The sequence below is a fragment of the Solanum dulcamara genome, chromosome 9 (genome assembly GCF_947179165.1).
Source record: "Solanum dulcamara chromosome 9, daSolDulc1.2, whole genome shotgun sequence".
Classification (NCBI taxonomy): Eukaryota; Viridiplantae; Streptophyta; class Magnoliopsida; order Solanales; family Solanaceae; genus Solanum; species Solanum dulcamara.
In genome coordinates this window covers 51,566,764-51,638,852 of record NC_077245.1, presented here as the reverse complement: position 1 = coordinate 51,638,852, position 72,089 = coordinate 51,566,764, and the positions used below count along the sequence as shown (strand labels likewise).

At 35.5% G+C, this 72,089-nt stretch overlaps 2 protein-coding genes across 3 annotated transcripts; both read right to left on the bottom strand.

Moving 5' to 3' along the window:
• Positions 1–10,423: 10,423 nt before the first annotated feature.
• On the bottom strand, positions 10,424–13,218 carry LOC129904657 (pentatricopeptide repeat-containing protein At2g22410, mitochondrial). Of its 2 annotated transcripts, XM_055980234.1 has the most exons (2): positions 12,819–13,218; positions 10,424–12,521 (listed from the first exon to the last, which is right to left on the bottom strand). In XM_055980234.1, the coding sequence occupies exons 1-2, from the start codon at positions 13,114–13,116 to the stop codon at positions 11,044–11,046; spliced, it is 1,776 nt and encodes a 591-aa protein (XP_055836209.1). In that variant the 5' UTR covers positions 13,117–13,218; the 3' UTR covers positions 10,424–11,043. The 2 variants fall into 2 exon arrangements, with proteins under 2 accessions (XP_055836209.1, XP_055836208.1); XM_055980233.1 differs by having other exon boundaries at positions 10,424–13,218.
• A 10,607-nt stretch (positions 13,219–23,825) lies between these two features.
• Positions 23,826–40,275, bottom strand: LOC129903151 (zinc finger CCCH domain-containing protein 19). The gene is made up of 10 exons (XM_055978652.1): positions 38,736–40,275; positions 38,548–38,627; positions 33,929–34,113; positions 32,393–33,311; positions 32,129–32,256; positions 28,624–28,683; positions 28,487–28,537; positions 27,053–27,123; positions 26,306–26,457; positions 23,826–26,221 (listed from the first exon to the last, which is right to left on the bottom strand). The coding sequence occupies exons 1-10, from the start codon at positions 40,085–40,087 to the stop codon at positions 24,174–24,176; spliced, it is 5,046 nt and encodes a 1,681-aa protein (XP_055834627.1). The 5' UTR covers positions 40,088–40,275; the 3' UTR covers positions 23,826–24,173.
• Between the last annotated feature and the right edge of the window lie 31,814 nt (positions 40,276–72,089).

Here is a 72,089-nt window from a genome sequence, read left to right as displayed (position 1 = left end):
CCACCAATTAAATTAATTCTCTAAAATTATCCCTCAACTAATTAACTGAAGTTACCGAAAGGTCCAAAATTTTCCATTTAAATTTACAAAAAGGGTATTCTATGAAATGAGGAGGACTCGTTCTCAAAATTACCTAACGGGTCATTACAACTAGAAACCTCAACTTTTAAATCTACAAATATAGAACACGATTATACCATATAGATCACATCCAAGCCTAACAGGGTCCATTCTCTTATCCACCAATAAGTTTATTCAAGATCATAATTCCTTATAACTAACACACCTCAACTCAAGAGTTCACTTATAAGTCCTTAGTCCGTGGCTCATTTACCACTAACCTTATTAGTACATGGAAGTACAGAAATCTAGCCTGTTTGGATTGATTTATTTTTAAGCAACTTATAAGTTAAAAAAAAAAGTAGGTGCAGGCCAACTTTTTTTTTGACTTATAAGCTGTTTTCAACTTATAAACTGCTTAAAATAATTTCATCCAAATAAACTCAACTATTTATTGGGGCTTATTTTAAGCACAAAATGACTTTAAGTTGACCAGTCAGACACTCAAATAAAGCTGAAAACAACTTATAAGCAGCTTATAAGACAATCCAAACGGCCTCATCATCAAGTTCTCTCATGGGACTATCCACACACATATACTTGGCCCTCTCAGGGGACTCAATCCAGTCATATTTATGTCGGAATGTGACACCTGATCCAAAAATATATCAGAACGTGACATCTGATCCAAAAATATATCAGAACGTGACACCTGATCCAATTATATGTCGAAACGTGACATCTAATTCATATATATGTCAAAACGTGAGACCCGATCCAGTTATACAAACCAACTGTAAAATACCATCAATAGATCACATTATATCAATAGAACATGCTCATCACAAACAAGCCAGCAAGTAATCATTTATATAAAAACTAACTTGTTTCCCTTATCGGTATACATATAGGCATATCGTAAGTAACGCAATTACACCCTTAAGACAATTTCAGTAACCCAACCAACACCTACACTACCAAATCTTTAAGGTTTATCATCAGTCTCTACTTAGTTTTATATTAATGTACACAATACTACGCCCATTATAAAATAACCATTTGTATGCAATAATATCACCACCAAAAATATTTTCCCAAATCATTATAACACCTTTTTACCAAGTCACATTCGAATCAACGTGACCCGTGACCCACAACTTGGTTATATGATTTCTCATTAAATTCTCTTCTATACTACACAATAGGTATAGATTTACTACTCAGAAAAGAGAAGTTTAACCTACCTGGGTGCCAAGCAATCATAGAGAGATAATGATGCTGAAATCATTGATTCCTAATGTTATACGGGCAAGACCGGATTGAATGCCACCGATTGAAGCCTTCCAAATGCTGAGATTCCCTCCCCTCTTCTTCACAGGTCAAGAGCAGTCTCTTTGGAGGGTTTTGCAGAAACTCTCACCTCTAACTTTCCCTTGGGAGAAATGGAGAAAAATAAGAAACTGGTGACTTAAGTTATGTCCCACGACCTCCCGCTCTGGCGACGTCGCTCAGGCGGGACCATCTCGCTCTAGTGGGATGGTAGGACCCAGTCGAGTAAATTTTTGCGATTTCTTTTTGATCATAACTAACGACGGTTTGAATCGTTATAAATATTTATTTTCATCACAAAGCCCTAACGTCAAAAAATTATTTTCAAATTATGAACGCGAGAATATCCTTTATTTCTAAAGGAGACATCTAAATTTGGGGAGAAAAAATGTTTCTATTAGTACCTTCTAATATCTTTGGATCGAGACAGTGAGTGGATGAATAAGCAGAAACCATAGTTTGAGTTGAACCTAGAGGTGTGCATTATTCGGATTAAACCAAAAAACCAAATCAAATTAAACTAAATTTTTATTTGGATTGGCTTTTTGATTTTTTGGCTTGGTTTTGGATTAAAGATTTACTTTTTTTTGATTTTTTGGTTTTGTTTTGGATTTAGAAAAATTAAAACCGAAAAACCAAAAAAAATGAATTATATTATATTATATTATATATATACATACACATGCACACACATTACTAATTACATATACAATATTTAGGTTAAGAATTAAAGTTATAATTAACCACTTTCATCCCCTTTTTTAGGTTAGATAATTTTTATTAGGGTATTAGCAATTTACCGTACTAGGATATTCAAGCCCAATTCACTGGTCATTTTATTTCACTAAATCACTTCTCCTTGTATGTAGTTTATATTTTTTTAACATGCAAATAAAACTTTGATTATGCTATTAATTATTGACATAACCAAATAGCAGAAACGAAAAAAATCAAACCAAAAAGAGAAAAATCAATTTTTTTTGTTATTACACTTTTTCAAAACCAAAAATTGAATAACACATAATCGAACTAGAAAATTGAATGCACACCCCGAATTGAACCCATAAATAGTTCAAAAAAGAGTAAATCCAAATATTACAAGTATAGCAAGTTAATAAAAAATAGAAAACAAATATAATTAACTTACGTAAAAAAAACACAATTTGGGGGGGAAATCATTAACATTCTCTTGAAAAACATATCAAAATTAGAGACAAAATTAACTTAATTATGATTTTCAACTTTCGAATACGTTAAATTAAATAAAACCTCATCATCTTCATTTTTCCTAATCTTTTTAACCATGCTTACAGTCTAGTATGCTTAAAGAATATGATTGCTACAATTTGTTCACCTACCCTTGCTTGTATGATACCTCAAATTCTGCTGAACTTCGAACTCACTCAACGACTTCTAATCACACTTAAAATTTCCTAAGAAGAAGAACAGTAGAAAACTTAGAAAATCTGTAGTATAAAAATGAGAGGAAACTCTTCTATTTATAGCCAACAAATAGTAGTATGAACATGTACTTATTGTGCATTATCAGAACAATCACAACCCTTTAGAAATTAAAAGTCACAATATTTCAAAAAAATCACAATCCTTTGATGTAAAAAGGTTTTCACTTTTAATATAATATAATACAATTATATATAATTGTTTGTACGCCAACAACCAAAGATTTCACTAAGAGTGTTTGGAAGCCACTTGATAATTGGAATTGGTGTAATTACTATAGGGTATAATTACCATCCTAGTAATTATACTGCGTAGTAATTACGATAACATGTTTGTTTGACATAACGTAATTACACTGTAATTACAATTATACTATTTGATTGCACAAGTGTAATCACATTTTTATATTAAAATTTTAAAATAAAAGTTAATTATCAAATATTAAAAATTTATATTAGAAAAATAAAGGTCTTATAAATGATATTAAATTATATATTTAAGATATATATTGTCTTTTAAAAATATATTAATAAATAAAATATGTGTTCTTAACTAACATTGTAAAAATAATTTATTTATATTTTTTAAATTAGTATATTTTGTTAGGAAATGGATGTCTTTTTCTAAGTGGGACCCATCCACTTGACAAGTTGACAACTTGGGAAAATTGTCCTCTTCTTCTTGTGCCTATATAATAGGCAAAATTTTATGAAATGAAAATGAGAAGATAAGAGAACACATGCAATACTTTCATTTCCTCTCAAACTTTTTTTCTCTCACTATATATATCGTTTTTAATTAATTTGCTAAGTTAATTTGTTTTATAATACGTTGTCAGCACGAAGTTCTAATTTTCTCCAGATATATTAACTTCTATATCAAGTATATCTACTAAAAAATTTTGATTTTAGTTGTCTTTATTCTTTCTAAATTAATTTCTATCTCAGTTTTATCATGTCAAAATTTATCAAAACTTGAGTTTGTGGCACTTGATATTTATGGACAAAATTATTTATCATTGATCTTTGATGCTGAAATTCACCTTGATACTGAAATTCACCTTGACGCTAAAGGTCTTCGTAATACTATTAAACAAGATAATAAAGTATCAAGCCAAGATAAAGCAAAGGCCATGATTTTTCTCCGTCATCATATTTATAAAGGATTAAAAACTGAATATTTAACTGTGAAAGACCCTCTTGAATTATGAACTAATTTGAAGGATCGATATCACCACCTAAAACTTACGGTGTTACCAAAATCTCGATATGACTGGATATACCTTCGATTTCAAGATTTTAAAACTGTGACAGAGTATAATTCTGTTATCCACAAGGTAAGTTCCATGTTAAAATTATGTGAAGATTCTATCACTGATGATGACTTACTTAAGAAAACTCTTTCCATTTTTCACGCTTTAAATGTGTTGCTACAACAACAATATTGTGAAAAAGGATTAAAGAAGTATTCTGAATTAATAACATGCTTACTTGTGGCTAAGCAAAATAATACTTTGCTGATGAAAAATCATGAAGTCCGTCCCACTGGGTCTGCTCCATTTCCTGAAGCGAATGTTGTAGCAACACATAATCAGTCTGAATCAAAAAAAATTAATTATCGCGACCAAGTTCGTGGTCGTGGGCGAGGACGTGGTAGAGGACGAAACAATTATCGTCATCATGATAGAAATAAACATGAGAACAATAAAGTTCTTCAAAATAATCCTTCTAGAGGTAAATTCAATATTTGTCACCGGTGTGGTATGAAGGGTCATTGGGCACGTGAATGTCGTATGCCCGATCATTTTGTGAAACTGTATCAAGTCTCTCTCAAAAAAAGAGATAATAATGTAGAGGCGCACTTGAATTTTCAAAATGATGATAATGAAGCAACCCCCTCAAATAAACATGAAGATATTGAGGCAAATCTTGCTTATAAAGATGATGATTTTAGAGATCTACCAAATATTACTCATTTAGAAGATGAAGACTTTATGAATATTGACTGATGAATTGATCATCTAACTGGGGATAAATATTATAAAAATATTTATTATTTTCTTCTTATTATTGATATTATGTTGTCCTTCGTAAAAATGTTTCTTAAGGCAGTGCAATTTCTTAAAGTTTTCATGTTGTTAGTTTTTCACATTCTTATAATGTATTTTTTTATTTATGAAAAATATGAAAATTCCTCAGTCATCAGTTGGATCCAAAATCAATTATGATGATATGTGTCTTATTGATAGTGCCACAACACATACTATTTTAAGATATAAGAAATATTTCTCTTGTTTGATTATTAAAAAAGCTAATATTAATACAATATCTGGTAGTACAAGATTAATTAAAGGATCCGCAAAAGCAAAAGTTGTATTTTTCGAAAGAACAAATTTAACAATTAATGAAGCATTATATTGTAGTAAGTCTCAAAAAAACTTATTAAGTTTCAAAGACATTCGTCAAAATGGTTATCATATTGAGACTAAAAATAATGAAAAGAATGAATATCTTTACATTACTACAATGATGTCAGTAAAAAGTTTATACTTTAAAAGTTATCCGCTCTTTCATCCGACTTATACTTTACAAGTATTATCATGATTGAAACACATGCCATAGTAACCAAAGATTTAGTAACTCAAATGATTTTATTATTCGGTATGACCGGTTGAGCCATCCCGGTTCTAATATGATGCGCAAAATAATTGAGAGTTCACATGAACACTCTTTGAAGAACCAAAAGATTCTTCAATTTAAAGAATTCTCTTGTGCTACATGTTCTCAAGGCAAATTAATTACTAGACCATCAGTAATCAAAGTGAAAAATAATTCCCCAATATTTTTATAACGTATACAGGGTGATATATGTGGGCTCATGCACCCGTCATGTGGACCATTTAAATATTATATGGTTTTAATGGATGCATCTACAAGATGATCACATGTATGCCTATTATTAACTCGTAATATGGCATTTGCGAGATTACTTGCTCAAATAATCAAGTTAAGAGCACAATTTCCAGATTATGCAGACAATTTGTCTTGATAATGCTGGTGAGTTCACATCTCAAGCATTTAATGATTATTGTATTTCCACTGGGATAACAGTCGAGCATCCAGTTGCTCATGTTCATACTCAAAATAGTTTAGCGGAATCATTGATTAAACGTCTCCAATTAATTGCTAGGCCAATGCTTATGAGAACAAAACTTCCCATTTTATTATGGGGTCATGCTATTTTGCATGCAGCAAGTCTTGTGCGGTTCAGATCCGCAAGTTATCATAAAGTCTCTCCATTACAATTGGCTTTTTGGTTAGGAGCCAAATATTTTCCATCTAAAAATATTTGGATGTGCAGTATATGTTCCAATTGCTTCGTCACAACGCACAAAGATGGGACCCCAAAGAAGATTGGGGATATATGTTGGGTATGAATCTCCTTCTATCATAAAATATTTGGAACCTATGACTGGAGATTTATTCACTGCAAGATTTGCTGATTGTCATTTTGATGAATCAGTATACCCAGCATTAGGGGGAGAAAATAAGTAGCTGAAAAGGGAAATAGATTGGAATGCATTATCATTATCTCATTTAGATCCTCGTATAAATAAATGTGAATTGAAAGTTCAAAAGATAATTCATTTGCAAAATAATACAAATCAATTGCCAGATGCATTCACTAACCTATCAAGAGTTACTAAATCTCATATTCCAACTGTTAATGCTCCAATTTGAGTTGATGTCCGAGTAGGATAATTAATTAATGCAAATGAGTCTAAACCATATTTAAAACGTGGTAGACCAATCAGTTCCAAAGATAAAAATCCTTGAAAAAGAAAAGAAACAAACAATCAAGATGGTCATGATATGAAAGAACCTGCTCAAGAAGAGCGAGGAGACATAACAATTGATAAGACCTTGGAAGAGGTTAAGGCGCCTGGAAATGATAAAGAAATTTTAATAAATTATGTCTCATCAGGAAAAATATGGAATTGAAATAATGTAATTATCAACAATAGTTTTGCTTATAATGTTGCTATTGAAATAATGCAACAAAATGAGGATCTTGAACCAAAATTTGTCGATGAATGTAGAAAGAGGAATAATTGGCCAAAATGGAAAAATGCAATTCAAGTTGAATTAGCTTCGCTTGAAAAACACAATGTTTTTGGACCAATAGTCCGAACACTTGAATGTATAAAACCAATGGGTACAAATGAGTCTTTGTATGAAAAAAAATGAGAAAAATAAAGTCGTAAGATAAGCACGACTTGTGGCACAAGAATTTTCGAAATGACCCAGCATTGATTATATGGAAACATATTCTCTTGTGGTGGATGCAATCACTTTCAGGTATCTTATAAATCTGGCAGTTCATAAAAAACTTGGCATGCATCTGATAGATGTCGTTATAGCCTATTTATATGGTTCTCTGGATAACAATATTTTTATGAAAATTTCTGAAGGATTTAAAATGCCTGAAATATATAAAGATTCTTGAAAAACTTATTCAATAAAACTTCAAAAATCTTTATACGGGCTGAAACAATCAGGGTGAATATGGTACAATCGTCTTAGTGAATATTTGCTAAAAGAAGGATATAAAAATGATCCAATTTTCCCTTATGTCTTTATGAAAAGGTCTAGATCTAAATTTTTCATAATAGCCGTATATGTTGATGATTTAAATATTATCGGAACTCCTGAAGAACTTTCAAAAGTAGTAAAATGTCTAAAAAAGGAATTCGAAATGAAAGATCTCGGAAAGATAAAATTTTGTCTTAGTCTACAAATTGAACATTTTGCAAATGAGATATTTGTTCATCAATCAGCATATACAAAAAATATTTTAAGGAGATTTTACATGGATAAAACACACCCACTGAGTACCCCAATGGTCGTGTGATCTCTTGATGTTAATAAAGATCCATTTCGACCTCATGAAAATGATGAAGAGATTGTTGGTGCTAAAATACCATACCTTAGTGCAATTGGTGCATTAATACATCTTGCCAACAATTCTAGACCAGATATAGTTTTCTCAGTAAACTTGTTAGCAAGATTTAGTTCTTCCCCAATGCGAAGACATTGGAATGGAATTAAGCATATATTCAGATACCTCCGAGGGACCACAGATATAGAATTATTTTACTCAAATGAATCTACGTCAGAATTGATTGGTTATGCAGATGCAGGATATTTGTTTGAACCCCAATAAAGGTCGATCGCAGACGAGCTACTTATTTACATGTGATAGTACAACTATATCATTGCGTTCAACATAGAAAACTATGGTTGCTACTTCTTCAAATCATGCAGAGATAATATAGTCATTCATGAAGTAAGTCGAGAATGTGTTTGGTTAAGATCAATAACTAAACACATTCAAGAAACATGTGGCCTTTCTTTGACAAAAGACGCTCCAACAATATTGTATGAAGACAATGCTACATGTATAGTTCAATTAAAGGAAGGGTACATCAAAGGAGACAGAACTAAACATATTTCACCAAAATTCTTCTTTACTCATGATCTTCAAAAGAAAGGTGAAATAGATGTTCAACAAGTGCGTTCAAGTGATAATTTAGCAGATATATTTACCAAGGCATTGCCAACTTCAATCTTTGATAAATTGAGATACAAGATTGGAATGTGTCATCTTCGAGATGTTAAATGATGTCTTTATCAGGGGGAGAATGATACGCGCTGCACTCTTTTTCTCTTAGTTTAGATTTTGTCCCACTAGGTTTTCCTAGCAAGGTTTTTAATGAGGCAGCACTCTAGGCGTATTACCAGATGTGTGTACTCTTTTTTCTTCACTAGGCTTTTTTCCACTGGGTTTTTCCTAGTAAGATTTTAACGAGGCACAATATTTATGGATGTTCAAAATAACTATGTATATTATTTCTTGTAAAGTTTTTTTTTTACACGTGAACATCCATGGGGGAGTGTTAGGAAATGAATGTCTTTTTATAAGTGGGACCCACCCACTTGATAAGCTGACAACTTGGGCAAATTGCCCTCTTCTTCTTGTGCCTATATAATAGGCAAAATTTTATGAAATGAAAATGAGAAGATACAGAGAACACACGCAATACTTTCATTTCCTCTCAATCTCTCTTTCTCTCACCATATATATCTCTTTTAATTAATTTGCTAAGTTAGTTTCTTTTATAATATATTTTAATTAAATTAATCATAAAAACTAAAATTACATAATTTTTAAGAACATCATTAAATTTATATTTGACAAAAAGATAAATATTATAAATATAATATCATAAAATTAATAAAACATTTGACAAAAAAGATAATGTATCAATTCTAACTAAAAATGAATGACTTGCAATGTGAAATATCAAGTTAATATTATTAAAATAAATAATTTAGAACTAAAAATATATCATAAGTTAAAAATTCAAACAGAAGAGCTAACATAATAATCTTATTTCAAAGTTCAACATAACGTACATATATATAATTCAAAAGAAAAATAAAACATAAGTCTATAACCTTATTCAACAAAGAATTCTACTTTGATTTAGAAATGAAATTAGAATACTAAGAAAATTATGCTAAATAAAACAATAAACATAAAATTAAATTAAAAAATAGATAATATGAACAATTGCAAAATATTTTTTTAAAAAAATATTAGAATAATAAAAATAAAAAAGAATTTAAAATAATAGAAATAAAGAAAGAATTAAAACAAAAAAATATAAATATAAATGAAAGAAAGAAATTAAAAAATAATCAACTTGTAATTATACTATGTAATTACCAACAATTCAAAGCTTCCCCCAAGAATTGGCGAGTGTAATTACCCACTGCCAATTACACTCAATAATTATCTGGTCAACCAAATATGTCAAACTGTGTAATTATACCTAATTACCACAAATCCAATTCTCAGGATGGCTTTCTAAACAAGCACTAAGAGAATTCAACTTTTATAAATATAGATTATACCAAGCTTCTGTTTCAAGTAAAGGAATCCAAACCTTTATATTTGTCACACATTTTTTATTTTTGACTTATTATAGAAATTAAGCAAGAGGTATCATATGAAACCTCCCTTACTTGAATGTCGCTCCACCACTTGTGTGCATGCAAGCTAGTTAAGCTTGAGCACTAGAGACCAGCAGGATCAAATGTCACAATAGATTTACCCACGGAAATAAGAAGTTTTGATCCGAAAAGGATAATATCAACTACTTGAAGCCATCCGATGCATTTGGAAGCGAAATGATATAGCCATATATGGTCTCTAGATTGTTAGGCAACAAGACGTTGTAACACTAAGTGATTATTGATCGACTGACCAAGTCGTCTCATAACATGCTGATTAGTATTAAAAGTCGAAAATGGATTTAGTGACTCCCATCAGTTTTCTTTTTTGAAGAGCGATCTGGGTTTAATCAATATAAATTACTCCTTGATATTTTTGCCTTAGTTTCAATAAATTACTCGTCTCAATATATCTTTTTTAATTGATTGTTCTTTTTTCAGTATTTTTATTGCATATGGAATTTTGAATGAAACATGTATAACACAGTAAATTTGGATTATTTTGTGTAGTATTCAATTATCTCAGTAGATAACAATATTATCCCTCATTCAACCCACTTTTTACCCATATCAAATATAGACAGACCGAATACTTTATCCATTTTGTCTAACCCGTCTGTTTGTCAGCACTTTCCCTTGCCCAGATGTTCGCCTTTCTAAGTCAAGTAATGGTGACCCACCGAAGCAAAGACTGGAGCTTAGTGATGCCTCCAGTTAAAAGAATAGAATAACCAATAGCCAATACATCTCCAGGCTTTCTCATCCCATTTTGAACAGAGCTATGTTAACATCAGGTTCTGAAGTTGGAAGAAATCCACCCTTAGGCTGTCTGTACTTGGCTCATAAAACCCTTTAGTTCATTTCATCATCCTTCACCCAGAGCCAGCAAACTGCTCTCCTGTCTGAAAGAAACTCAAAACAATCACTACTATCTTTCAACTTATTTCGTATCTCTAACTCAACTTGATAAATACATCCATTCATACTTAATTGCCAACATCATTGTCGTTACATCTAATCCCATGACATTTGGTTCGTTTAATTCAACTCCTGCTCTCCTAATGGTCAAGCCCTTTTGTTGTCTACGTAGGTTTGGTGACTGATGAACCAGATTTTCTTACATTGCACTGTAAACATCAGAATCACACAACAGGTCATATCTGATATAAGGAAAATATTTAACTATTTCCATGTGTCCTGTTAAGTGAATCAAACATTCATAAATCTGATCCATCTGAGGATGTGTCTTGTCTTTAACAATAAACTCAAAAAAAATCCCATTTACTTCAATGGAGCTGCAACCAGGTATTTTTTCTAATCCTCTTTCACCCATCATCTTCCTCACATCTCGTGCCCTATGCTGCATATTTGCTTCAACATACATGTTAGCAAGTAAGACATAAGTTCCACTATCACCAGGATCCAATTCAAGAAGTTTCAGAGCTGCCTTTTCCCCCATCTCAATGTTCCCATGAACTTGACAAGCAAAAAACAATGCTCCCCATACTGAAGCATTAGCCTCCGTTGGCACTCCCCGTACAAGCTCATAAGCTTCTTCCAAGAGCCCTGCCCTGCCCAAAAGGTCCACCATGCAAGAGTAATGTTTAGATTTAGGGGGGATTTTGAACTTTGTGCTCATTTGAACAAAAATCTTTCGCCCTTCTTCAACCAAACCTCCATGACAACAAGCTGACAAGACCCCAAGAAATGTGATATCATCTGGTCTCAGGCCACTGTCAACCATCTTTAAAAAATATGATAGAGCATCATGTCCATTTCCATGATGTGCTAAGGCACCAATTGCAGCTGTCCAAGTGAATGAGTTTCTGATGGGCATCTCATGAAAAACCTGAAGCGTTTTTTCAATGTTACCGCATTTGGCATACATATCAACAAGTGCAGTTCCCAGAGAAACAGTTAAACAAAGCTTATGTTTTTTGATGTAGTGGTGAATCCAAATCCCAATATCAAGTGCTCCAAGTTCTGCGCAAGCTGATAGACAACTAACCATTGTCACTTCATCGGGTTTTATATTCATCGTTTGCATTTCCTGAAACAAAACCAATGCCTCGTTACTGCGCTTAGCTTGGACATAACCTCCAATCAAGGCATTCCACTGTACTATAGCTCTCTCCGGCATCTCGTTGAAAAGTCTCCTTGCATCATCCAAACGCCCAAATTTAGCAAACCCACTAATCATTATAGTCCAACTTACCATAGTCCTCTCATCCATCGTATCAAACAAAGCCTTTGCTTCATTTAGACTCCCATTCTTCATATACATGTCCATGAGTGCATTGCAAAGTGGTACACTAAAATATAAACACTTGTCCCTAAAATAGCTATGTAACTTCCTCCCAAGCTCCAAATTCTCGAGCTGAGCACATGCCCCTACCATCCCTATGATAGTAACTTCATCAGGCTCCACAGATGCCATTTTCATCTTCTCAAATACCATCAACGCTTCCCTCGATCTCCCACTCCTAACATAACCATTAATCATTGAATTCCAAGAAACTAGGTCCCTCACAGAGCTATCATCAAACACCTTATATGCATCCTCCAAGAATCCACAAGAAACCAAACAATGAATCACTGCATTATGCACAAACACATCTTGATCATAACCAATCCTGAAAACATGCACAAGAATCTCTTGACCCATATAATACAAACCCAATCTAGAACATATCTTAAATAACAAAGGGAAAGTATGATTATCAGGCTTCAAACAACTACATTCATTCTCTGTTGTCATAAGCATCCGTTTGTACAAAAAGAATGCATCAATTGGGGTTTCACTTTCACAGCAACCCCTTATACCCATATTCCAAGAAAATGTATTTGGATTTTCCATATTATACAATATTTTTTTACAATAATCAAGATTACCCTTTTCTGAAAGAGCACAAAAGGCTATTAAACGACTTGAAGCAAACCCATTTGAGAAAATGCCAGTGAGAATCATTTGTGAGTGGATTTGTTTGAGTTGGGTCATGTATTTGCATTTGGCTTCTAAAAGAGAAAGCAGTGGATTGGTTTGGACAAAAATATGATTTGTCCTCCATTTGAATTGGGATTTGGTTTTGTAATGGGGTAATTTAGAAGAAGAAGAAGAAATGGTTTTGGAGAGAAGTTTTATACAATGGTGAAGTGATGTGTAGCTGAAGGATGGAGAGATGATATGCATCTTTCTCTTGGAAAGAAAATAACTTTAGCCATAGGCAGCTGTTGGTAACAGAATAATGAAAAAGGCTTGTACCGTTATAAATATACTACCTTAACAATTAATTAGACGGAGGAAATAAGGGAGAAGAAAGGAGAAAACATAAGAGAAATGATAGTTTTTCTTTTCAATATCTATATATTTTGTATATGTGCGTTCTTGCCTATTTATAGGCATATTATGAAGACCAAATACCAAGTGGGCAAGTTGCCCACTTAAAAATGGGGCCCACTTGGAAATAAATGGACATATTGCTGGATGAAAAAGACATCCAATTTGCAATACTCCCCCTTGGATGTCTTACGTAAAGAAAACTTTACTAAACATAATATACATATTTATCGTGAACATTCATAAATCTTGTGTCTACATATCTGGTAATACGCTTTGATTGCTGCCTCATTAAAAACCTTACCAGGAAAACCCAGTGGGACAAAATCTTGGTTAAGGAAAAAAGAGTGCAGCGCGTATTTACTCCCCCTGATGAAAGCTTCATTTGATATTTTGGAGACGGCGCATTCCAACCTTATGCCAGCTTCTCAAAAGTTGATGTTGGTAATGCCTTTGTGAATAAATCTGCAAGATTATCACTTGAACGAACTTGTTGTACATCAATTTCCCCATTCTTCTGAAGATCATGTGTGAAGAATAATTTTGGTGAAATGTGTTTCGTTCTGTCTCCTTTTATGAAGCCACCTTTCAATTGAGCTATGCACGCGGCATTGTCTTCGAATATAATTGTGGGTATTTTAACATTATTTTCTAGACCACATCTTTCTTTGATGAACTGTATCATCGATCTCAACCACACACATTCTCTACTTGCTTCATGAATTGCTATTATTTCAGCATGATTTGAAGAAGTAGCAATAATGGACTGTTTTGTAGATCGACATGATATAGCAGTCCCTCCGTGTGTACACAGATAACCTGTCTGAGATCGAGCTTTATGTGGGTCTGATAAATAACCTGTATCTGCATAACCAATAAGGTCTGCGCAACCTTTGTTAGTATAAAACAAACTCATATCAATAGTACCCTTCAGGTATCGCAAAATATGTTTGATACCGTTCCAATGCCTTCGCGTTGGGGATGAACTATACCTTGCTAACAAATTAACAGAAAATGTTATGTCAGGTCTAGTTGCGTTAGCAAGATACATAAGTGCACCAATAGCACTGAGATATGGTACTTCAGGACCAAGAATTTCTTCATCCTCTTCTGGAGGTCGAAATTGATCTTTTTCCACTTCAAGTGATCGAACAACCATTGGGGTACTTAATGGATGTGCTTTGTCTATGTAAAATCTTTTTAAGATTTTCTCAGTGTAGGCAGATTGATGGACAAAAACTCCGTCTGCTAAATGTTCAATTTGCAGACCTAGACAAAGTTTTGTCTTTCCAAGGTCTTTCATTTCAAATTCTTTCTTTAGATATTCAATTGCCTTTTGGACCTCTTCAGGGATTCCAATGAGATTTATGTCATCAACATAAACGGCGAGTATAACAAACTCTGATTCCGTTTTCTTAATAAAAATACATGGACAAATAACATCATTAATATAGCCTTCATTTATTAAGTACTCACTTAGGCGATTATACCACATGCGCCCTGATTGTTTCAGACCATATAATGATCTTTGTAATTTTATTGAGTATACTTCTCGAGACTTTTTACATGCTTCAGGCAATTTTAATCCTTCTGGAATTTTCATGTAAATTTCATTATCAAGTGAACCATAAAGGTAAGCTGTAACCACATCCATTAGGTGTATTTCAAGATTTTTATGTACAGCTAAACTGATGAGATATCGAAATGTTATTCCATTCATAATCGGTGAATATGTTTCTTCATAGTTGACTCCGAGTCTTTGAGAGAATCCTTGTGCAACAAGGCGTGCCTTATATCTTACAATTTCATTTCTCTCATTTCGTTTTCTAACAAAAACCCATTTATAACCAACTGGTTTTACACCTTTAGGGGTTTGGACTACAGGTCCAAAAACCTCACGTTTAGCAAGTGAGTCTAATTCTGATTGAATTGCCTTTTGCCATTCTGGCCAATCACATCTACGTCGACAATCTTCGACGGATTTAGGTTCAAGACTTTCACTATCTTGCATGAGGTTAATTGCAACATTATATGCAAAAACATTATCCATCGTAATTTTTGATCGATCTAAATTTATCTCATCACCGGTAGAACTTATTGAAAGTTCTTCATTCACTTGAGTCTCGAGTTCACTGATTTCTTCAGGAATATCAGGATTACTCAAACCTTGACCTTCTTCAGGAAGTTCGTGTGTAGTATCATCTTTATTATTTCTTACGCTTCTTTTTCTAGGATTTTTATCCTTTGAACCCAACGGTCTACCACGTTTCTGGCGTGTTTGGGATTCAGAAGCTATGATACTTGTAGATGGTCCTTTTGGGATATCAATTCGGATAGGTACATTCACTGCAGGGATATGTGACTTAGTTATCCGTTTCAAATCAGTAAATGCATCTGGCATTTGATTTGCTATTTTCTGTAAGTGGATGATCTTCTGGACCTCCTGCTCACATGTGCGGGTGCGTGGATCAAAATGTGATAGTGATGAAACTTTTCACGCAATTTCTTTTTCTTTTTCGGGTTCCTTTTTCTCTCCCCCTAATTGCGGGAAAATTGTTTCATCAAACCGACAATCTGCAAAACGAGCAGTGAATAAGTCTCTAGTCAATGGTTCAAGGTATCTAATTATGGAGGGTGAGTCAAACCCGACATATATACCCAACCTTCGTTGATGGCCTATTTTTATACGTTGTGGTGGTGCTACAGGCACGTATACCGCACAACCAAAAATTCTTAAATGGGCTATATTTGGTTCATGACCAAATACTAATTGTGACGGAGAGTATATTCAGTATTTATTTCAGTTAGTGTCTCAACATGATATCCATTTCTACGGATATCTTTAAAACTTAACAAGTTTCTTGGGGATTTAGAAGAGAATAATGCATCTTCTATAACAATTTTTGTCCCTTTAGGCAGAATTATAGTAGCTCTTTCGGAGCCTTCAATCATTTTGAAATTGCCAGATATCGTAGTAACATTAGCTTTTCTTCTAAGCAAGTTGGAAAAATATTTCTCGTCTTTAAAAATAGCGTGAGTTGTTCCACTATCAATTACACAAATATCTTCTTGATTGATCATTGATCCAAATAAAATTTAAGGCATTTCCATATTTTTCTTCAAAAAGAAAGAAAGTAAATATTATAATTAATACCTGATTTATTATACAAAGTTTTATTTCATTACATTGAGCTAGAAAAATACAAACATAATATTTAATACATACAACAACAAAGAGAATTATTTAAATATTATCGGGCTTATCAACATTCATATTTACTTCTGGAAAATTAAAGAAATCAGCTACATCCAGATGCATGGGCTCAATATTGTCCTCAGAGATAAAATTTGTCTCTGGATTATTTTCTGCCCTCTTTAACGATGCCTGATATAGCTGAACCAAGCGTTTTGATGACCGGCAAATCCGCGACCAGTGCCCCACACCTCCACATCTATGACATATTGTTTCTGAATTATTCTTCGGTAAAGCTTTTGGCTTTTTACCCTGCCTTTTATATTGCTGGTTATTTCTCGGTGCCAGCCGAGCATCATGATTAAAATTTCTTCTTTGACTACGACCACGACCACGACTGGGGCCATGACCTCTTTCTCATTGGTTAGAATTTGTCTGATTCACTTCAGGGAGTGGCAAAGAACCAACTGGCCGACTATCATGATTTTTCATTAATAGTTCATTATGTCTTTCAGCAATAAGAAGGTGAGAAAGTAATTCAGAATATTTTTTAAAGCCTTTTTCGCGATATTGCTGCTCCAGGAGCATATTCGCGGGTGGAAATGTGGAGTACGTTTTTTCAAGTTTATCTTGTTCCGTGATTTCATCTCCGCATAAAGTTAACTGAGTTATAATTCTAAATAAAGCAGAATTATATTCAGTTATATTTTTAAAGTCCATCAGTCTCAGATTTAACCAGTCATAACGTGCTTGTGGAAGCATGACCAACTTCAGGTGGTCATACCTTTTTTTTAAATTTTCCACAATTTCAAGAGATCTTTTAATGTAAGATATTGTAATTTAAGACCCTCGTCAAGATGGTGGCGGAGGAAAATCATAGCTTTTGCATGGTCTTGACTAGATGCCGTGTTATCATCTTTGATGGTGTCTGCCAGACCCATCGATTCAAGATGAATTTCGGCATCTAGTGCCCATGAGGAGTAATCTTTTCCAGAGATATCCAAAGCAACAAATTCAATTTTTGAAATATTTGCCATTTTATGAAAAGAAAATTAAATAAAATTCTTACCGCTTTTTGTTACCTTCAAAAACAAATAGCCAGAGCCTCGTGCTGATAACGTGTTATAAATATACTACCTTAACAATTAATTAGACGGAGGAAATAAGGGAGAAGAAAGGAGAAAACAGAAGAGAAATGATAGTTTTTCTTTTCAATATCTATATATTTTGTATATGTGCGTTCTTGCCTATTTATAGGCATATTATGAAGACCAAATACCAAGTGGGCAAGTTGCCCACTTAAAAGTGGGGCCCACTTAGAAATAAATGGACATATTGCTGGATGAAAAAGACATCCAATTTGCAATATGTACATTTTATAAGGAAAATGTCAACTTACAAAAGGGACCATTATATACATTAAATTAGTGCGTTAACATGTTAAAAGTTCATGGAGACATATAACATATTAATTTAGGGGTCATTTGGTTAGCAAAACTAATATTGTATTAATAATATCTTATTTAGTATATTTTTTCATTGCATATATAACTAATGCACTCTATCGTGTATTAAGGCTTACAATATTAATACCATAGATTTTTAGGTATTAGTAATGTAATGAGATTTAATGCTTGCATTATTATGATTAAAGACCCAATTACCCTTCAAAATCCCTTTTAAATCTATTCCATCATAATTGTTGAGGATATTTTTGTAAATAAATATTTTTATGCAATGCATGTTATTTTTTAATACACTACATCAAATAATGCATAAGAAATATTCTATATATAATTAATGCAAGCATAACTAATACAAACATTACTATTACACTCTATTTAGCATTATTTTAATACGCTCTACGAAACGACCCATTAGTATTTTACCTTGGTCATTGATATTAGAGCAGGTTCGGTCAAAATTGTACATTTGTTTTGGGCCTTATTTGTTTGCAAAACATCTAATCTGAATCATTCAAATTTCATGAATTAAGTGTATATTTTTTTACCTTTGAAATATCTTAATAGATCTGAATGATTATAATAAGTCAAATTTAAAATAAAGTCTTAACATTATTCAAATTTATTTTCGTTCTACAAAACAACGTCTCTCTATTTTTTTTTTTTCAAATCCTATTCTTAAACTCTTCCCCAAAACTACTTTTGATTGTAAATCAAACAACAATGTAGATCTACTAATACTTTTCAACAATCCTTTTCTTGAGAGCTTGAAAATTTTTCCATTTCATCCCTCCCAAACTTATTAGGGTAAAATATGTAGATGAGCCATTCATTAAATTCAATCTAAAACGTGAAATATAGCATAATGGAGTCTAATACATTGATTATAATTTAAGACAATCAAAAATCAAGTATTGCACAATCTTCACAAGCAATTTTTTTTATTGAGTTCTTTCTACTTGTTTTTAACATGGTAAAATATCTTTCTGATGAGGGTAAAAAATTATTAATTTTCTTTGCTTTGTGACAAGAAGGACCTGATCCGTAACATATGCAATCTCTTTGAATTGTGATACTGAAAGCATGAGAAAACTTTGAAGATGATAATGAAATTGCTTATTTATTATGTTTAATTATAAATAACTATACATATCTATTGCTTTGGATCAGGACTTGTCATTTGAGGAGGAGCTTGTTGCTATCTTGGGTAGACAAACTAGACAGTTGAGATCAAAGCATATTGATTCACTGAAAGTGCAATGGAGGCACCGACCTGTTGAGGAGGCTACATAGGAAATGGAGTCTGACATGCGTCGTAGATATCCTCAACTTTTCACCCCTACAGGTACTTTACTTTACTTTTCATTCGAGGACGAATGTGTGATTTAGTGGTGGATGAAGTAATGCCCCCAAAAATTACTTTTCAATGAAAAATGACCATTTTTTCCTTCCCCGTAGTGTTTTCATACTTTGGTCAACATATTGAGATTCGAGAGTCGGATAGGAATTCTGTTAGTTCATTGTGTCCGTAACGTTGAATTTGGTCTAGTTGAGCATTGAATGAGAGCCCCGGGACCTTAGTTTTCGTTTCGAAAAAATAGGCTAAAAGTTAAGCTTTAGAACAAAAAGAGATACGAGAGGGTAATTTCGTCATAACAATCTTTTTTCGAAAATACAAAAATTACATTGAGTTTGGAATATCGAATTTAGGGGGATAGAATATCCGATTTATTTTTATCGGACTCTGAATAAATTTCAAGGGTCCAATCGGAGATTTGATCTTTGCCCTCTTTCAGTTTCTTGTTTTCTGGTGCAGGTTCCGCTTTAGCGAACCAGGTTCTCAAAAGAGAACCTCCACTTTAGCGAGGATCCATCGCTTTAGCTAAGGGGGTCACTTAAGCAGGGTTCGCGAAAGCGAACCTCCGCTTTAGCCATCCCTTTCGCGAACCTCCGCTTTAGCCATCTCTATGTCACTTAAGCGACACCTAAGAGGTTTTTGATCGGGTTTTAGATCATTTCTCCACTTTCACTCATTTGGAGCTTTGGGGGAGGCGATTTTGAGTCAATCTTTTGAGGATTTTCATTTGGATAAGTTTGTTTATTCAATCTTTATCGTTTTTCATCAATTTCATGTTGCTAAATCATTGAAAAATCAAGATTCTAAATGAGATTTTGAGGGGTTTTCTTTCCAAATTCAAAGTGAGTATTTTGATGATTTCTAACTCGTTTCTTGGACAATTTTTATGGGTTTTTTAACTAAAACTCCCCTTGATGAGTAGAATATGTTTTTAAAATAAAATTTCAGATTTGTCCTCTTCAAATTTTAAGAGGTTTTTTGGACGATTTTGCCCTCGATGCTAAAATCTAGCAATATGAGTATCATTACTCCTTTTGATGTAACATTGTCATTTTTTACATTGGGTAATCATTTCAGAGTCAGTATTCATGGGTTGAGTTCCGGTTAGAGCGTTCGTGTGAAGTTTTCGGCATTTGGTGTAGGTTTGGCTATCCTTCTCTGAGACTAGGGTGGGTTAATTAGTTATTTGTATGTTTGAGATTTTGGGATGGGGTTTTAGTATGATTTGAGACTTTTAATTTCATTGAGATGCCCGTGTGGGGGCTTATTTATCTTGCGACGCTCTGTGGAGGCTTATTTGTGTTGTGTAGCCCGTATGGGGATTTATTTGCTATCTTATCTGCTTTGAGAGTATGTAATTCATGATCTGCCTATGAGAGAGGCATGGGGAGGCCATTTTTGAATTGTAATGCCCGCCTGAGGGGTTGAGTTGGGAGTTTTGAGCATACTTGAGTACTGAAATATTTTCGAAGAAGGGTGAACACTTATTTTGATGTATTTCCTTTATATTACTATCTGCTGAGGGTGATATCATCCTTAGGTTGAGTTTTGAGATACCTTCATGCCATACATGTTGTGATGCATTCATCCTCATTCATTATATCATTGATCTTGGGAAGTTGAGAACTGTGAATTTTTTTTAGAAAGAAAATGTGACATCTTTTGATCACAAGCTAGGTGGCAAGTTGATGAGATATTGATATTTGATTTGGTAAATGGACTGCGATTCCTCCATGGGTCCCTGTTTGGAAGCCTTACCTCGACAGGTATCTACGACAGGTTGTGCGACAACCTTGATTCCACCGTACTACCACATCATTGCATGATCATACTGGATTGCATTGCATTTCTATATGTACTACTTGACTTATCTAATTAATTGTGATAATGAATTGTCCTTATGTGTTTATTTTATTTGCACCGTACTATATAAATTGACGGCACCAATGTCGGAATGGAACTTTTCTATGTGCAGGTGAAAGCGTTCTTTAGTTTATTTCATATGTTTGATTAATTCCTTATACTCAGTCGGCTAAACCTACTGAGGACGTGTGGATTGTACTTCTGTGTGCCTTTTTGATGCAAATCCTAGTCAGGACATTCTGCATGGCATCTGATCTTTCTAGCGGATTCCATATCTTCAGATTAGTGGATCCCAGGATCTGGATCACCACTAGTTCTATCTTTTATTTTTCAGTCTTTAGTTCTATTTAGAGACTTATGATGTATTCCAGATTCAGACTTTGTATTAGATGCTCTTTATATTTATGACACCAGGTTTTGAGATAATTTTTTCGTTGTCTTTTTTTTTATTTAATTTGTGGTCTGACTTCCCATTTGAGAGTCTCGTATGTGCTTTACTTTTAGGCTTACAAATTTGATTGGGTATCGATATGTGTATCATCATGACCTCGAATTTTGAATCATGATACTAATACTCTATGTGCTACTAAAATTTTAAAAATGTAAAGGACTTATGAACTATCTTCTGGGAAAAAGGTACAATTTGATAAATCGACAATATATTTTTAATAGAAATACTACTAAGCAAGAAAAAAATTGTTATTATAGTGAAAATAGAACAAATATAACAGGATAATTTGAAGTTGTATCTAGGCATGTCTGCAATAGTTAAGACATCAAAGAAGAAAATGTTTGAATTTTGAAAAAAAAAATAATGACTAAAATAAAAGGAATGAAAAAGTAATTTCTTAAGTCTTACGGACAAAAAAAAAATGGTGAAGTCGGTGCTTTCTATTATTCCTATGCATTGTCATATTTTCAATTCCCAGACAGCCTATATAAGAAAATTACTATTGTTTTCATTGAATTCTGATGGGGACGAAATAAGGAGAATAGAAAAATGCATTATGAATAATGGCTTAAGTTTTGTGAGGCAAAATTTAAAAAAGGTCTTAATTTTAGAGTTTTTTTTTTTTTTTTTAACAAGGCCTTATTGGCTAAGCTTGCATGGAGAATATTAATTCAAGAAGAATCTTTACTTTATAAAATGCTTAGAATAAATACTTTCTGAATACTTCTTTCCTTAATGCAACAAGTCCCCTTTCTAATTCTTGAATTTGGAAAATCATTATTCGGAGAAAAGATTTAGCAAAAAAGAAATTAAATTTAGAGTTGAAGATGGAAAAAACATTTATTTTGAGTAATCCATGAATTTATAGGTTTAATAATTTTTAAACCCCTACATGGATAAACACAAATCAATTTACATTAGGGTTCAATGCTCTTATTAGTCAGTTGAATCCACCCTGTTGAAAAAAATTGCACTTTTATAGATGTGAATTACTATAGAGAATCAAAATTAAGGCTAAGAGGCGTAGTCAATAAACAATATGTGAATATTCATGTATTATCTTTTGTTAGTGCGGTGGATGGTATAAGTGGGGTCAATCTACAGCAAGATCTAACCTTTGAGAATCTCTCACTACTCATTTCGTAATTCTCTGATATAACCTTTTCTCTCTCTTTTAAAGAAAAACTTTTTACGTCACTCATCAGCCTTTCAAATTAGAGTAGCCGTGAGGAATTCTTACTTCTTCTAAAAAAAATTCACTATATTTGAAAATTAATGATTGACCATAAAAATTTCAAACAATTTGAAGTTGTATTTGAAATTTGGAAAACACCTAAAATCTTATTTTCACTTTTATAATTTTTTTCTTTCTCAAATTTAACTTAAAATTTTTATCCTTATACAATAACCATTTCAAGTTTAAATCATATTTCATGTATTTTTGAAAAATACATTTATATTTCAAATATTTATCATAAGAAATATGGTCAAACACATCTCAAACTCCGACTTTAAAAATTTAAGTGATTTTTTTGTGGTCAAACGCCCGCATAGTTACATAATTTCATTTCGTGGTCGACTTTTTTCAAGTTGTCTTAACTGTTTACATTTTTTTTTCCCCTTAAATGTATCCCTCCCTTTTCTGAAGGCAAAACATGTCGCCCTTTTCATTAGCAAAGTATTTTTAAGGAAACAGACTTTTTGTTGCCAAATTCAAAATTATTGTTTCAGCATATTAGCTGAAAATTTGTATAGTTTAGTTTATATTGGTTTGTTTGTGTTGTTTAGAACTATTTTGGAGCCATCTTCACCACTTTCACGAGTAATTGTGAAAATCAAATTTATTTTGTTTTTGCTTTGGTCAGAAAAGATAAGGATATTTCACAGAGAAGGAATATGAGAAAGAGGTTACTGTTATGAGCTATGGTGGAAAATAACTAGCAGAAGAGATGGAAGAAGAGTAAAAAATGAAATTGGAAGTTGGGCCTTTATGGAAAAGGATACTTTGGAGATTATAAAAACAGGTGAAGGGTATAATAGTAAATTACCAACTTCTTTTTAAACTACATTCAACAAGTCAGCTTTTAAAACACACCAAAACAAGCCAAAAAATAATTTCAAGCTGTTCCAATCCAAACACCCACTTATTTCAACATAAAAAGGCATAAAGCAGGTCCAAATATCATCATCTAGAAAAGTACCTTGTCCCAGACCTCAGTGAGACATCAAACAGTATAACTCGAAGTCGATGGGTTTTCATAGATGTCATGATTCCAAGTCTAGAACAGCAAAATCCACAAATAGGAAAGATTTCCAAGTATAATCTATAGTACCACAGGAGCATAAGAAAACTAGGCAAATATTTGGCCATAATGCTTGCTGTCGCTTTATTAGAAGCGGATAACATAAGCAGGATGAATCTAGCTACTGGGAAAATTGCATCAGATCAGAAGAGGGATGAGCTACTAATCTGCACAAGTTTACAATTATAGAACACCAAAATGACCTATATACTAAAGAAAACTGAGACGAAATCACTGTACAAAATCACTTTACTCCTACTACTACTCTATTTCCTCCTGATTAGCCATGAAGATAATTGCATCTAGAACCCTTTACGCATCGATTGTTCGTATTATATGGGCAGGGGACATTGTTCTTTTTGAAGCCACCTCTAGATGGTGGCCCTCTACTCCCAAAAGATGATTGCCTATCCCAGTTCCTACCATGAGAACCCTTGTCCCTCTGACCAGAGAATCTTCCATCTTGATGGTGATCATTATTTCTTGTGCCCCGATTTCCGGTAGGTGCACCCCTACCTTGATTTGAATCTCCTTGAGGTGGTCCTTGGACAAGTGCTCCAGGATTTCCAGCTCCCATTCCCCAACCATTACCAGATATAGGCCCTTGAATAGTTGATCCCACGCTCCCTGCTGGAGCGACCCAACCTGGATTGGCATTACCAGGCGTCAAGCCCTGAACACCAGGGATCCCAGATTGTGCAACCCATCCAGGATTCGAATTACCAGCAAGTGGCCCAGTAGGAGCCCAACCAGGATTTACAGTCCCTGGAGGCATTGCCTGAACTGCTCCCCAATTTACATTCATGATTGCTGGTACAGGTCCACCCCAGCCCACATTTGGATTTCCAGGCATCATACCCCAGCCAGTGTTATTTTCAGGTCTTACCACTGAAGCAGAACTCACATTCTCTTGCAAACCAGCACCCCATGGAACACTAGGCACAGTTGTAGGCTGTATGATCTGTTGGCTGCCTTGAGCTGGTGCGCTCCAATAATCAGGTTGAGGCAAAACTGAGGCACCTGCATTTGAAAAATTTCCAGCAAGATTCTGTACAGATGAGGATGTAGTACCCCAATTACCATATCCCTGGGACTGCCCTGGTGCCAGCGCAGAAACATTTGGCTCTCCCTTAGAAGGTGCTACTGCAACCCATGTATGGACATCCACAGTAGGGTTCTGCATATTAAGAGATACTGACTGGAGAGCTGTATGCTGTGCACCAAGTTGGCTATTAATCAGTGCTGTCTGTTGCTCACTAGCTGCAAATGACTGAGCAGTTTGTAAAGAATATCCAGACTGTGCAGCAATGACCTGTTCGGAAGTAGGCACTGGACCAAAATCACTACAAGAATTCACATAATTATTTTCCGATCCCCTAATTGATGGCCCACCAAAGTTTTGAACAGAAGCAGATGTATTAGCCCCATCATCTGGTAGAGCTGGAGGAGATTGGAGTACTCTATTGCCACTAGAATACGAATTTGCACCGGTAACAGATGGCCCATCTCCCCCAACCCAACCGGCAGTATTCTGCTTTGGAGTAGGAGACGGGAGATTCAAAGAATCATCATTACTCCACCTCTCGGTAGAAAGAGCAGAAACATCACCAGAAGTCATTCCACCTCCAGCGGGAACCAAACGACGAGAATTCTGAGATCCAACATTCTGGTCAACTTGAGGTCTCTCTCCATTTAGATTCTGCAGAACAGTTGCTGAAAGTATATTGTCAACTGCTGATGGCACTTTCACAGACCTCCCTGCCAGTGCATCAGTCAAAAGAATAGATTCCTCTTGTTTATCTGAAGATCTCCATATTTTCAAATCAGCAGGGAAGTATCCTGTATTGCTCCATTTACGCAACTGGACCAGAGAAAATGGTCCCTGTATTTTACCGGAAGGGTCCTTGTAATGCCACATTTTTTCAGCTTCATTGATCTTGATGGAACTTTCTGCAACCTTACCCTGGAGTGTAGCTGGAGAAGATACCAATGATGCACCAGAAAATGACTCCGTTCTCGACAAAAATTGGCTATTCCGTCCCATTGGCTCAGAAATAGCAGCACAAGTCTGCCTCTCTAGATTCATAGATTCTGTCTCCTTATCTCTTCCTTCAATCCATGTGTCTTCATTCAGTCCCCCTCCAGGATGCACGCCATCTTCACTTCTGATCAAAACGTTTTTACCAGATGAACTCCTGTTTAGTTCAAAGTTCTTTGAAGAAAAATTTCCTGCAGCCCCCCAAGAATCTTTTGGAGGGAAGTTGCTTGGAGAAATTGGCCCACGTCCTCTCCGGTTAAGACTTGAATCTCTAGACCTCATAAAAGCATCTGCATGAGAAGTAGCAACTTTCAAATTATACACAGCAAAGCGTATTATCTATAGCATATGAAGAAGAAGGAAACTAATAGAACCTCGTCTATCATTACTATCGCTGTCCTCATCCTCGGACTCATAGCTTGGGTCCATTTTTGGATCAGCATGTATTTCTGGAGCTTCCTCAAGTCTACGGTGACGCTCATCAGGAGTCTTCAAGAGCTGTAGTTTCTCTACACATTCTCTAAGTGTAATCATTAGTTAAGGAGTATATTAAGAGTGACTAATTCAGCCCAAGCAAGAAGAATAAAAGATCAATAGAAGAGGGGATGAGAGAACTGCTTCTAAAGATGTCATTTTTGTTAGGCGGATCGTCCAAAATTCAAGCAATGCCAAAGTGAGGATAAGTTTACTTCAATAGCACCAATATACCCATCTACATTCAACAACATATAACAAAAATTAAAGGAGATCTAAATAAGAATGAGACACTAAATAAGAATGAGACACATGAAGTCATGAATTACTGCATGAGCACAGAACACTAGTAATCTGATGACTGAATCCTAATGCAAACCCATCCATAACCTGAAGTACATATGCAAATTGAAGTGTTCATAATTTTCATCAGCAAACTTTAAACCATCCTCTGATATCAACAAAAAATATTATTAGGCCCTAGCATTCCACACAATTTATCAACCCAACAGTCCTGCCTCCAAAGAAGGAAAATGAACACCAAAGAAAACTTAAACTTTCAAACAATTATTACACTGCAGTTTGCTAATGGCAGGAGGGAAGGGGAAGGGAATAGAAATGATAAATTTTTGGCGAACAAAGGATATTCCTTCTTGCGCCCTTTCTCACTTGCTCGATCACGAAGATGACTGAGACGGACTATCTCTGATTCCAGCCACTGAACATCAGCAAAAAGAATCAGGTAAGATATATTCGAACAAGTTGAGAACCCAGTAGAGGATGACCAAAAGAAGAAGGAATCCTTAGAAGTGCAATCAAAGAACACAACCACTACAAAGCATACCCTAACAAATTCTGCTCACACCAAGAGGAATAGAAATTTTTATGCTAAAGGCCCTCAGAAAGCAGTAGCTATCTTTTCATGAGATATCATCAACTAAGGCTGTGTACTAAGAGGACAAAATCGACCAGCCAGTAAATCAAACAGTCAAACTTTTAGAAAGTCCGTGAATAAGAGAGTTTGTCATCTAACCATTTTTTTAAAACTCTAAGTGGTAATGTTGTATTCCTCGGCATTAAGGTATGCTGGAGACCACCAAAAGGGTAGTAACAAGCTAAAACAAGAGATTAATTACAGTAATCCTAAAAGATCTACTAGCTGTTCAGCATTTTCTATACAATGTTCTTTACACCAAAAGTAGAAAGTTGCAATGCAGCTCCCTTTAATTTTCTGAATGTCGTCTAACCATTATCGCTAGCTAAATAGTTTGAGACTGGGTAACTGAACTCCAAAAGGTTTATGATATATTTGTTGATGAGACTTAAACAATACTCAGAATGAAAAGGTTAATTACAAAGATCTAAAACGTACAAATTTCCCTCATCCATTTACAATATTGCTTGCAATATGCCCTTTTCTATTTTCTCTCATAAATGTCCTAACTCCTAGCTCAATAGTAGCATCTCTGATGCTTAATCTTCAAAGTGCTGAGTGCTGACTGGCAAAACTTCTTGGCTTTAATAAGGTAAAGATTCTATCGATGTTAGGGGTAAATCCCAGTATACAAGAGGTATGCAAAAAAGTAAATCTTACGCTAGTAGCTATTTGAGTAGATAAAAATGCATGTCAAGGACCAGGCACTTGAGGACAAATAAACAGTTAGCTAGTCCAGAAAGGGGCGTTTATAAATAGGATTTCAACAAGGTAACTCATGAAGATTGCACATGTATTCGGGGACAGAAGAGATAGAATAAGAGAGAGACTCCCTTAATTCCAGTTCTAACTTCTATAAGAAAGTAATAGAGGAAATAATCTGCCAAAAGTAGAACTTCTAACCAACTGCTGAATAGCTTTCTTCAACCTTATTAATCACTAGCACATCTTTAAATGACAATCATAATTCATATGCATATCTATAAGAAAGTAATAGAGGAAATAATCTGCCAAAAGTAGAACTTCTAACCAACTGCTGAATAGCTTTCTTCAACCTTATTAATCACTAGCACATCTTTAAATGACAATCATAATTCATATGCACATCGATAGAAGTAGTAAAAAGAAGTGTTTCCGTTTCACTTACATCATTAACTCTTGCTGCATGTATTTCCATGGCCTTGTCAAGAATGTCACCCTGTGAATAAACCAATTTAATAAGCAAATGAAAATAAGAAATAAGTGCAAACCTGAAGTAATTATCAATATCAGGCTGCATCATACCACTGTTGGTCTATTAATGAGTCCACATCTTATACTCTGGCGCAGACGCTTGCATTCTTCCTGAAATGTCAAAAGAAGGTACATGTGAACAGCTTGAACAGAAGACAAATACTTTTTCTTGACAAGTATGATTTCATCAAATCAGAGGCGGACCTAGGATTTATAAGTCACGGGTGCAGCATTTCAGACGATGTAAATCTATTCCTAATCATAAAGGTCGTAATAACAAATATGATCAATCAGTTTGCAGTTAATTTCAATTCAGTCATCGATTTTTATACACAAATTCGTCAATTGATCAATGGACCAAAATCAGTTCAATTTATTATGTTTATTCACTCTAATTTCGTTTTTATGGAATAAAGTTAAAAGAATTGTTTTTGAATTTCTTAAAAGTATGCATATCAATCAGATTAGCTCGTGAAAAAGCATCTCTCTATTTTGATATAATTTTTGCTAGATTAAAATAGTTCACTTCTATAATTTTCTTTTCGTGTTTTATGGGATTGATTGAAAAAAAATACCTCTCAAAAAAATATTTCAAAAATACTGAAATTAAATCAAATAATCAAAGGCAATTTAAAAGCCATCACAACCTTTCATAATCAAATAAGAAGCACATAAATACAAATTAATTAATTAATTAAATTCCACTCTTATTTTAAACCAAGGCTAAAAGAGAGTTGGTAGTATAAAAGAACAAAAGAAAGAAAAACAAAAGCATCAGAAATGAAAACGAAGGTAACGTAAAAATCTACTTAAGAGTCAAAATTTTAAAAATATAAGAAGAAATTTTTGAGAGGGTGGGAAAGCCTTATAACAAAAGTAAATTAGACTAAAACCAGGTTCCAACCTGGGTCTCTCCTATGGAGAGACTTTCAGGCTTCAGCAACCACTAACCAGTGCACCAGCTCATTGTTTATTCATACGGCGCAGTTACTGTATAACTGTTATTTCAACGTATTTACGTGTAAATGTTGAACTTCTTCCAAAACTTGCGGGTGCTGGTACCCTTACCCTTACATGTAGGTCCACCTCTGCATTAAATGCTGCACCAGGAAAGGTGCTAATATGTATGAACAGAAGACAATATCAACTCCAGCTTCTAGATCATTGCTTCTTTTCCAAGAGGACAGATGAAGATCATAAAAGTATCACATATGAGCAACATGGATGAAGCAATACGCCAGTTAGGCAAAAATACAAATATTCTTTTGGGACTCTGGGGAAATGATCTTTAATCGAGTTCATACTAGAAAAGTAACCCAAACATCAATGTAATGGGCAAACTTACTGGTTGACATATAACCCTTTCCCTCTTGTTTCCATGTTTTCCTTTCTGGCTGTAATATAGCTCTTTCCCTTGTCTCGAGGGTTTTCCTTTATGCAACATCTGGATTCCAGGGTTCTACTGAGGGATGGAGAGTGATGTCCCCCCCCCCCAAAAATATAACCCCTTCCCTCGTCTTGAGGGTTTCCTTCATGCAGCTTCTGGATTTCAGGGTTCTACTGAGGAATGGGGAGTGATGCCCCCCAAACCCAAAAAAAGGTCCTTTCTGTGTTTAGATGGCATAGAAAAACAAGGCACGGTGGTTGAGACCAAGCACAGCATTGTAAAGCATGCAGAGAAAGGAGATATGGCAGAGGTAAACTCAGTCAAGTGACCTCTCCAACCCCTAGGTACTCCAATAACCCCCTCTTCAATTGCCAACCAACAATGCAAACAGCAGTCAAACTCAATTCTTCTAGAATTTGCTCATTTGCAACTTAAACATTTTGACTATTCAGGGTTTCTATTACCCCTATTACAATTTTCAATGTCTATTTCTACCTTGGATGAAAATTTGGTGGGAAGTGCTTTTTCACGCAACAAGCATGTGGGATTTTTTAACATTTGAATAAATTTTATTATTTTTTAACCTCGCATATTTTAGACCACTTTTTCCAGTCAAAACTATAAAAAGATTGTAATGTAATCAGTTTTTAGGATATAGAATAGTTATTAAATTGTAAACATTTCATTTTACTTCAACATAAATAATTCTGTTAAAATTCACGCACTTTTGGTAATCCATGTAACAAGCTTGACCGGAACTCTTTTTTTCCAACAAATCTATTTTTTTCTATTTAGACTTGCTCATTTTTTGATAATCTATTCTTTTCCAGCCAAATCTGCAACGAGTTTGGCTGGAACTCTATTTATTTTTTAGCAGAACTACTGTTCTATATTTTAAACAACATAGCTAGTGTAATCACACAGTGGAATTTGGAGAGGGTGGTGTGTACGCAATCTTTACCCTTACCTTATCTGTACTGGTGTTGTTTCCGATAGACCCTCGACTCAAAGTAAAGCATACCAAAAATCAAGTATGTAAAGCAAATATATGAGCAAAGAGATCATGCTAAAAACAATCAAGAAGAGAACTGTAGCAACAACAAATAATGCAATAATTGAAAAATAAGATAGCAAAAGAGTAATAATAACACTACTGATAAGGGAACTAGACAATGTTCGACTACCTACTAACTTTCTAAACTAATTCTTGAAATTCATATCTTCCTATCTAGGATCATGCCCTCAATAAGTTGCAAGTGTATCATATCATGTCTAATCACCTCTTCTCAAAACTTCTTTGATCTACCTCTACCTCTCCTAATACTCACTATAATTAACCTCTCACACCTCCTCATTGAGGCATCTGTGCATCTTTTCTACACATGCTAGGACAATCTTATCTTGTCCACCATATCCCGGATAGCTTCGTTGCTGATCTTATATCTCATTCTCTGGACGTGCAAGTTTTTAACCGGCCAACACATTGTGCCCCATACAACATAGTTGGCCTGACCACCACTATATTTTAAACAAGCTGCATCTATTTTAACTAAATTTATTTTTTCTGTTTATCCTTGTGCATTTTTGGAACTCCATTTTTCGACAAGATTGTACTCCCTCCGTTCCATTTTATATGAGTTAGTTTGACTTGGCACGAAATTTTAAAAAAAAAAGACTTTCGAAACTTGTGTTCTAAAGTAAGTGATAGATGTTTGTGTGGCTATAAATCATTTCCGTGTTCATGTGCCAACAAAGAACTGAAACCAATCTTCCTGTAACTTGGCACGTTTCGGTGAAAATAGATACAAGAAATTGTAGTCAAGGAGGTAAAAAACACCTCACATAATTTAGGTGTGGCAAGGTGCAAACTTAGCCATGTTTCGGAAATCTGCTTTTGAATTAAGCCTAAAATTTACCCAAAAATTGTGTTTTCTCATTGGTCTATTTGTATCAAAAGATTGTGACATGAAAACAAGAAACAAATAAATTTTGTGGAGAAATTTCTCTCTTTTCTTTTGATTATTATTCATCAGGATTTCAATTAGTATCTTGGTATTCTTTTTTTTCTTTTCTACAGCTTTTCTTATCATGCACCAATTCAGAATGTCAAAATAGCTATATTTCAAATCGTATTTCATGATGTAGCACATGAAACACATATTCAATCACCTCTGTGAAATCTTGATTTGAGATTGTATCAATTGATAAAACCTCTGTCTTGTTCAGATTTAAGATCTCCAGCACAATATCAGTTGTCCTCTTGCCAAGTTTGTATGGCTCAGCAGCTTTGCTTGTACCTGCGGCCAGGACCACATTGTTCAGAAAAGAAGTTGAGGATCTTCAAATAAAATGCATGTACATAATGATATCATAAAAGCAAGAAAACAATAAGAAGGTACAAACAAGTAATGTCCTGAAAACTACATTAATTACCTACAACTTGCACCAGCCTATAAAGGTCTTGCTTCTGAACGTTACCAGAAATTCGTATTCTCAAAAAGGTTCCAACAACTTTATCATGGAATTTGTCATTCTCTTCAAGAAGGTCCTCCACCAACTTCCGTCGTAGGTAAATTAAGCTGATGTTATGCACATCAATAGCTGCATACTCATCAAGATTTGATTGAGGTCCCCTATTTTCACCTTTCTTACGCTTACGTTTCCTGTCTTTGACTCCCCTTGTAGGAGTGTCAGCATTTGCATCAGCTTCAAACTGATTAAATTCTGTATCAACTACACTACCTTGAACATCATCAGTCTGAGAATCCTCTTTCATAAGAAAATGAGACTCAAGTAGTTTTAACATCTCAAAGTGCCCAACGCGTGCTTTTCCAAATAACCTTTCAAGTCTTGTATCACATATAATTTGACTTTTACGACGAGGATCACGTAGTTTGTTTGTTTTGATATATTCGAGCAACAGAGCTTGCACATCAAATTGAGAAAGAACAGAAGTGTCACCACTTTTCATGTGCTTAACAAATTCAAGCAGCTCTTTTGATGCCCACTCAGTGGTGCCAGCTGTGGAGAATCCTTCGCTGATAGTAATAGCCGTAGTTGTGGCATCCTCTTCCTTTCTAACAGATTTTGATCGTTTTCTTAGCTTTCTTCTTTTGGTTTTACTGGCTTCCAATGTGTCAATGGAAGCATCTGAACCAGAACCTCCATCATCATTATTGTCAAATTGTGCCTCGGACAGTTCTTGTTTAGACGCTGACACATCAGCTCCCTTCCGAGGACTTTTGGCATCAGCAATTTCATCTGAAGATAAAGATAGCTTCGCTTTTAAATCCATTAAGTAGTCCTTGAACAGATACTCAAAGCTACTCTTGTCGTCAAAATCTATCGGACCCTGGGCCAGCAAAGAGCAAGAAGATCAGAACTGTGCTAAGGGTTTAGATTAAAAAGACTACCCAGTTTAAAGAGGAAGAAATTAGGAACATCAATCAATTACCACCAGGGAAAAAAACAGAAACTAAAAGCACAGAATTGTTCATGTAGCTAGCAATCGTATAAAAGAGAACTTAGACATTCTATTTATACTATATCAGATAATAGTTTAGATATATAATTTAATCAAACAATCCGAAATTGATCTCAATATGTATATCACTATATGCCTACCACATCACCAATAAACCCAACCCACCTAGAATATTTAACTAGGTCTCTCGTTTACCTTGATGTAGCATAAAAGTTTATAACTAAAATTACCATGCTCTTATGTGGCTTGGATAATGGATATGATAGGGTAACTCCCAGTCCCCACTTCCTAACTTTTTAGCCAATCAGTAATAGTTGTGTTCTTTAATTTTCTTGGAATCTTTCTTTATGCACATTTCCAATTAACTTGTAGCAACTTATATTTTAACTGAATGGTACTGCATAGGATGTGCAACAACATTGGTTGAGAATAGCTTAATCCAATCAACAGCTCAAGAAGATAGCAAGTGTAGTAGAACTACATACATCATTCTCTTCTTTACCAAGGCCTTCTATTAGCTTGACCATTCTCATGCAGTTCTTGCAAAAGCCCTTGTTTCCTCTTACACATAGAACGACATCGTCTTTGATGCACCCCTTGCATAATGAAAATGTGCATGTGTAGCACAAATAGCAAGCATTCTTCTGACAAATAGTACACTGATGCCAACCTGAAAAAAGTACAAAAAGAGCTACAATGTAAAAGCAGTAGGCAACTAGAAGAAGAAACATGTTTCAAAGTTAAACGAGATAGCAGATAGCAGTTTGTTCTTTCATGCCCTGAATTCAAATAAGGAAGAGTACTAAAGGTGATACTTTAGAGCTCTCAAGGAACAAACTGAACCTTTTTCTAATAGACTTTCTCAATCTAATAGTGTATCAATAAATTTTTCCATGCAATACTATAAGCACAAGGTAATACAAATTCCCATCAACTCGATCAAGGAAACACAGGAGGAGATGAATCAGATGGCAGAAGTGAACAATATAACTCCCCAAAAGTCACCATTTCTCTACTCAAGAACCCAAAGTAAGTCATTGATTGTTCACTACCAACAGGAGGTAAATTGCACACAAACTATGCATAGATATCAACACTGGTTCCACTCTAGTTAAGTGAACTTCAAGAGAACTCCATTCCAATTTAAAATAATTACAATCACATCCTATAAAAATGGAAATAGATTTGATTAATGTAAGCTATATACCAGTTATCCACACACTTCCTCCTCTATACCATTCATCTACAGGACCCAGTTGGTACTGCATAATCATTTGTCAAAGGACAAATCCACCATTCTCTTTGTTAATTTCTTTCCATTTTATTGTTAGTCTAACACCAAAAACCACCTCTCTTTGTCATTCCCAAACTTCTTTATTAGTTTTCATGGCCACTTTTATGAAGTACATCCATTAACATATATTGTAATCCTTCTCTGTCTTTCAATCAACTAATAGTTCAGCTCATTCTCTTCATGGCTCTACCTCATAGATCTAGCACTAAGTAACCTTGTGCTTTAAACTGATCGAATATATGGCTAAGGCCCACTTTATTTTTATTAAGATATTTGGATCTAAATACACATCTGATTGCTAAGATATTGTATCTAAATCCGAGCACTGGATAGCTAAGGATGTTTTTTTCTCAACATCAAAATGTTTTATAATGTATCTTTATTTAGAAATTAATAAATATAAATATTATATCCTCAAAATATTAAAGAAAATATTAATTTACATTATGTTGTATAATGTTTATTTGATGAACCAAACTGCAAAAGTTGACGGCAGGGCAAGTGGGCATTGGTGATACTCGACGATAATGGTTCATGGTGTCTGGTCGAGGAGGTTGGTGGTGGTGATTGTGCACAAATCGCCGGAGGTGTTTGTGTGGTGATGACAAGAGATGATGGATGTGCAGTTGCAGCAGATGATGGTGGTTGGTGGTGGTGGGTGTGCAGTGTAAGTTTGTAGTAGAGGTAACTAGTGGTTTTTTTTGGTAAAGTAATCAAATCATATTAGAAAAGCATCAAGAAGATGCAAGGTTACAAGAGAGCAAAAGAAACTGCTTCAAACAAAACATGAAGCAAACTTACCTGTAAAACAGCCAAAAAATTCCCTGAATATTCTACTAAGCTAAAGAAAGGGAGCTAACAAAATCCAAAAAGCTATCCACACTATTTACATGGGAAAGAAAGTGCCAACTGAATAAACATTCCAAACATCTAGCCTTGAGGGTGCTAACAGGAATCGAGATTCCATCAAAGCATCTGATATTTCTCTCCTTCCAGAGACACCAAAAATTAACTGCTGGTATCATTCTCCAGATTCTTTTGACGGTTTTGTCAACTCTCCACAGTGACCAACTTGCATAGGCATCTTTCATGGAGAAGGGTATTACCCATTGGAGCCCACATATAGAGTAGAATAAGTGCCATAAGTTGGCTGTTGCAGTGCAGTGCAAAAAGAGATGGTTAACAGTTTCATTGTCTTGCTTACACATAAACATTTGTCGATAAGAATTATTCCTTTCCTCCTGAGATTGTCTTATATTAGGCAAGTCTCTATAAGGCAGTCCAAGTGAAGCAAATTGTCAATATTGATGGTTGATAGTGGTAGTTATGCAGGGGAGGCTAGGGTGGAGATGGTTGGCGGTGGTGGAAGTGGTTGATGGTAGAGGTGCTTGGTGGTTTGTGGTGGTTGTTGACGGAGATGGTTGTGCAGTCAAGGTGGGTGATAGAAGTGATTGATTGTGATGGCAGGGTGTGGAGAAAATTGGTGGCAGAGGTAGTTGTATGGCGGTATTGTTATATTCACAAGATCTTCAAGTTAAGATCTTAACAATTTTAGAACTTAGGACAATATGTGAATAATGAATAATTCAAACATGTTAAGAGACAATAGGCGGTAAGAGCTAGTAGGTGGTTGCGAAAGGAAGGAAAAAGATGAATGCACTTCATAGGTTGACATCAGAATAATTCATATTCAAGAATCCATTAAGTGGCAACAAAATGGAGCCAATATGCTCTCCGTTTGGTACCGAAATCATCGTTGTTTTGCGTTTAAGGCTATACTACCATATCTCTCTTTGTAAATGTGACGTGTGCTCGAGCTGAGATTTTGATGAGTTTAATGATTTTCTATCTCTCTCTTAATCAGGTGGCTTCTATATCTACTTAGAGGAAGCAATGGCAAGTTCATTGGCATCTAAAGAAAATTGGTACAATTGAGTAAACCTATCATTGTAGCATTGCACATTTCATGGATCTTTCATGTCGCTAGGAATAAGCTTATGTTCTTTTCCTTTCTCGATAAGCAAGCATGTAGAACATCATTAAAATGGTGCGGAGAGATGTATAGTGTATTTAGATTTTTAAAAAATGGTGGTCCTTTCTCCTCCATGTAGATGTGATGTGGATCTTCCATGTTTTGATAAACCAAGAATCTAAGTCTTTGGTTCACAAAACTCAGCCAAGAAGCTCCATTAACATTATTTTCCTTTTTTGAGAATGAATTATTGTCATGTAGTTTCATGATGCTGGAAGAAGGAAAAATATGGGTCAGGAAAGATACAGCACATAGTATGGCTCAATTTAGATGGGGTGAGGAAAGATAAAGCACATAGTATGACTCAATTTCGATGAAGCCTAGTCGCTTCAGCCACATTCAGCTTGAAGTTAACAAATGCATGCTTTCCTGCGAGAAACTAAAACAAAAGAACTAGTGCTCAATTGTTTTTTTTCAATAAAAATCTTGGCACAAGACCACCTTATTAGCTGAGAAAATATATACAAACACAAGAAGCCCAACCAACAACGCGTCAGGCCCAAAGTCAAAGCAAACAGAAAACAAAAGAGAAAACAAAAATAGGAAAGTAAAAAGTCGGACTCTCATGAAGAGGTCAACCCTACAACTAGTGCTCAATTGTACTCATCCTCAATCTCCCAAGGATAAAACAGTCGAGACAATATTTAATGAAGAAATGAAAATAAGAGAAAGGAAGGGAAAAAAAAGTCAAAAGAAAATAAATAAAAAAATTATTTTTTTGATGACAAGAAAAACCCGCAGCAGCTACCCTTTGGTGGGGCAAAACCTCCGCTCCTATGTAATAGCTTGCAAACCAGACAGGAGAGGTAACCCGCACCAGGCCGACGAGCTTGACCCAGTAAAAGAAATTCTAGGGCACTAATAAATATATAATGGATATAATATTAAAAATATCTAGCCTTGACAACCTTGTAGTACAGTATAAGCCCCAAAAACCAACTAAAGTCAAGTGATCAATGAATTTTATGTACCAAACTGTATAGTATATTTTTATCAGAAGCAAACTGTATGCTATTACCGATCGAAGACTTTTAAACTCCCAAAACTGTATAATATCAGAACGTAAATAATTTGAATAAGAACCCATGCATTGCAAGCACTACCAAAATGCATCACAGACATCACATTTATCATCAAACTACGGAATGGCAGGAGATTTTCTCCCTCATCTAAATCCAATTTCTGATGGGTTAGAAAAGATTTTGGATTTTACTCCTTCCTATAACAGAATCTGGAGGAGTTGTCAAGACTAGCTTTCCTATTTCCGCTTCGAATGGAAAAATGACCATCACCCCTCCTCGTTTGCTTTACCTTGTCTTGCCCAACCCCTTTTCAACCTAATCAACCATAGCATCAGACTGTTTTTCCTCCAATGCTGGTTCCCACTAAAGACTCCGATAAGCATTTCCAAGCTAATGTTCAGAAGATTAGAAAAGATAGGAAACCAGTTTGAGAACCACTCCATCATGCAACTTCGGATTATTTGGAATAAAAGGAAGAGGATGTTATTTCAAGGTAGCTAAACCATCTTGGTATGCTATTTATGAATGGAGTTTGATTTATTGACAAGAATATTGTCCCACAAAATTTTTTGTAATTTTAAAATAGAGAGTACTCTTAGCTTATTTTAGAGAAGACTTCGAAATCAAAGTGTGAAAGACATATCAATGCGTATTTCTATCTTTAACAAAATTAACACAAGAGAACTTGGTGGTACAATAATCATTTTACTCAATAAAATCAGAAGAGTCAACAAAGAGGTAGACTAATGCACTCACCACAATTCCATCGACCCTTGGCACGAAAAAATTCCTCATCCCTATCAATACACGAAGGATGATATGCTTTGGTACAACCCCTAAACCACAAAAAGCACCAAAAAGGTACCACCACGTGAGCAAATTCCACAAAACACAAACAGAGCAAACTATAACATAAATATGGTTCCGAAATAAACAAACTTTACCTACGGTCACATAGCACCAAATCCCCTCCATCAAAGCAAATGAAGCAAACATCCTCTCCTATAGTCTTCCTACTTGAAGCTCTTCCTCCAGACTTGGACTTCACAGTACTCTTAGTGTTCTTCCTCTTCCTCTTTCCTCCAGAGGACTTTCCTGATTCAGTCAATTCATTTTCAGACTCTATTTCAGTAGGAGTTGCATTAGCTGCCTCGTCTTCAGCACCTGTCCCTTCGTCCTCCTCGTCTAGAGGAACAGGTTCCTCTTCTTCATGTTTCACAGTATCCATTTCGACATCTTTCTCAGACTCTATTCCAGCTTCAACATCTTCCTCATTTCGAGTAACAAGCACTTTAGCAACCTCGTCCTCAGCACCTGTCCCTTTGTCCTCCTCAGCTAGAGGAACAGATTCCACTTCTTCATGCTTCATTGTATCCATTTTGACATCTTTCTCTGATTCTACTCCAGCTTCAACAGCTGAAATATCTACATGTGACACCATTTCATCATTTTGTTCTGCATTAGCAGTTTTATCATGAGTGGCCATTGCTTTGTCTTCCTTTTCTAGAGTGACCCCTCCTGAATCATCTAACACAACAGGTGTAATTCCCACTTCCTCGTCTAACACTGCCTCCATTTCATTATTTTTCCCCAAACCTACACTACCTTCAACCGTTGAAACATTTACCTCTGTCACTGTTTCACCATGCTCCGCGCCCTCAATATCATCATTTCTAGCCACAATTTCATCATTCTCAGTCTCATTTGTAGTCATAACCACTTCCTCATCACCGGCACCATCTGGCATACAACTTTCTGTTTCGCCCTTTGTGGTGTTCAATGCCTCTGTCACCTCATCTTTCTCCAAGGCCGCCTCTGTCACCTCATCATTCTCCAAGGCCGCCTCTGCCGCCTCATCTTTCTCTATTAAGGCCGCCTCTGTCACCTCAACTTTCTCCAAGGCCGTTACATTTTCCTCCACCTCATTTTTCTCCAAGGCCACCTCTGTCACTCCATCTTTCTCCAAGGCCGTTACATTTTCCTCCGTCACTAGTTCATTTTCAGTCTCCGTAACTGCGTCAACTTCCTCAGCATCACCATTACCCTGCTGAGAGCTCACTGATTCTTCCATCGATACATCAACGTCGGCATCACCAAAACAGGCGTGCTGTGAAAAATCTAGGGCAACCTCTGATTCTTCCACTGGTGGACCCATTTCCTTCACCTGCAAAGCCGAATCTCTCTCAACTACCGGTGATGGTGACGTGGCGCCCAATTCGGCAACGGTTTGGAGTTTTTGGTCGTCGTCCATGATAGGTTTATTCACATTGGTGATAGATTCTTCGTCTTCCGCCATGAAAGCGGGATTAAACAGCAAAACCCTAACCCTAGTTCTATAATTTTCTTTTTAATTAAATTAAAACAAAGAGAAGAAAACTACTATAGCTGCTGTTGATGCTGCGAGAGCTTCATATATAAATGGATTGAAGAAAGTGAATTTTGGGATTTGTGTTTGTATCGGCGTTATATGAAGAACGGTTTTTCTTGTGAAAGAGAAAGGAGGTGTGAAGTTTGGGCTGAAGAAACAAGAAATTGTACAGGCCCAGAGTCAAAGCCCAGCTGAGTCTATTTCTAGAACCAATTTGTAACAAAACAAAAAAAAAAATGAGACATGTAACTTTTGTTTTAGAAAAAAATTGTTAGGTAAAAACTTTATTGTCTATCCGGTATAAATAAATTAGTTTTGCAAGGCAAAAGTTTAGGATGTATTAATAAGTCAGACATAGTAAGTGACAAGTAAGAGTATTCATTCTACATTTAGTGTAAAATTTATCACAAGTGGTGATGTATTGACAAAATTTCCTTGCATTGTTTAATTGTTCACAACTTTTTCCTCCATTTTATAAAGAATTATTCTTATGATCTACAAAATAATGTTTTATACTTTATTTGCAAAATGTAATGTAATGATTCACTTCCGTCGTTATAAAAAAATTAATAGTGAAAGAATTTGGGGTTAGAAATTTTTTTTGGATAGTAATTTAAAAAATTTCAAATTAGGCCAATCACAGATGAAATCTGAGTAAGGAGAGGTGTAGAAAATTCAAAAATGGGTTGGATTTAATGTTTAGGGTTGGGTATGATTTTATGATAGCTAAGGCGTTAAGGAGGCCCTAGGACTTTTCCGAAATGAGTTCGAGTGAGTAGAGCTCCCGATATCGAACTTGGAGTGAAAGGGTTATTTTTTGAACGACAAGATTTGAGATTGTGGTGCGAAATGGGGGTTTGTAGGATAATTTTCGAGTTTGTCTCTGTGCAAGCCGCTATAGTGGGATGGTAGCCGCTATAGCGGGACATTCGCGAAATTAATAGGTAAAAATTCCAAAATCATTTTTATTTCTACAATTTCATTCTTGTCGAGCAAGAGGCGACTTAGGGCTATTTTCTTCAATTTTTCACCAAGTTCTTTGGTAAAGGTAAATTGATTACCTTTCTAACTTATAATTCGATTTTTGGACCTTAGAATCTATGGGAATTACCTTAAGGGAGTGTTCTTGATCTGAAATTAATGGTGGAAAAAGTCCTAATTTGGTGGGATGATTATGAAATTGGCCAAGAATTAGGATTGGAGCACAATCGGGGTATTTCTAGGTCATTGTTCAATGATTGTTGTATTTTACATTTTTTTAGACCAAAAACAAGCCAAGACATTTCGAAAAGGGAAAGCTCAAGTTCTTTAGAGCATTCAAGTTTGATTCGAGGTAGGATGGTTGTGGGTTTTCTGTTTATGTTATATTTATTTGTTAACTACTTTATTAGTATTACATGATAGATGGTTAGAAAAAAAGGTTCATTGCATGCAACGAATGTTTTACTTGATTGTACAAGTGTGATTGTTATTCATTATGGTTGTGATATTGATATGTGATTCCTTGTGAATCGATAACCACGCAGTACATTTGGATCAGGTACCATACCGATACACTAATTAAGTTTGGGAATAGGTACCACATCAGTACACTAATAGTTTGTGTGTGGGTTCCGTGAGAGAACCAGATTAATTATAGTAATTGTGATTAATCATGCTTATTGTGTGAACTGATTCAAGTTAAGAACTGGAGTCCGGGTGGCTGCATTTGTGATGTAATTGTGTATCATCTATTTTAGTATTGTGGTTGCATGTTCATATTTCATATATCTGGAATTAGCCATGTGATTCTACTAGTACACTATGTTTGGATACTGATTTTGTACTTGCTCTATTTTTATTGAGTACGATTTATATTCCGACGGCTGCTGAAAAACCTCAATTGTGAGACCACTTCTACTTGAATCCAAGGTTGAGCCATTTGTTCAAGCTGTCATGGATTCCTCTTAGTTCTTGTCCATTTTTTCGGACACATACATTCAAACGTTTAGTTTATTATTTTTTTGATGGGGTTGCATCCCCTTATTTCTCGACTTCGGTAGACTTTTGTTACAATGACTTTCAAGTTCTAGGAAGTTTATTTCTGCAGTGTTTGTTTTGAATTTTAATTGAGTTTATGAAAACTCGATTTTTTAACCGTTTTAAAACTGTTTTCACTTGTCTAAATGCATGTCTTGATTCTTAGCTTGGCATAAATGGGGTAGAAAATAGTTCTCCTACTAGAGAATTAGTGTGGGTGCCCCTCACGACGGATCAGGATCATGACACATAAATCTCAAACAAGTAACTCTAGTAAAACAACTAAAAAGTCATGTTTAATAGCCAAGAAATTACACTATTTTCAATCTCAATAACTTATTGAAATGTCTCAAGCTCATGTCTTATAGGCGAAAAAATGAAAATATAGAAAGTGTGCCATGAGTCTATCATGAGTTTGACTTGCGCTCTAAAGCTGTCTTTTTGAGGAAGACCGGAGATTGAGAGATATAAAGCAAGGTTAGTGGCAAGAGGATTCACACAAACCAAAGGAATAGACTATGGCGAGACCCTTATGCGCACATTATAATTAAACTTATCTACAATTTTCTCTTATTTTTTAAAAAGGAAAATGTCAAATTTATTCCACTAATATTCAAAATTGAATAAGCTTTCTCTTCATTAAATTTTCATCTAATATTACACTCAATGGAAAGAAAATGTCTTATTTTTCTCCTTGATTCTTAATGATTTTCTACCTATGTGTAGTTTTTGACCATAATTAAATATTGAAGGATAAATTTTGACATTTTTTCAAAAAAAATAAAAATGGACACAGAGAGTTTCCCATTTCACAAAGCAGTTTCGTCAATAAAAAAATAAGTACAAGATAATTTATTAATTATTGTAAATAATTTATTTGTGAATATCATGTTATGACCTCACCTTGCTATTGTAGCAATATGACTACTCCATGTTATGTATATATGCCTATAAAAGACGAAAATGAAAATATATTCACAAAACCTTTTTTGATGATGTAAGAAAGAAATAGTTATTACTTCCCTATTTTCTTTCTCTTTTTCTTTACTACTTTTGCTTCTCTTTTTCTTTGCCCTTTCCATTTGATTTTAGTATTTTATCTTTATTTTATAACACGTTATCGGCACAAAATTCTAATCACATTTGATTTTTTATTCCAAAAAGTTATTCGATTTAATTTCTTCTTCAAAAAAGGGATAGAAATAGTAAAGTCTTACATTTATAATATAGTAGTTCATAAATTTACTGACCTAGGTGATTAAAAGTAGCATGTTTGATATAATCTCCTTGTTGATTCTATTCTCTTATATTCTCATGAAAAATCATTCGTTCTTTCCTTCTTCTTTTTTCCGATGAAACTATAGTTACTTCTCACTGGCTATTTTTTTGAGATTAGATGAAATTATTGGACTAACTAAATCATTGCCAGTAAATTCTTAAATATGATTCTTGAAGTTAAAAGGGTCACTGATATATACTACGGGCTTCAAGAATTTAATCAAGTTATTGAGTTAATTTTTGTTCTTGTGATGATGGAGTAAGATTCGCGAAGATCTTGGTAATTACAATATTTATTTATATTATGAACACACATATTTCATAATTAACTTATTTAAGTAATATTATATTTAGCTGCTTACAGAAAAGAGATTAGTTATGGGTTTTGCGTTATATATATACATGTTACTTATAGAATTCTATTTTTATGAATTATGATTATTCTCTTTAACTTGTTTTAAGACTAAGGTAATTTTACATTTATACCTTTCTTGGCATGTCATAACTTGGTGTAGAAGTGGTCTTTTGTCTATTTTGTCTTGCTATTTTAGGTACTTTTATTTAATTTTATTTATAAAAATAAAATTACTTTTAATGGCATGTTATCTGATTCTTTTGGTACACTTTATATACTTTGTTAGATTTAATTTCCGTTGTGGGGGGTAAGTCCTATTGTACTTTAATTTATTATGTCATTGGTTGAGGGTGAGGTGCTGGATTCAAATACCATCACATCAATAGGATAAAATATCAAATTTGAGTCTTGATACGCTATGATGATAAATATTGGGTTCAATAGTCTCATCGATTATGCCATAAGATGCATTTAAATGGGTAAGATACTGGGTTTAAGTTCTAATATATCATAATGATGATATAATAATGTCTAAGGAAATATAAGGTGTTTTTAATGAAAATAATGAAATCTCTCCCACTTGATATGCTCTATTCTCTGAGGAAAAGGTGGTAGCATTGCATAATAAATCTGAATTAAGACGAGTGGTTAATGAATGGACGTGGACATGAAAAAAAGATAAGTATTATTAATCATCATTGTGGTAATGTAAAAGAAATAACATTACAAATTGATATGAAAAATCATTGGACATGTAGTTGTCATGCGACCTAATAATTTGATAAGTTTATAAATCCTCCATCAAAAGAAAGAAGATAAAGTGATTTACTTGATCTTTAGGTGGTGTTGGAGCATGTCATATAAATATGATAAATTTCAAAACATGACAGTTAGATTTTCATTAAAATTTATGAAACATATATGTATAGAGTCAATTTCTTAAAGAGAATGTGACTTATGATACTGTAATGATCCATTCTGGTCATTACAGGTAAGCTAACGGGGAAGAAAATTGGGTTAGAAAACTTTTGAGTAGTAATGTAAGACCCAGAAGTTGAAAAGTCATAAGAGGTTCGAAAGAAGTTTTAGGAAAAACTCAGCTTTTTGGCACCAGGTAGTCTTCATGAGGCCCTCTACGGGCTGTAAAAAGGACCACGGGTTGTGAAGGTCCACCGTGGGTTTCAGAGGTGATGTCCACAAGGGGCAACCATGAGCCATGGTGCGGACCACGGACCGTTATGGCCTTCGTGGTGGACACCCCCCTTGCAGGCCCCTGTCAGGTCCTCATTTCGTCCCCCCTCCAAGGATCGTGTTGACCTCCACGGACCGTGAAGGTCTCCGTGGAGAGTCCTGCAAACCCCCCTGCATGTCCCAAATTCCCCAAGCTCAAGTCTACCACCATGGACGACCACCATGGGTCGTAGTGCCCATAACGGACCGTGGTGGGCACCCCTTTTAAGATCCTCTTTTCAGAAGTGAAGTCCCTCACTAGGATGGTGACCATAGATTATATTGCCCATCACAGTCTGTGGTGAAGGTCCGTCCTAGTTTCGAATTCAGTTTTGATGAGGGTTATTTTGGTCATTTTTTATATTTCATTAATGAATGTGGACAGTTTTTGGGACTATATTCTCACCTATTAACTACCCTAACCTATTCTAACCCTCTCATTATCTCCTAAACACTCCAAATCAAAAATCTTCTCTCTAAAAGTATGCTCTCCAAGTCTTCTTCTTCCTCAAGTAATTTCAAAAGGGTTTCTTCAAGAAAAAGCTTCAATTCTCTTCAATTTAGGGCTTCTAAGGATCAATGTATGTGGGACTTCCTTCATGGGTACCTTTCATCCATAAAATCCCAAATTTTCTCTCCAAATTCTTTATGATTTTCAATCAAAAAGCCCTAATTTTATGATGATGCATTGGGTTCTCTTATTCATGATATACTTTATGATTATTGATTAAATCATGCATTCAATTAATGTTATTTTCATGAATTAAGTATGGTTTGATATAAGGTATATGATCATGCATATTTTCAATCCAATTTCATGATTTCCAAATAAATTGTTCATGTATTCAAGTTTCTACCCTAATTTCAAGTATAAGCTATGATCATGAATTTCAAGTATGCATTGACGCTTTATGAATGAGGGTGACTCAAGACCCTAATGATGTTTTATGACAAGGATTCATAATGATGGAAAACCTACACCCACATTACATGAATCACATGATAATGAGTTATTCCTATGAACAAGTTTATGAAGTATGATTATGAAAAGCTTATGATTTATGACAAATATGACTTATGATTATGATATGATATGTATTCCATGGGATATTGATTTAGCACCGAGAGGAATTTGAGGTGGGGGTTCAATCTAAGCCTTAGTAGCAACCTCTATTCCCTTAAACTATGTCGCCACCGTAGGTTTGCCAATATGGCCTAGCTAGTGGATCCACATATAACTCATGTTTATGTTAATGTAGATGGAGTCTACCTTGGTAAGTAGCCTCTCCCCTTCTCAATATGGGTATCATCGAATTTTATTTAATAGCTCACATTGTCTTAATATTGGTTATGATTATCTCCCACATATATATGTTTCCTATGATGATATATTTTGATGTATTGACCAATGATTATGGTCTTTCAAGATTTTCATGGTTTTACTCATGTTTTAAGATATTGGTCTAGCATCTTATGATTCATATTGATTATGTCATATGTTTATTGTTCATGCATGTTCTCACATATTTAGTGCATTCCATGTACTAACACATATTTTTGCCTACATTATATCATAATGTTGGGTCCGATGGTCATGCTTATCCTTCCATTCATGGCTAGAGCTCATTATAATTGTACTTTGGTGGTGAGTCCTCATGTTCTGAGGACGCAAGATTTTACTTACATGTTGATATTTGACTTCTTCATTATTCTTATGTTGTCATGGGTAAGCTAAGGACTTGTCTTATGCCCCCATCGGATTAGTAGAGATATGTTAGATATTCATGGAGTCTATGTTGTCGCTTTTGCTCATTTTGAAACTTATGTTCCTTTTATTGAGACTATGCTTCCATATCTTGATCTAGATTTATTTGATCTATTTACCTTATGTATTCTCATTAATGATATGCTAAGAGGTTTGGTTGGTATCCCTCGAGATTCTAATTGCCGTGTCACGGCTAGACCTTAGTGACCCTAGTGCGGGTAGTGACAAGTAACTTTAAATTTTGAAACTAAGCCAGACTTGGACGAAATATGAGTCAGGTGAGGTCTAGGGAAATCCGATAATGAATTGGAGTTGATTTTTGAGATTTTATTGTATGATATAATAGCTAAGACGTTAAGAAATCCATAGAGACTTGCAGAAGTGAATTTATGTGAGTAGAACTTTCAAAATAGAATTTGGCAATGTTAAGGTTTGAGGTTGTGTTGAGAAATGGGGGATTAGGACATAAATTTTGAGGTTCTGTCTTCATGCAAGCCTCCATAGCGGGCAAAATCCCTCCATGGCGGGACCGCTATAGTAGGCTGTGGGCCGCTATAGTGAGATAGTCGCAGAGTTTAAGTCAGAAAAGTCTCCAAATCATTTTTATTTATGCAACTTCATTCTTGGAGAGCTAGAGACGAACTAGGCTATTTCTTTTCAATTTTCCACCAATTTCTTCCATAAATGTAAGTTAATCATTCCTCTAACTTGTAATTCAATTTTTGGACCTTAGAATTTATGGAAATTCTCTTATGGGAACGTTTTGACCGAAAATTAATGGTGAAAAAAGCCCTAGTTGGGTGAGATGATCATGAAATTGGCCAAGAGTTAGGGATTTGATATAATTTGGTTAATTTAGGTCATTAATCATTGATTATTTGTATTCTTTATTTGTTTAGACAATGAAAGAGCCAAGGCATTGGATTAGAGTTTCTAAGGCTTGATTCGACGTGGTGATGGTTGGATTTTTCCATTTGTGTTATGTGTGCATGTTAACTACTTCATTAGTATGGCATGCATAATATATGATTAAGAAAAAAAAGAACATGAATTAAAATGATATATTATGATTAAATTGCATGCAATGAATGCATTACTCGGTTGTATAAGTGTGTGTGCTATTCATTGTGATTGTGATTGTGATATGTGACTTCATGTTGGATCGGGTACCATGTCGATATATTTAGATCGAATACCACGTTGGTACACTAATTGTTTGTGTATGAGTTATATGAGAGAACCATTATTTGACTGTTGCTTTATGATTGAGTATGTTCACTTGTATAATGATTCAAAAGTTAAGGACTGAAAGTCTTGTGTTGTATCAACTATAATTTAATTTTTGTATTATATGTTTTACTAAGTTATGAGTTTTTGTTCATATATCATTTATTGGAATGACCATGTGATCCTATCAGTACACTGCGGTTGTATACTGATATTACAGTTGCTATTTCTTTGTTGAGTACAAATCATATTTAGGCGGCTATTGAGAGACCTAGGTTAGGAGATTCATAATCCTTCAAATTCAAGGGTGATCTAGTTCTTTAAGAATGTCTTGAATCCCTCTCAGTTCTTAGTCCATTCATTATACTTTTATATTTATTGTTTTTGGAGTTACATGTCATGACTTGCCACTTGATCATCTAGAAGGGAGAAGAATCTAGAGTCATAGAGAGGTTAATAAAAAACTCTAGAATATTATGGAGAAATCTTGAAAGCCCTTAGAATACTCTAGATATGTAGAAAATTCTAGAAAAGGGACTAGTTTGTAAATATGAAAGAACTTGTATAGTAGTTATTATTTTCATTTAAGCCCCTAGTGACTAGTATAAATAGGAGGGACCATTCATTTGTAGAACCATCAGGAAAAATCAAGCAATCTTCCGAGCAATATACAAGTCTTCTTAAAAACTCTATTGTCTTTATTCAATCTAGCGTTCCTCTAGCAATCTAGTTTAAAAAGATTTACTTGAGATTACAAGATCGTGAAAGAGTCGTGAGTAAGTTGTCGAGTACTGTACAGAAGCCTTAGTTGAGGTTTTTAGTTGAAGTCTAAGTCTGTGAAAAAGTGGTATCAGAGCAAAGTGTCACGGACTATGACTTTAACTAAGAACTTCAACTAATACTTTCATACAACACTCGACAACTTACTCATCTTGTAAGCTTAAATAAGCCTTTTCAAACTAGATTGCTAAGGGAATACTAGATTGAAAAAAGACAAAAATGCTTTTAGGAAGACTTGTATATTGCTTGGAAGATTGTTTGATTTTTTCTGATGGTTGTACAAATGAATCGCCCCTCCTATTTATACTACTCACTAGGGGCTTAAGTGAAAATAATAACTACTATACAAGTTCTTTCATATTTACAAAGTAGTCCTTCTTCTAGAATTCTCTACATATCTAAAGTATTCTAAGGGCTCTCAAGATTTTTCCATAATGTTCTAGAGTCTTCTATTAACCTCTCCATGACTCTAGATTCTTCCCCTTTTTAGATAATCAAGTAGCGGGTCATAACATTCTGCCCCACCTGATGTGACGACGATCACGGTGCACTGCTGCTGCAAGAACTTTCAAATTTTGTCTTTAAGCTGCCACAAGTCTTCATACTATCCCAAATGGCTTCCTTCGGAGATTGTCCCTTCTAGTGGATGAGAAACAGGTTAGTGGTCTGTTGACCCTGTTTTTGTCTGGATAGATAGTCAATAATGGCCTCAATGTCTCGATCATGAGAGACAGTGTTTGTAATTAGTGCCTGACTCGATTGACCTTGGCTAGGATCATCCTTGTCCTCATGGTATGGCTTAAGGACACTGACATGGAAGATGGGATAAACTTAAAGATACGGTGGTAGCTCCAACTTGTATGAGATCTTGCCTGCCTTAGCAATGATCTTGAATGGACCTTCATACTTTCGTACCAAGTTCTAATGTACACCTTTTAATACCTTGAATTGCCTTGGATTGAACTTAACTAAGACTGTTACACCCAGTACCTTTGTACCTTGGAACGCGTTCTTAAATTTCTTAAGCTTCTTAGAAGTTACCATGTGAGCCGAATAATCTATAACGCTACTAAACAACTCTAAGGAAGGGAGGGATGTTATATCCCGTACTTTTGGGCATTCAAAAAGAAAGAAATTTTGATTTGCAAGGAATGACATTGTGATTTATTTTGTTTATTCTATTTTGTATCGGTGTGATGTTCATGGAAAAATTGATGTGGAAATACGGAGGAAGGCCAAGGGCAAAATTGGGAATTTTGGAGAGTAGTTTGTGAATTGTAAAAAGAGAGAAGACTTGTAGCTTTTGGGCTTAAATAAGAATAATTGCAATAAGTAGTTTGGGCTCTCATAATAATAATAGTAATATTGAGGCCCAACAAAAGAAAAGGCCAAGTCTTGGAAACTTAGCCCATTAATTAAGTGGACTATATATATGTTTTATGACTTATTTCCCTCATCCTTATCCCATAAGTCATTTTCTTCAAGAGAGTTCAAGAAGAGAGAAGAAGAAAAAGAAACCTTGAGCTAGAGAGGGAGAAGGCCATGGATTTGGAGAGAAAAAAGGTGAGTTCCTCAATTTCATTCCGTGAATTAATTATTTAGGGTGAAACACGATGATATAGGGGTATTTATAGTATAAAATCATGGCTTGGTGCAGCCCAAAATGGACAACAAGAAGTCCACGCAATTTCAACGCGTCTAGAGAAGTTCCGAGGTGAGTTTTGGCGAGTTTTGGCCAATTTCGGGAAAGGTAAGGTCTTTTCTTTCAATTTGAAGTTTATGGTGTTGTTATAGGGTGTATTACACATCTTTTATGCTGCTGGAAGTAGAAGAATGTCGTAGAAATGCTCGACGGTAGAAATAATCTAAATTGAAATCGTTATAGTTAAATTGTAGTCGAAATGAGGCATTGTGCGGGTGGGGGATGCTTCTGGTCGTATAGTGGGGTATTGCAGGGACTAAAATTGTTCTAAAGGAGGTGGGGGAGCTTCTGGTTGCAGCCATACGACCCCCGATTCGTACGGTTAAATGTTTTGCAAAATGGAAACGAGAAACTCTATTTTTGGTATCGTAGTTTGGAACTAGTTGTTTGGAGCTTGTATTGTGTAAGGTTGAAGTGATTTAATTGTAAATATGCTGTTAGTTGTTGATGTTGATATTGTGGCCGAGTTGAAATCTCGGGGATGTTGAAGTTATAGGGAAAATGCTGTCCGATTTTCCGTAGCATCGAAACTAGTAACAAACTAGTCGGGGATAATGGATAAGGCAATGACTCCTATTAGTATTTGGTTGTGGAGTGGGCTATTGGAAAGTTAAAGGATATTAATCTTAGTATTACTTTCATGTCAATAGGTTAAGGAGGTATCAAGTCAAGCCAGATTTCAATTAATCCCGAAAAAGGTATGTAAAGCTATCTTCTTTTCTTTTGGCATGTCTTAGCCTTAAGTGATTGATATACGAAATGTGGGGATAATTCCATTCATAGAACTCTAAGTACGACTCATAAGTCTTATTCACTTCTCGATGGTAGAATTCCTATACTAGTTGAGTTATTATCTCTCAAGGCTTCTATACGATGGAGAGTAGTAAGTATGTGAAGCTTCCTTCCTTCTCTTGGCATGTTTTTGGCATAAATAAGTAAAGCTACCCTTCTTCTCTCTTGATATATCTTTGACATAAGTTATGATGTTATGATAAAATATTTATGGTACCGAGTCTCGTGATGGGGCAAGTATGATATATGTTATTATCTAAGGATCGGGCCGTACGTTCCATGGCACATATGTATATGATGACTCCATAAGGGAAAATAAGAGAGTATGTAAAGCCGTCCCTTCTTTCTTTCGGCATGGCTTAGTATTAAGTAAGGATTAATATGAGCCTTGAGGGTAATTCATGATTTCTCTTCTAAGAGATTCTCCGGTAGTTAATGTCCTTGACTTTTATAATTATTTTGTATCATCTTGATTAATGCCTATGGTTTCTAAGGCTCTTTTGATATGATCAATAGTAATATTTGAGGAATGAGTGATATGACTATCGTCTTGATTTTCAAATGATAATTCGTTGTTACTACTTCGTTGACTCTTGGACAATGTTTTAAATTGCATATGATTACTCACTACTCTACTCGTGTATACTGTAACCCTTTTATCACCGAGTCCCGGGCCGGGTATGTAATCGTGCACAGTTCACTGCATTATCCACCGAGTCCCTCACTAAAAGGCCGGGTACGCTATATGAGGAAATGATAATACAATGACATGAATGACTCACCGAGTCCCTTACTAGAGGACCGGGTACGTATGTGTATATATATGATGATAATGATGTAATGTGATAAGGTGATGATGGCGCCGAACCTTATGATGGTCCTACAATTATGATTCATCGAGCCCCTGAATAGGCCAGCTATATTGTATAGTATGAGTATGCATGTTCTTATGTTTCACGAGGTATAGATACAGAGGTTTCTTATATGACATTTTATTCCCCCATTTCTCTGTTTTAGATATGTTTCCAGTTATGCTATGTTATATTTTACCTACTCAGTACATATGTCGTACTGACCCCTCTTTCTTTGGGGGGCTGCATTCATACCTGCAGGTACAGGTACACAGTTTGGGGATCCGCCAGCGTATGAGTCCCACTCAACGGTCCAGAGGTGCTCTATTGTGTCGGAGCCTAGTTTTGGTATTAACCCTCGATGTATACATTTATTTGTTCATGGGTACGGTGAGGGCCTCATCCCGCCTTATGTTATTGTTCTTACTCTTAGAGGTCTGTAGACATGTATATGGGTTGTATATGTATGTATGTAAGGTTGTGCCTATATGTTATGATAGCCTTGTCGGCTTATATATTGTCTTGCCTGTTGATACGCTATGACTCAAATAGGAGATATGTTTACTTATAGTTAGCAGGGGTATACGCGAGTGTCCAGTTTGGGCACCCGTCATGGCCTATGGGGTTGGGTCATGATAAAGACCATGTCTCCAACTTTGTATTCTGTTGAATGACTCTTGCGGTTGGCAAATTTCTTCATCTTCTTTATTGCATTATCCAAGTAGAACTTGGTTGTGTCAAGCTGATCCTCAAAGCCTATAGACATATGATAGGCCCCCAAACTCTTACCCTCAAATGCAGTCGATAATAAATATGGAGTTTATGGCTGTTGTACTGCAGCTAGTTCAAATAGTGTCCTTTCGGTGGCCTCGCTCCATTGCAAGTTATATGAGAATTGGGCTATATCTAGTAGCCTTGCCCAATTTTTCTGATGAGAGCTCACAAAGTGCCTCAGGTAGTACTCCAACAAGGCATTAACTCACTCTATTTGGCCATCCGTCTACGGGTAGAAACTAGTGGAGATATACAACTCCATGCCGAGAATCTTGAACAACTCTCTCTAAAAGTTCCTTGTGAAGCATGGGTCTCTGTCGCTAATGATATGCCTCGGCAACCCCCAATACTTTGCCATATTTTTGAAGAATAGCTTGGATACCTTTTTAGCAGCGCAACCTACTGTAGCGGGCATGGAACTAACATATTTAGAGAATCTGTCCACCGCGACCATATTGTTCCATACCCGTTGGACTTCGGCAAGCAAGTTATGAAGTCCATAGTCACATTCTCACATGGACTCTCCGCTACTGATAAAGGCTCCAAGAGTCCTCTTGATTGTCGCTCCTCTACCTTGTCTTGTTAGCACACAAGATAAGTCTGCACATAACACTCAATATCTTTTCGCATGTGTGGCCAATAACAGATTTCCATGATTAGTGCTCTTACACGCTGCTGCCTCGAGTGTCCAGCCTACAATGTGTCATAGCTCTCTTTCATAATCTATCACCCGATGGTTATGAAATTGGCACATAGATCCTTCGTCTAGTGGTGAGCAATAGTCTATCCTCTACCTAAAAATGCCTTATCTTGCCTTGTGTGGCTAGCTCCATGAGTCACTTGGCTTTGCATCTTGAATGTCGTAATGGTTTTAGTGATAGCACAAGCTTAGACTTTCTTCTCAAAGCATCGGCTACGATATTGCCCTTGCCTGGCTTGTATTCTAACTCATAGTCGAATTCGGCCAAGATGTCTTGTCACCTAGCCTATTTTGGGGTAAGCTTCTTCTGTTACTGTAAGTAGCTAGTGGCCACATTCTTGGCCTTGACTATGAATTTAGAGCTAAGTGGATAATGCCTCCAAGTGCGTAAGTAATGGACAATGACCGTTATCTCTTTTTATGGCACAGTGTACTGCCATTTTGTCTCATTTAGCTTGTTGCTTTCAAATTCAATAGGGTATCTGTCTTATAACTATATTCCCCCCATAACAAAGTCTGAAGCATTCGTGTGCACATCAAATATTTTAAAGAAGTTGGGCAGCATTATGATTGGCTCCTATGTTATAACAAGCTTGAGGTCTTCAAATGCCTTCTTGTAATGCTCGCTCTAAACCCACAACTTATTCTTTTTCAATAGTTTGGTTAGTGGAGTGTCTTTGGCGGAGTAGCCACTTATGAACCTGCAATAATAGTTAGCGAGTCCAAGAAAAGATCTAAGTTTGGTTACCTTTGTGGGCACTTCCCACTCTTTGATAGCCCAAAATTTTGCTTGTCCATCCGTAGTTGGCCCTGGATGATGACATGTCGCAATAAGTGCACCTCATGAAGGGAAAAGTCGCACTTCTCATGCTTGATATAGAGCTCATTATCCTCGTAAGACTTGGAATATCTTCTTCAAATTCTCTACATGCTCCTCCAAGGTGTTGTTGTAGATGACTGCGTCATCTAAGTATAATACCACGAACTGATCTTAGAAGGGGTGGAAGATCTTGTTCATTAGTGTGCAAAAAGTGGTAGGTTTGTTGGTTAAGCCTAAGGGCATGACCAACCATTCATAAGCCCTATATTAATTATACATATCGTCTTCGGTTCTTCTGCTATGCACACCTGGTAGTAGCCCTTTCTTATATCCACCTTGGTGAAGTACTTAGCTTGTCTAAGTCTATCGAGTAAGTCGACAATGAGAGGGTTAAGATAGTTGTTCCTTATTGTCTCCTTGTTGAGCACCCGGTAGTCTATGTATAGGCATAGTGATCTATCCTTCTTCTTTTGTAATAAGACCGGTGCTCCATATAAAGCTTTGGATGGACGAATATGATCGACCTTGAGAAGCTCCTTCAACTTCTTCCTTAGCTTCTCTAACTTGGGTGGAGCCATATAGTATGGTGGATATATAGGTGGCCTGGCTCCAGGTTCCAGCTCAATCTTGGGGTCTACCTCGTGCCTTGAGGTAGATGTTTTGGAAACTCTTCTAGCATTATGTCCTTGTTTTCTTCAACAACCTCCTCTATGCAAAGTGGCTATGCCTCTTTAGCACCATTGTCTTCATCTAAGCTTGCAATGATGGCTATAAATGTCGGCTCCCCTTTTTTAGGCCCTTCACAAGTTGCATGGCTGGTATGTGGGCTTGTCCTTCCGTCTTCGTCACCTTGACTAGGGGTGCTATGCAGTATCCCTCTTGCTTTATGACTAAGAATTGTTGGAGGTAGGGGTCAATTATCATGTGACATCTTTGGAAGAACTCCTACACAAGGAATATATCAAAGATATCTAAGAGAGTGATAGTGAAGTTGGTCTTACCTTACCACTTGCCCAATGTGATGTCTACTTCATAAGCGACTTTGCACATGAGAGTTAGTGGTGTATTGATCGTCTTTAGGCGGGTGTTGCTTGGACTGTAAGTTCGCCCTAACTTTGTTGCCACTGAATTGGTCATTATATTGGCTTCTTCACCAAAGTTCACCATAGCACGAGCTGGCCGACCATTGATGGAAATATCCACATATTATGTGGAGTAGTCTTTCGACTTCTCTACTTGCTTTGCTATAGCTCCGCATAGCCCAGTCATGCCTAATTATGTTGATCCCGAACCTTTTCCTTGATCTTGAACCTCTTTATCCTTTCATTCTCGCAATATAGCACCAAGGTTCTTCATTTCAGGGCACCTTACATAGCTGTGAGGACCACCACAAATATAGCAACCGCTACCCTCTTAGCGTAGCCTTGGCGTCTGAACTTCTTGTTCTCAGTATTATCATGACTCTTGGGGTTTGTGTGCTACTCCTTGATTTTGCTGTGATCTTCCCCATATTTAGCATGAAGAATCCTCGCTTCTTTTCCTCAGCCTTTGGCATGCTTGTCTTGTCTAAAGTTCGTCAAGGCTTTATCTTGCGTGATGGCTTCATCGATAGTGCTAACTTATCGATGTTCCAACTTCGTATTGGCCCAATGTTGAAACCTATCCATGAAGTGGAATAACATGTCTTCATCAGTGACGTTGGGAATTTGAAGGGTGAGGGTGGTGAACTTCTTAACATATGCCTTTATTCTACCTGTCTGCTTTAACTCCCTATAGTTGCGCTTCACCTTATAGATGATATTATTGGGGAAGAAGGCCTTCTTGAACTCATCTCAGAACTGATCCCGTGTTGCAATAGTGTATAGTCCTTTCCCTATCTTTGACTCCTTTCAATTCCACTGCAGCATAGCCATCTCCGAGAGGTATAGCATGACCATGTTGATCCTCGTCTCATCACTCTTCACCTTATTACATTTGAAGTAGTTTTCCAAGTGCCAAAGGAAGTTTTGCATTGCCTATGAGTCACAAGTGCCTTTGAACACCAGTGGCTAATTTTGGCCTCCTTGTCCCCATTGGACGTCGTAGATCCTCCAGCTTCAATGTCTCTCTTGATTGCTTTAATCTCGGCCCTCATGGTCTTAATTGTGCTTACTGTGTCCATGATCTGATATTCCAAAGAAGTAATAGTCTCTTTCATCCCATACTCCGAGGCTTTATGCCCTTCTAACCCTTTTTGAATGTTTTCATTCTCCTCGAGGGTAAAGTCCTCAAGAGTCTTAAACTTTCCATCGACCTTGTTCAAGCTTTTGCCTAATATCTCCACAGCCTACCTAGTGGTATCCACCCTCGCAATATACTCTATTCTTGGTGTGACGTCCACGGGCTGCTCGTCATCACTCACCTCAGTGGCCGAAAGTGAGTAAGATATTAGAGCCTTGCTTAGTGTAGGCTCAAATGACATCTCCTCATCCTTTTTTAAGGTTCTTCCTTCCCCAGCGACGCTTCTTTCCACCATCCAACCTGATGTTAGTAGTGTTGATATCTCCCTCGCTTGACATTCCCCTAGTATCAATATTTTGTCATGACCTGTCACTTCATTATCTAGAAGGGGGAAGAATCTAGAGTCATGGAGAGGTTAATAGAAGATTCTAGAACATTATGGAGAAATCTTGAGAGTCCTTAGAGTACTATAGATATGTAGAGCATTCTAGAAGAGGGACTAGTTTGTAAATATGAAAGGACTTGTATAGTAATTATTATTTGCACTCAAGCCCTTAGTGAGTAGTATAAATATGAGGGGCCATTTATTTGTACAACCATCAAGGAAAATCAAACAATCTTCCAATCAATATACAAGCCTTCTTAAAATCTCTCTTTTCTTTCTTCAATCTAGTATTCCTATGATGTCACGACCCAACCCCGTGGGCCGCGACTGGGGTCCGACTTGGACCCCCGTATATATATCTATCAGATATAAGAACCAAACATATAAACCCAGTGGGTGATAAAATATTCATACATGTGTAGCCTCTTTCATTTGCATCATGTCATGAAAGGGAAAGCCAGCAGACAAGATTGCCATAGCATAGTAACATTTACAACATATCGTACAACTATAATCGCACAAAACTCACACATTACCTACATACACATATCTACAGACCTCTAAGAATAGTAACGGTAACATATGGTAGGACAGGGCCCCCGCCGTACCTCTAAATAAACAAACATATATATATCAAATGACCAGTATCAAAGGTTAGGCTCCGGAATAGTGGAGCATTTCCAACATCGCTGAGTGGAAACCCTAAGCTGTCGGATCTCCAAAATGAACTTCTGTACCTGCGGACATGAAACGCAGCCCCCCGAGGAAAAAGGGGTCGGTACGATATATGTACTGAGTATATAAAGCATAAAACACCATAACTAAGACAATAACTGAAATAGGGGTGTAGGGGGGAAATATAAAATTTAGCCATCTACCGTACATGTATTTTATAAAATAAAGGCATACATGCTATCAGCGCGTACTGTATCCAGCCCATTCAGGGACTTGTGTAATAACTACATCATTTTGTCATCATAAGAACATATATACCATTAGCGCTGTGGAACGTAATTCCTGATCCATGTATATAGAAAGTACACGCCAAGGAACGACGGCCCGATCCACATATCTTATAATAATGCCGAGGAACAATGACCCAATCCGGATATCTCATAATAATGCGGAGGAACAATGACCCGATCCGTATATTGTGTAACAATATCAAGGTATGACGGCCCGATCCATATACCGTATAACATGCCGTAGAACGTACGACCCGATCCTTAGATAGCAAGATATGCCGAGGTACGTTCGGCCCGATCCATATATATCATAATGCATATACGTGTATGTAAAACTCGGTAACGTATCAAACATCCCTTAGATATCACTATAAAGCATGTTGAAGTGCCCCTAGGTAGAAGAGTTTACACATCCCAACACTATTCAACCTGTAGGAGGCTCAAGGGTCGTAGTTCAACTACTTCAAGGCTTTTATCATTCCAAAGTGAGTAAAAGTCCTGAATTATACCCGAAACCTATAATGGAATCACCTCGAGCTCATATCATATCTCGCTTCACTTACCTTAACTATTTCAAGAGAAGAAGGGAATAGGCTTCACGTGTACTACTGTTAGTCATGTAGAAGACTTACAAGTCCATAACTCAACTATCGCAGGAGTTCTAATATCAAGAAGTGGATAAGAACCTTAACTCACACTCAGAGTTTTAAGAGTGGAATAACTTCAACTTCATATATGTAATCCTTATATCTAATTCATGCCAAAAGAGAGGAAGAATAACTTTACATACACTACTTTTCAGCATATAAAAGACTTGAGAAATGGGAGCTTAACTACTTTAAGAGTCTTTAACATTCAGAAGTGAACACGAATTATGCATCATGAATCATGTTCAGAGCTCATGAATAGAGTTACCCCAAGCTTCATACACATATCATTTGTCACTTAAATCTAAGACATGCCCAAAAGAAGGAAAAGATAGGTTTTACATACTTATGCCAAAACATGCCAAAAGAAGGAAATATTAGCTTTATATACCTCTTACGGGTTACTCTTAACACGTTCGCCTCGTCGTCTCTTGAACCTATTTAACATGAAAGAAATACGAGAATCAACAATCCTCGACTTTCCAGTGTCTTAAGTTATATACGAGTATTCATAGAACTCATTTCCTCACTCGTCTTCTCAACTAGTCCTTTAGCTAGTTAAGGCGTTAACAAAAATTGGGCAGCATCTCTCCTATAATGTGCCCTATCCGAATTTCCAATTATTCTCCTAATAGATACATCCAACCAACAAAAATAACCTGCAGAATATATATATATATACACAATTTACATCAATCTTATACTACATAAACTCCAAATGACTCGCTCGAAACTACGATACCAAAATAAGGTTTCTAGTTTCCGTTTTGCAAAACCTTTAACCGTATGAAGCGGGGGTTGTGTGGATTCAACCAGAATCTCTCCCACCTCTTTTAGAACACATTTAGGCCCTGAAACACACACCACACAACCAACATCCGCCTCCAAACACACAACGCCTTACTTCGACTATAATTTAACTACGACGACTTTAACTTAGATTGTTTCTTTTGCTGAGCATCTCCACAACTTTTTTATACTTAAAGCAGTATAAAAGTTACATAATACCCTCCATAACAACCCTATAAAGTCCAAATTTAAAGTAGAAACCTTACCTACCCGAAATTGGCCAAAACTAGCTAAAATTGCACCTCGGAAACCTCTTTAGCGTGCTGGAAGTTGAGTGGACTGTTTGTTGTCCATTTTGGCTGCACGAAGACATGATTTAATACTTCTAATACCTCCATATAATCGTGGTATATGCTGGATAATTAATTTATGGAACGAAATCGGGACTTACCTAATTTTTTTCTCCAAGCCGTCCTCTTTTTCTCTCTAGACTTAGGGTTCTTTTTTTCTAGTTGCTGCTGAAGTTTTCTGGATAGAAAATGACCTTAAGAGTCATGTAATACATATATATACATTGGATTAGGATCTGACACGTGGCATCCCCCCTAGGGGTGACACGTGGCATCCCCTTAGGGTGCCACCTCATTAGAACTTCCAACCCAAAGTTGCCAAGTGGTAGCGTGGGGTCCACCCCAAGTAGGTGAGTAGGTGCATCACCTACTTGCTTCAAGTAGGTGCATCACCTTATTGCTTCAAGTAGGTGTGTCGTCTCCTTATTTCTCTTTCGTAGTTTCGTAATCTCATCTCACTTTAAGAGCCTATGTGTTTCTTGCTACTTAAGCTCTACGTGTACTCAAGTAGCTTAGTATGCAAAATGTCCCAAGTAATAGCTTTCACAAGTATGTCAAGTCCTACGACTCACTACTTAGCCTCCAACTTTTTTCGAATTCTTGTAACCCTATTTCCAATCTTCTCTCTTATGGAGTATCTCCTTCTCCTTTCTTAGGATTATTTGATAGCATTATAGATTATCCGACTCACATGAAGACTTTTAAGAAACTTAAGAGCCTTCCTAGAAACTTAAGAAGCTTATGAAGCGTTCTAAGGTACCAAAGTATGGGGTGTAACACTTGGCGATCTAGTTTGAAAAGGCTTACCTAAGCTTACAAAATCATGAAAGAGTCGTGAGTAAGTTGTAGAGTGCCACACGAAAGTCTTAGTTGAAGTCTAAGGCTGTAACATACATCTCCTTATTCTAAACTTTTAGATAGAGTTCTGATATAATGACTTTGAGGTTCTAGGGAGTTAATTTCCGCTTGTTTTTGATTTTTTTTCTGAATTTATGGAAACTCAGTTTTTAAACTATATTTAAACCATTTTTTCACTTATTATCTACTTGTTTTCTATTAGTCGCATGTCATAGTTGGGTTAATATTGGTTCTCTCATCGGAGGGTTAGTCCAGATGCCACTCACGACAAATTAGGATCATGATAGATTAGCACTGTGAATGCTCCATTATTCTTGGAAGTGAGTGTGTCAAGAAATGATGAAAATTATGAATAAGGATATACTCATGTATGATTTAATAAATATCACATCTTAACTATATGGAAAATTTGAGAGAAATAAAGAAATTTTATTTTGGTATAAATGATCACTGGTCAAGTACTTTTAGTATATTACAAGTATTGTGGTATATTTTATTATGAACTAATAAAAGGGCAAAAGAAAAAAATATTTTTTGACCGCACAAATTTGTCATTGATTATTTACCTTTATACGTCAAAATATTTTGACCATGACAATGATGATATAAATCAATCCTTGAAGGAGATGTTCATGACACAGACAATGTTATAAAATATGTGGTAGTATCTCAAGTTAATTGTGAGATTGATGAGCTAATGTGGTACCGCCCAAAGAAATAAAATTGCTCATGATATTGGAATTGTATTAAGTCTCTAAAGAAACTTTTAAGTTTCAAGGAAATTATCAAATAGAAATAAAAAATTATATTAAGACTATAAAATATGGTAAGAATTAAGATATTCATACTACTACAATTAAAGTGAATTGTATATATTTTATGTGAATGATTATCCATTTTTCATGTTGTTTGTGATATATAAGTATGGACATGAAGATGAATCGCATGAAAAAGTAAACTAGAAGCTTACTGAAATAAATATCAGATGGCATAACCGTTTGATCATTCCGATTCAAATATAATGCGAAAATAACTGAGAATTCATGTTGTTATTGTCACGCCCCGAGTCTACACCCTAGGTGTGGTCGGCACTCAGAAATCATTATTGGTTCCCAAGAGAAACCTTGGCCTAACTGATTACTAAGCGAAAGTTTTAGCTTATAGGAAAAGTTAACTCAAATGGGCATGCAAAAAATATAAATATTACTTCTCAAAAATAAGTCTCATATGCTCTCAATATATATAAGGATTTTTTAAAACATAAACTCTAAAAATAACTCCACACTCTGTCTATATCTATGAAGCTTCTAATGACACTGGATAGGTATTGAAACAGACCCACAACTACCTTAAAATGACTAAAAATACTAAAACAATGAAACTAAAAAGAGTTCCTCCTAAAGCATGGAGGTTTCACCAATAGCTGGATTGATGTGATCATCAATGATGCGTATGTTGAGGATCTCTAACACCTTTATTTGCATCATGAAATGATGCAGCATCGAAAGACGTTAGTTCATGAAATGTACAATATGTAAAATAGCTGGAAGAAAATATACTCACTAAATACCAAACTGGAATGAATACCGGAATAACTCAATTCAAATAGACATGCAAATTTGAAAATAATTTAATTGCATTACAAAATATAAGTAAGTGAATGCAACTAAATATAAAATAATTTTTTTCTTTGGGCAATTTCTCTAATCAACAACTATCACTATGATCCTATACAATGAACTACTCTTGTTGCCAGAGCCATCCAATACCTTGCCGGGTAAAGGACGTAGCTCATCTCATGGATCCAAATAAAAGTCTGTATTAGGGATTGAAGTGAGAAATCGTCTGAACCAACGATATGATCTTTCATACACTGGCTATGTAGTTTATGAGGTTCAAGTTATCTAAACTCTTATCTAAATGGGTGCTCAATACTAATTGCAAAATATATTATTAAGATCATACACTTAGGAGAGTGAAAAACACTCAAAATAATATCTCATTTAGTCTCTTTGGACTTTACTTAGTTTAACTCAACTCTTCTCAGACTGACTACATTCTCCTTAAAATACTTATACTTCTCAAACTCAATAAATGCATTTAAATATAACTTTTGATTTCTCAACTCAATATTAAGATAATAGATGCATAAATTCTCAAACTCATTAGACTTGATAAGGATCAATATCGAAATCAGTGAATGAAGGAGTTTACAAACTCAACTAATATATTATGCTCAAAACTCCTTTCTCTATTAAGACATGAATTTACGTCATTTTTCAACTCAAAACAATGCATAGTAAAAAAAGGATAAATACTCAACTAGGGTTCATATGAATATAATCATGAACAACAAATTCGAGAAATTTAATTTATGAAATTAGTCATAATAGGATAGTTATACAAAGAACTCAATGAAAGACGATGTCTTGAAACCTTAATATAATGGAAATAAACTCAAGTTTGAACTCAAAAGTATAGAATTTAGATGTAGGGTGCGAGGAATAACTCAATAAAACTCTATGGTTAGCCTTACATACCTGGATCAACGTTTTTCTAGGCAAAACTCGAAGAACTTGCTTAATACGCTTGAACTCTAGCTTTTTCTCCTCTTCAATCCTTGCTCTGAATGTTTTAAGTGTGAGAGAAAATCATTGTAGGGTATCGATAAGGGACCTAAATTAGTCCCAATATATTAAGGTTTTTGTTTGGATAGAATAAGAAAAGACCAAAATACCCTTCGTTAAATCTGTTACTAGGCCACCTACGGGTTGGCCTACAGACCATAGGAATTCCTATTGGTTGTAGAATACCGGTCGTAGGAACTGGGTACCAAATTTGAACTTTACTAAACATTATCGTGTTGGGTATATGAACCCCTTCTATGGTATATAGATCCTTGTATCGACCGTACAAGGTGATCGTAGGAAAGTTGGGGGTCTCTTAAGGGTTGGGGTCTATGGATCCTTCTACGGGCTGTAGATTCTACCACAGGTCATCAAATCTAGCTCGTAGGACTTGTCCCTCATTCCAGTAGCTATTGGAATTCGTAAGTTAGGTCTATAGACCCTCCTTACGGGTCGTAGACCCTTTGATGGGATGTGGAATTAGCTCTGGGGAATGGGTCTCAAGGTCACTTCTATGGATGCTTTCTACAATTTGTAGAAACTTCTACGGGCCGTAGATTCTATCCATAGAAAGGATTTCAATAACTTAAATTTTTGTAAGGAATGAAGGGATCTACGAGGCCCTCCTACAGTTTGTAGAATGTCTACGAGCCATAGGTGGCACTCGTGGACACTCCCCGGGGTAGAAACTCAATCTTTCTCTATGCTTTTTGAGACTGATCTAACTTAGGATTCTTAGGGTGTTATAATTATGTATTGAAGAAATGATAATGTCATGCCTGAGTCTACACCCTGGATATGAAAGTCATTCAGAAACCATTGCTGATCCCAAATGAACCACTTGACCCGACTAACTCACTCAGTGGAAGACTCAGACTCAATAAAAGAGTAACATCAAGTGGAAGGTTAATCAATCCCATCAAATCATTATATAATCATTTAAATTACTAATGTGAAAGTGTAAGTCAATATCTTAATTCAATAATGAAAGTAATAATTTTAAAATTGACTTTGAATAACTCAATATGACTCCACTCTAATCAGTTTATGGAGCCTCTACTAATTGTTAAGAAGGTGATAAGACAAGCTCATGTCTACCTTAAAGAGAAAATAAAATGACATCAAACTGAAAATGAAGGAGCTCATCTGAATGCAAAAAGGTCTCTACAAAAGCTCAGAAAGGTAGATATTCAACGATTTGCTTGTTGATGATCTCTAGCTCTTGTATCTGCATCATAAAATAATGTATTTCAAAGGACATCAATACATGGAATGTAAGAGTATGTAAAATAGCAAAAGAAAACTTACATTGGATACTTAACTCATGAACTCAACTCTAAATGTAACTCAACTCAATAAAGCATGCAATATAACAAAAACATTCTCTATAAGATATGCAATAATAGATAAAACTCAGTAAAATATAATATAATATGTTTATTTCATTAGGGGAGTTTTTTTAATAAAAAATAATCAATTATGAGATAGTGGCGATTCAATGAATCGATGTTGTTGCCACATCCGTCCAACACCTTGCCAGGGTAAAGGACGTCACATCACCTCTGGATCCATATAAATATCTTCTTTTGGGACTATGAGGAGTTTCCTGAATAAATGAAATGATCCTATCCTATGCTGGCTATGTAGTTTATGGGGAATGAGTTATCTAAATTCTTACCCAAGTTTGTGCTCAATACTACTCCCAAAACATCATTATGCTAATATACATCAAGTGAGTTAGATACTCAAATATATTTCATCTAGTCTCATTGGACTTTTACATTAGTTTACATCAATCTTCTTAACTCATCACTTCTTCTCTTAAATATAGGTATTTCTCATCTCAATCATGCATTTGAAAACATCCATCCACTTCTCAAAATAAAACATTTAAAATGTATAAAAACTTATGATAGAAAATAGACATAAATAAACTTCTTCAAACTCAAAATCATACTCATTTAAACAATAACAATAGTCCTTCTTTTTGATATCAATAATGCATAAAATATTTAATGCAAATCTCAATTTGGGTTCATATGAATGCAAGCATGAATCCATAACCTCAAACATCGACTCATCAAGTATATTATAATATACATTCTAGAACTCAATAAAGAAGTAAGTAATTACATCAAGAATTCACTTTTATGGAATTGGAAACTCAAACTCATAGCTCAATTGAATTTATAAATATGTAGGTCACGAGGACGAACTTAGGCCAATATTATGATAGCCTTACATACCTGGAACGAAGATTATCTAGTTGAAAATTGAAGACTTCACTTGAAAACCTTGAACCCTATCTCTTCTAATTCAATCCAATCCTCTCTCTCAAAAGTTCTATGTGTTATTAAGACAAAATACCCATTGGGTTTTGATAAGCTAAATTTAGACCCAAAACATCTTGGGTTAAGTTTGAGAAAGGTGAGAAAAAGACTGGAATATCCCTCATTAAAACAAAATGGGTCGTATACATTTCCCTTCTTACGGGTCGTAGAACCTCCTATGGATCATAAAACCTTATACGGATGGTAGGGTCCTCCTCATAGACTTGGGGTCCAATTCATGATGTACTGGAAATGGACTAAGAAATCTACGACCACCTTTGTAGGGGTCGTAGGCCCATAGGTAGGTCATAGAAACTCCACTCATAGGAACCTAGGCACTTGGTCAGGTCTATAAAGATGGGCCTACGAACCACTTTCTATGGGTCGTAGAGAAGACCATAGACCATCCTTGTAAGAACCCAAAAGCCAGAAAGTCGGAACAAAAGAAAATCTCTCAAAATGTGACTATATCTGAGTCTACGACTCCGTAGACGATTCATAGTCACTTCCACGACTCGTAGGGATGAGTCATAGAGTGAACTCTTGAGATTGTTCTGGATCATCTTCAGGAGAAGTCCTATGACTCAACATTACGACTCATAGTCCTATTGATGAGTCATAAGGACAGCTTGTAACAAAATTTTAGAGACTAATAATTTGCAGGTTTTCAAAACCTGCAAGACGACTAGGGTCTAAGATCCATCATCCTGATGATGAGTCGTCAAAGGGACTCATAGACATAAAATTAGAGGCTTCTAGAACTTAAAATATTCAGGACCCTACACTATGACTCAAGTCTATGATTAGTAGCCTTGAGGACGAGTCCTAGGAGTCCACTCATAGATTTAAAATCTGAATTTATTGAAGGTTAATTCCATCTTTTTCCAAGTTCGGTTCAATGAACCTACACACTTTCATGGACAAATTTAAATCTATATCCCAATCCTTTGAATCCCCATCATATTCTATTCACTCTTCAAAATTTCTCTAAGGTTAGACTTAGTGATTCACTAGGGTTTTAAGTTCATCAAGGTTTCTCTTCAATTTCTGAGTGATTCCGTCAAGGTATGTGGGGATTGATCCACAAATGTTTTTCACCCAAGGAGTCCTAAAGTTTCCTCAAAAGATCTCTTGAATTTCAATTCCTTTTAACCCTAATTTTGATGAATTGTATTGGGCTATTTCAACTTTATTTTTAATTGTTATCAATGATCATTTTAAGTATGTTTTTGAATTAATTGCATGATTTCAAGTTGAATTATGAATTTTCATGCATGAATCTATTTTCAATGATGATTTACGTGAATTACGATCATGAAGCTCAATGGTTTTCAATCAAATTGATAATGTATTCAAGTCATACCCAAAATTTAAGTATGAACTATGATTATAGATTTCAATTATGATCAAGATATGAATTTCATGCAAGTTATGGTAAGAGATGACTTAGAATCCTTAATTGGCGACCTAGGAACCTAATGACATGAATTATGCAAGTATGATATTGTAATGTCGAAAGGCTTTTACTCACATTGCAAGTATGATATGAAAATGAGCTACTCTATGAATTATAAAGTTTATGAACAAGATTATGATTATTAAGTATGTTTACTATATTATGTATTTCATGGGATTTAACTTAGCACCAAATGATGACTTGAGGTGGGGGATAAATATACAGGGCCCTTATACAAAGTCTTTTGTCTCATAATTATGTGCCATTGTAGGATTTGCCTTATTGGCTTAGCTAGTGGATCCACATATAGCGTATGTACATAACCCACCTAGCGGGGTAGATTCTACCTTGGCAAAGTAGATTTCCCTTTTTTTTGTAGTATGGGGAGACATCAGGATTCCATGTTATAGCTCGCATGGTATTGTTTTCGGTTATGATTCTATCCCACATATGCATACTCTCTTTACATTTCTTTATGATTTCAATTATGGCTTTTAAATGTTTTGATCATTATGGTTATTCCATGACTTTACTTACCCTCTTTATCATGTATGTCCTTTGATCATTGCATCCTATGATTTATATTGCATGGCATAAATACATACTTAGTACATTAAAATGTACTAACACATATTTGTTGCCTATATTATCTCATAATGTAGGGGTCGAGGATTACATTCCTACACATGGCTAGTTGAGCTTCCATCTGATGGAGTTTTTAGTGTTTCCTCATCTATCGAGGACTAGTTATGAGTTGGTTCTTTCTTTCAAAGACTTTTATTTCATTCATGTTGAGGGTGACCTAGTGACATGTCTTATTCCCCGGTCTTCTTGTTTAGTATAGACATTTGTTGGACAAATGATGTAGAGTCTATGTTGTCAAACTCCTATGCTTTCATGATTCATGGTTTATACTCTTTCCTATGTAATATTATTTCCTATTTACTTTATCTTATGTATTCTCACGATATGTCAAGAGGATTGGTTGGAGCCCTTCGGGGTTTCAATCGCCGTGTTACGACTAGACCCTTGGTCGGATCGTGAAAATCCTACTAACTTGTAGGAAGAGTCCTGCACATTATAGTTTTAGGATCTCTGATCCCCCACCTATGAGCCTCACCTATGGTCCGTAGGAACTCCTACAGGTATTAGAAGCTACTCGTGGGATGGGTTGAAGAAACTTAGATTTTTTCTAATTGTGGAGATGATCTACAAATGGCCACCTTCGACCCATAGACCAACATATGGACCGTAGGTGCCACTCATAGGCACTAGAAGTCCACTTCTTTTAACTTTTCTTATGTTTTGTCTTAGTTCTCTGACTTGGTATAAGCTAGAATAGTATAGGGTATTACAATATCTCCCCCTTGGGATTACTCATCTTCGAATGATGACCACACTTAGAATTTACTCAAGGCACTAATATAATACAAGAACTCAAAACATCAACATCAAAAATAACTCACTCAAATACTCAAACTCAAGAAGGTACATCTCAAGGATAGGAATAGGAGTATTACCTTCTATTGGTACTAGGAGGAATGAATAGATGCGGGGTGTCTGGATTTCATATTCTTCAGCTTGCCATGTAGCCTCTTCAATAAATTGATTTTGCCATAAAACTTCGACTATAGTGAACTCTTTGGTCCTCAACTTATGAACCTGAGATTAAGAATTTGAACAGGAACCTCCTCATAAGACAAGTTATCTTTTACTCCAATGTTTTATATAAGAACGATGAGTGAAGGATCTCCTAAGCATTTCTTAATCATAGAAATATGGAACATCAGATGAACGACATCTAACTCTTGTGGAAGCTTTAACTAATTGTCAACGTTGCCTACTCTTTTTATGATCTTGTTGGTAGCTATGTAACATGAACTCAACTTCCCTTTCTTTCCAAACCTCATAACACCTTTCATGGGCAAAACTTTCAAATGCACCTAATCATTTACCTCAAACTCTAAGTCTCTTCTCTGAACATCAGTTGTAGGATTCTGAGGACTTTGCGTAGTTTTCAATCTTTTCTGGATAATCTTCAGTTTCTCCAAAGCTTGATAAACTAAGTCAGGCCCTATCAACCTATCTTTATCAACTTGGAATAAAGCAATTGGTGATCTACACCTTCTCCCATAAAAGCCTCATATGCTATTTGAATGCTCGAATAAAAGCTATTATTATAAGTAAACTCAATAAGTAGCAAGTGGTCATCCCAATTACCTTTAAAATCGATAATACAAGCTCTGAACATATCCTCAAGGGTCTGTATTATATGCTCTTCCTGATTATCTATCTACGGATGGAAAGCGGTGCTAAGATTCACCTTTGAACACAAACCTTTCTAAAATGATTCCAAAATTGCATAGTGAATTTGAGTACCTCTGTCTGAAATAATGGATAAGGGAACTTCATGTAATCTGACTATCTCTCGAATATACAACCTTGCATAATCCTTGGCTGAATCCGTAGTCTTAACGGGCAAGAAGGGGGTTGATTTGTCATTCTATCTACAATTACCCCAATAAAATCATGTTGTCTGTGAGAGCATGGTAAACTTTTTATGAAATCCATGTTTGTCATCTCCCACTTCCTTTCTAGAAACTCTATGTTCTGAGCTATACTACTAGGCCTTTGATGCTCAACTTTGACTTGTTGGCGATTCAGGCACTTAGAAACAAACTCTATAATATTTCTCTTCATCCTATTCCACCAATAGACTTCTTTCAAGTCATGGTACATATTTGTAGAGCCCGAATGAATTGAATATCTGGAGCTATGGGCCTTGGACATAATTCTATCGCATAGACTATTAACACCTTAGAACAAATAACCTACCTTGATACCTTAACACTTCATCTCCCTCTTTGGCAAAAGCCATCACTTTCTGCTTATGACCATCTTCTTTCTGTTGGAGAAGAATATGATCTTGCTCTTGTTTTTCCTTAACTTCAACAACCAATGAAAACTCAACCCCATTATGAACAATCACACCTCCCTCATCAGAGTCTACAATATGAACTCCCAATCGTGCAAGCTATGCACTTCCTTGGCCAATTCTTTCTTCTCTTCCTCAACATGAGCAATACTTTCCATGGATAACCTGCTAAGAGCATCAATAACAACATTAGCCTTACCTGGATGGTAGAGAATACTCATGTCATAGTCCTTGAGCAACTCAAGCCATCTCCTCTGCCTCAGGTTTATCTCTTTCTAGTTAAACACATATTGCAAACTCTTGTGATATGTGAATACATCAACATGCACGCCATAAAGGTAATAACGCCATATTTTGAGGGCAAATACTATCGCTGCCAACTTGAGATGAGGAGTCAAATAATTTCTCTCTTGAATCATAAGTTGTTTGAAAGTATAAGCTATGTTGTTTCCCTTTTTCATCAACACATAATTCAATCCAACTTTGAATGCATCACAATATATGATGAATCCATCTGTTCCCTCGAGTAGGGACAAAAATGGAGTAGTAGTCAACTTTGTTTTCAACTCTTGAAAGCTTTTCTGACAAGCATAGAACCATTGAATCGTGGCCTTCTTCTGAGTCAAATTGATCAATGGTGATGATATGGATGAGAATCCTTTAACAATCTTCCTATAATAGCTAACCAAATCTAAGAAACTTCTTATATCAGTCGGGGAAGTGGGTCTGGGCCAGTTCTTTATGGCTTCAATCTTTTGCAAGTCTACTCGAACACCATCACCAGAAATAATATGGCCTAATAATGCCACAAATGCAAGACAAAACTCATACTTTGAAAACTTAGCATATAACTCCTTTTCCTTGAGAGTTTTGAGAATAATTCTGAGACGGTTGCCATGCTCCTCCTCATTTCTCGAGTATATCAAAATATCATCGATAAACACAATAACAAACATGTCTAGGTACTGCTTAAATATTCTATCAAAATATCATTGATAAACACAATAACAAACATGTCTAGGTACTGCTTAAATATTCTATTCATAAGGTCCATATATGTTACAGGAGCATTAATCAAATTGAAAGACATAACTAGGAACTCATAGTGACCATACTTGTTTCTGAAGGTTGTCTTTGGGATGTCACTTTCCCTCACTTTCAACTGATCATAGCCTAATCTGAGGACTATCTTGGAGAAATAAGTGGCATGTTGAAGTTGGTTGTAAAGATCATTTATTCTCGAAAGAGGGTACTTATTATTTATGGTAACCTTGTTCAGCTTACGGTAGTCAATACACATTTTTAAGGAACCATCTTTTTTTTGTACGAATAGTATAGAATCACCTCAAGGTGAGACACTTGGCCTTATGACCCTTTATCTAAAAGATCTTCCAATTTCTTTTTCAACTCTTTTAACTCTGTGGGAGCCATTCTGTATGGAGGAATAGAAATTGGAAAAGTATTGGGAAAAACATCTATTCTGAAGTCTATCTCCCTATTAGGAGTGACTCCAGGTAAATCCTCAGGAAAGAATTCTGGACACTCATTTACGATAGAAACTAACTAGAGGGATAGTATCTCCATATTATTATCTTTGACTCAAATAATATGGTAAATACACCCCTTGGAAACTAACTTTTTATCCTTAAGGTATAAAATAAATCAACCCTTAGGCATAGATGGACTACTTTTCCACTTTATGACTGGCTTATTCGGAAACTGAAACTTGTCAATTTGGCTTCCATAATCAACTGAGGCATAATCTGCATAAAGTCAGTTCATGCCAAGAATGACATCAAAGTCAACCATATCTAACTCAACTAAGTCTGCAGAAGGGTTTTTATGATAGAGTAAGACTATGCAATCACAATAGACTCTCTTAGCTAGAATGGACTCATGAACAAGAGTAGAAGCACTGGGTGGTTCTAAGAGTCATTCAGGAAGAAATCCGAACTCAATGGCTACATAAGTAATCATAAAAGACAAAGTAAAACATGATCTACTAAGCATAAACATTATGGGGAAAGACTCGAAGCATACTAGTGATAACATCTGGCGAGTTCTCTTGATCATTG

Bases quoted from the DNA above. Each gene is read 5' to 3' on its own strand.
- LOC129904657 (XM_055980233.1), bottom strand. From the start codon at position 13,116: ATGCATATCATCTCTCCATCCTTCAGCTACACATCACTTCACCATTGT.
- LOC129903151 (XM_055978652.1), bottom strand. From the start codon at position 40,087: ATGGCGGAAGACGAAGAATCTATCACCAATGTGAATAAACCTATCATG. The intron at 34,114-38,547 runs GTGAGTGCATTA...TACTTTTTTCAG, and splicing joins CAAGGGTCGATGGAATTGTG to GTTGGCATCAGTGTACTATT. The intron at 28,684-32,128 runs GTGATTGAATAT...TTGACATTTCAG, and splicing joins CAAATCAAGATTTCACAGAG to GAAGAATGCAAGCGTCTGCG.